The sequence below is a fragment of the Phalacrocorax carbo genome, chromosome 14 (assembly GCF_963921805.1).
Source record: "Phalacrocorax carbo chromosome 14, bPhaCar2.1, whole genome shotgun sequence".
Taxonomy (NCBI): Eukaryota; Metazoa; Chordata; class Aves; order Suliformes; family Phalacrocoracidae; genus Phalacrocorax; species Phalacrocorax carbo.
Window position 1 is genome coordinate 11,795,065 of NC_087526.1, and position 70,229 is coordinate 11,865,293.

General features: G+C 47.6%; 3 protein-coding genes across 4 annotated transcripts; 1 reads left to right on the top strand and 2 right to left on the bottom strand.

Annotated features, from left to right (window-relative positions):
• Positions 1 to 642: 642 nt before the first annotated feature.
• MANBAL (mannosidase beta like) lies at positions 643 to 10,713 on the bottom strand. Its single transcript, XM_064465745.1, has 3 exons — positions 10,692 to 10,713; positions 5,694 to 5,891; positions 643 to 3,135 (listed from the first exon to the last, which is right to left on the bottom strand). The coding sequence occupies exons 2-3, from the start codon at positions 5,841 to 5,843 to the stop codon at positions 3,028 to 3,030; spliced, it is 258 nt and encodes an 85-aa protein (XP_064321815.1). The 5' UTR covers positions 5,844 to 5,891; positions 10,692 to 10,713; the 3' UTR covers positions 643 to 3,027.
• A 6,914-nt stretch (positions 10,714 to 17,627) lies between these two features.
• Positions 17,628 to 24,172, top strand: GHRH (growth hormone releasing hormone). The gene is made up of 6 exons (XM_009506409.2): positions 17,628 to 17,733; positions 20,965 to 21,064; positions 21,899 to 22,030; positions 22,939 to 23,043; positions 23,653 to 23,790; positions 24,109 to 24,172. Exons 2-6 carry the CDS (start codon positions 20,985 to 20,987, stop codon positions 24,170 to 24,172), a joined length of 519 nt encoding a protein of 172 aa, XP_009504704.1. The 5' UTR covers positions 17,628 to 17,733; positions 20,965 to 20,984.
• A 4,504-nt stretch (positions 24,173 to 28,676) lies between these two features.
• On the bottom strand, positions 28,677 to 48,544 carry RPN2 (ribophorin II). 2 transcript variants are annotated; one of them, XM_064465746.1, is made up of 18 exons: positions 48,416 to 48,544; positions 48,139 to 48,344; positions 46,496 to 46,591; positions 45,649 to 45,824; positions 44,711 to 44,786; positions 44,170 to 44,304; positions 41,907 to 42,083; positions 41,383 to 41,501; positions 40,862 to 40,967; positions 38,389 to 38,480; positions 37,415 to 37,529; positions 36,555 to 36,749; positions 35,944 to 36,030; positions 35,281 to 35,376; positions 34,054 to 34,129; positions 33,015 to 33,144; positions 31,100 to 31,184; positions 28,677 to 29,048 (listed from the first exon to the last, which is right to left on the bottom strand). In XM_064465746.1, exons 1-17 carry the CDS (start codon positions 48,444 to 48,446, stop codon positions 31,133 to 31,135), a joined length of 1,965 nt encoding a protein of 654 aa, XP_064321816.1. In that variant the 5' UTR covers positions 48,447 to 48,544; the 3' UTR covers positions 28,677 to 29,048; positions 31,100 to 31,132. The 2 variants fall into 2 exon arrangements, with proteins under 2 accessions (XP_064321816.1, XP_064321817.1); XM_064465747.1 differs by lacking the exon at positions 31,100 to 31,184 and having other exon boundaries at positions 48,416 to 48,543.
• Between the last annotated feature and the right edge of the window lie 21,685 nt (positions 48,545 to 70,229).

A 70,229-nucleotide genomic window follows, 5' to 3' on the forward strand; every position in this document is an offset into this window, starting at 1 on the left:
AATGAGGTCTTCAGCTCCCTTTGGGATGTTAATTACTAAACAACCTGAAGAAAAGTGCTTAGGAATTAAATAAGTCACCACACTAGTCCTTCTATCGTTTTGGGTTTTGGGTTTTCTGGCGAGGGAACCAACAGACGCTCGCCAGAGCTTGGCTACCACACCGGTCTTACCACAGCCAAGAAGAGCGACCACGCAGCTCCACGCTCCAGCCACATAAACCTGAGCTACGATCACACAGTGAGGAGCTACTGAAAAACCCTATTATCAGTCTATTGAATCCCCATCTAATCCCCTGCTTGTATTATTAACAAATGACGCCTTTATTATTGCCACCTTCATGGGGGCTCTTGGAAACAAAATCTCTTGTGAGAGGCAAATTAATTTAGTAATTGCACCATTTCCTCCTTCTTTCCAGGAAGCTGAAGCTGTACTGGGAAATAATTTGCTACTTCCAAGTCAAACACAGATACACACATGCCTGACAGTATTAACTAACCAATTTCTCGCAGATTAAAGGATCTGAAAGGCTTTCCCTTAATGGATCGTTTTTATGAATAGGTTATTTATGTCCCTGTACTCTAAGAGTTCTGGCAGCTTTCACAATGAATGCATGGAAAGAGGCAGCACAACTTTAAAATGAGATTTCTTTTTAAACAAAGAGATTCTGATTGTATTTATTACACAGTTCAAGAGAAACTAAAATACAAACACACTATAAGTTCAGCTAACAAGAGCATTCAAATAGGTATAAAGCTGTTAGGAACAGACTGGGAAATTTATCTTAATCCCTCTTCCCTCCAACAAAACCAAACCCCAATATCCATGATTTCTACTTAGGAATAAGCAAGCCAGCCTGCAGATAGCTAGATGTAGATGTTGATGTAGTGGCCTCCTATTTCAGGTAACAGCCACACAGTGCTCCTTGCTAACTGGTTCTTAGCCGTAGAAGCACTTCTATATTTCGGGTAATGAGTATGCTACTATTTCCATAGTTGCAATTCTGTTAAAGCATTAACCCCCTCCCCTTTAGGTAACCTGCAGAAAGCCAGAGTTGGTAGATAAAACAACCACCATCCTCATTTACTAAAATGCAAGATCTGCAGTACCTATCCAGGGCAGTGGCAACGCTTTTCTTTCCCCTGCAGATCACAGACAGGAACACAGGTCCATAGTGGAAACTCATAGCACATTATTGTTCTTTGTTATTTGCATGGGAAATTTTTGTAATGTTTCTTTGTACTCAGAACTCAAAGCAACTTTAGAGTGCTTGACTCTCCCATGCTTTGTTCTGTCCTCCTAGTATTGCCTTTATGTAGCTCAAAAAAAAAAGAAGAAAAAGAAAACACTGAATTTAAAGCAGAACTCTAAGCTGGATTTTAAGCAGGGCAACTTGGTGTCAGCATTCTGGTTAAGAGAAGCAGGGAGCCTGGAGCAGGGAAGCAGTGAGAGGTTAAATCAAACCCGTACTGGGATCCATCTGTATCACCCACCAAAAGCAAGAGCAAGCAGGGAACGCGGCTGTTGTCAAAACTGATGGTTCCTGTAAACGTGCTGTTCAATTCCTGTTAGAGAACACTCAGCACAACACTGCTACCGTATCTGGGCTCACAAAGCATTTGTGAATTGAGGACGGGAGTCTACGTATGCAAAAAGGAGCGCAGACTTGCAGCCCTGCCAGAGAATCCTTTCCTTCAAAGCTGCTCCGAACCCTGGGTGCGCCTAAAATAGCAGGTTCTCCTCCCATTGACTCATTCGTGATCAAACAAACCAAGATGTGAGCTGGCATCAGGAAGCTCGAGTTGCCCTACAGAGGCTCTGTGGCTATGTCACCACCTATCTCTTTCCAGTCCTGTCTAGCCATATTTAAATTAATACTAGATTGTCCCTGGGCCTGGAGAGCCAGAGCCTGAAGGAACATAAGTGAATATGTCTCTTGCCATATAGTCATGCTACACTGCCAACTTGCCACCCCATGGATCTTAAGATACCGCATCTCCTCAGGCTGAGACCATATTTAACTTCAGGAAGAATTTGACAAAGAAGAGATACAGCAGACTACAGTAGGTAAGGCTAGGAGGGAGTTTGCAAATGCAACGAACTACAGTTGCGTTGAAATGGAGCACACGGTTAGGGCTTGGCTAGCTCACAGGGGGTTTGTCAACAGTATGGCTAGGCAGTGCAGTTTGATAGATGACCAACGCAGCACTCTGAGTCTCCTGCCTCAGAGCAGCTTTTCTCCAACACGCAGTACCTGGTCTTCCCAAGTTTCCAAGAACATCCCATTAGCACAGGCATTAAGTTCTGCACCTTCCAGAATCAAATTGTTCCCTTACCCTTGCAGTCACTGCAGTCCCCACCACAGCCTCAATTCCCTGCAATGTACCTTCTTTCAAGGGTGGGAATAGAAAGGAAAATGCATGGGTGGGGAATAAGAAAGAGGTAGTGACGCTGGGGAAATGAAAGCTTTCATCTACAGCAGTCTGGAATCTGATGAGTTATTACCTAAAGAATTAAAGAATATGACAAAGACATTGTTATTAAGCCATAAAATGCAGCTATGTATTTCAGACTAGATGACAACAGAGATGAATACAAAGCTGTGTAGTGTGGCATCCTTGATCCATTTGATCCCTCTGCCTTCAAAAAATACAACACAAACTGGTATCCAAAGTAGCAAACCCATGCTCCACCTTCCACAGGGACTTTACTACAAATCCTTGCCAGCATGGAGGACCTGGGACAACAGCCCTCTCTACCCATCAGAAATTACAGAAGTCACTTTAATGATGACTGACACATTAATCACGTCAAATGAAGTCCTGGATATGTGAACTCCTCTTTGCCTGTACAAAATCTATGGGAGAACCCTGCCCCTTCTACTCTTACAAGTTCCTTCTCTCTTGTCCCTGAAAGGTAAAGCATGGCAATGCCAGAAAACCATTTAGTATAGTTAGTTGCCTTTGATGTCATCGCTGAGGAAGCATGATTATAGCTGATTTTGTCTTTTGAGGCTCATCAGTCATGGCTTTATCGTTTCTTTTTGGTTTCCTTCTTGGGTTTCTTGCTTATCTGTGGAGCAGCTGCCTTTGGCTTCTTCACTGTTTCCGAGTTCTTAGGCTCAAAACTGTCCGAGTCCTACAAGAATCAATTAAAAAACAGTCAGTAATGTTTTTTTTACTATTTGCTGACAGCTCACTTAGAGAACTTGAGTATAAGCCAAAGGAAGCAAATGCTGGGTATCTCTGTTGGAACACATCTCTATCAAATTGAGTCCACATTTAATGAGACTTGAGCGGCACCATCTCTGCTTCTTTTGCATGTGCTTTTTGATGAGTGTGAGTTTATGCACAGAAACAGCTTGTTACCAGAGAAGCCGTTAAAAGCTTAAGTGTCTAAAACAGGCTTTGGAGGAGAAAACCAAAATAATCTTTAAAGGCAAGAAGAAATCAACACTAAATGAAAATTATTCAAATTAGGAAAAGGAGAAGATAGCATATAAGCACCAGCGGGTGTAGAAACACTCAGCAGGTATTTCTGCCAAATGTTAATCATTATCATGGGCAAGACAAAAAATATTCCCCAAAACAGTAGTAAGAAGGTAAAGTTCAGAGCCTCTAAACCAAGCCCAAAATCCAGGGAGGGAACTGCAAGCAAAGCTTTCTTTACCTGGACTAACAAGGAGTGCTTAGATATCCTGCTTGCTTCCTTCAGGGGAGATGACAGATAATATTTCAGCCATGGGAAATAAAGTCTAGTTATCTTGGAAAAACACAAGGGAACAGCGCCAGTCTCATCTGAGAAAGCACACACATGCAGATTGCCTCCTTTCATTAAATGCATTTGAGTATAAATATTGCTTTAGCATCTTGGTTTCTATCAGTCAGAGTGTGCCAACTGGAAAAGGACATATAAAAAATGGCTGAGCAAGACGTGCTAGTTTCAAGCTTCCAAGACAGCACTCCAGATAATGGAGGGGGAGGCGAGCATCCGACAGTATCCTTTTAATCAAGGAGCTTCATTCAAACGTCTCCCAAGTTACTGGGCTATTACAGCTCACATCTGTGTGGCTTTCCAAGGAAGGAGACTTGGCTGGCTTTCCAAAGGCTGTAATCGGTGCATGGGGAGCTGGCAGGCTCTGGAGAAATGGAGCAACATGCAGTTATTACTCAGGGATGCAGCGTGCTGCTGCCATAAAGGGAACACTGCTGCCTTCTAACGTTCAAACCAAGGTAGACTTCAAAGATTGAAGCCTCCAAGACAGAGAAGCTCCTCAATATCCTACCCAGACTCAAGCACCATTCCCAAGATCTGGAGGGGTAGCCTCTGGTGTTTATGGCCTTGTAAATTACACATGTGGACAGTAAATCAAGAGGACAGTATACATATGGAGAAAATGAAAAGTAGAGCATGCAAACATCAAAGCCCGCTTGCAATCTTAAACAGTAACAGGTCCTTGAGCTTTACCATTTTAATTGGGGGCCTGGTCTTCAGTTTCCCACTTCAAACTAAAGCTTTCTAGAATCAGCCTACTCAGTATTTCTCAAAAATTTATCAGGGGAAACCATGGACTCTGACAGACGGGTGCTGGTGGCTGCAGGATAACAGTGCAAGACTTCCAATGCCACTGCATTATGACAGGCAGCTGCCTGCCTCATCTCCCTGCAGGGAGATGCAGCTCCTGCAGCAGGAGGGAGCATGCGCCCATGCTGGGGTAGCGTCACTAATCCAGTACACCAGTGCAACTTCACATCACACCAACAGTTAAAGGTGAAGGAGTTGGGTCATGAACTGTATCCTTCACACTGTACCTCACCCTCAGGCACTCCCTTCCCCGGATAGGCTGAAAATTTCCATGCTTCCTCTGCACAAGAGGGAGTAAATGTGGCAATAAAGATAGCCTGAAAACAAAACTTCCCATGACTAAAAACACACCATACACATTTAGACAAAATCTGTATCAAACCACCAAACTTCCAGCCTGATCACCAGCACTGAAAGACCTGTCCCCAGCACCCCAGGCATTACCAAGCACAAGGAGCTCTCCGATCAGAAAAGCGAGGCAGATGCAGGTCATCCCACTGTGGCTCATTCCAGAGGAACTGGAGTCCTGGAGCTCACCTCAACCTTTCACTTTAACCTTCTCCCATACTAACTGCATCAAAGGACCCTCCACTCACCAGCACAGGATTGGGTGTCAGGACTGAAAATTGCCTTCCTCACATTAGAATATACTAGAAATTTCACCTGTAACTTGTTTGCAATATTTGCACACAGACTAGAGCCCAAGGTCATTTTCTGAAAGGCAGGTCCTGCACAGGGGATGCCCTGCCTAGCAATTAATAGAGCAAATCAGCAGCAGGATGACAATAGGGGGTTGGGACTAAAGCCTTCTTGCACGCACTCAGGAACAGTCTGTGCATTTAGCACACCTTGCTAGTGGTTCAGGTCACTTTTTTCACTGATATTCAGACACCCTGGCTCAGGTATTTGTTCCTGACTTTCCCATCTGGGGGTAAATCACAAGACAAAAGCTAGAGGTGGGAAAGCTAGAAGGAAGGAAAGCGAATGAACAATGAAACTGTCATCAGTCCCAGGGGCAGACCACTGTGTCTCCATTAGCTACTGAGAGTTCCCTCCCATCCTATTTTCTCTGACTCTGCCCATCTATATCAATATTAAAGAGCACTGCTTACTGTCTTATGGGACTTTGAAACTGGCAGGATTATGGCTAGCACACAGATAAGCTGGAAAATAGCTCCAAAGAAGAGTCCGTAGCGTAGCACATTCTCCATGAATGTGGGCTCAGGTATTTCAGGTGGGGAGAAATCCAACTCAGCAGCCATCCTGAGTGCACACTTCTTCTCCTCTAATGCTCTCAAGAAGACTGGTTACTACAAGGAGTGGGGAAAAAAAGAGCAATTATTTGCATCATGCTTTCTGGTATTCACGTATCAAAAAATGACAGACTACCTCATGCAGGATTTTCAAAGACACTCTTGGTCTATAGACCCAATAACAAAGAGGAAAATAAAACTTGCGTTTTATTTGGATGCTTGTCTTTTACCACCTGCCTAAGAAAAGAGTCCTCAAGCACTAGTGTTAGTCCATTTGCAAGTGAGGGTAAGACAAATTATAAACAAGATCCACAAAACAATAAGGGAAAAACTTAATATGCAAGAATATACTTCTCCCTGAAGTCAATCATGCATGCAAGGTGACTATTATTCATTTTCACTTACATTATACATGTGGTCACAGCCTTGTTGTTTTAGATGGCGTACAAAACCAACTACTACTTAACTAAACCACACAGAAAGCAGATCTGTTGAAGACGGAGGAAAGAGTCATGTGTTTGAAGTTAAGACTGGCTTTAGTGGCTGGTTACACTAAGCCCTATATACCTTGTGACAGTCACACAGGTAGGTTGCGGCAGAGCTAAATATTGATCTCCTGGGTCCCAAGCGAGTTTCTCAGCCACGAGACCATCCTTTCTTCCTTCCTTTATCTTTTGCTAATGGAGTTGTCAATTCATTCTATGAATGACTAATGGCTTTCTACAATAACAGAGAGCTCTCCTGCCAGAATTGCTGAGGTACGCCACAGAAAGTCCCAAAAGGGAAATTCAATTAGTCTGAGACGCCACCAGAACTCAGTTGTGATTACCGTCTTACTCAGTTTTCCTGACCTGTATGATGCCAGTGTGTACTTATTGAATCAGCTCTACTTCTTGATACTTACAATTAATTCTCTATATTACTAAAACTTGGGTGTGAGATTGTGCTGCAGGCAGACTGCAGCTGAATGGTAGTAACCTGCCTCCTAGAAATTATCTCCAAGGCAGGCTCTGTGTTTCTCAGGCTAGCAGGAGATTTCTACAATCTGCAGATGTGACCCAGTTCAGAAAGATGGTAAACTTAGGCTACAATTTGAGTAAAATTAGAGTTGATAAATTTGAGAATCAACCAACAACTCAATGCTGTTGCATAGGAGGAAAATGTAATTTGGGAACATACTAAAAGGGGTGGGATATAAATTACAAGAAATAATTATTTTGTTTTAATTCAGCTTAAGTATGGGATATTATTTTGAATTTTAGAAGACAGGAAAAAATTCCCAACTGGACAGACTGCCAGCCACTGGAACACAGAGACTGTGGAATCCCTGTTACTGGTAACTCAGAAGCACAGATCAGATAAGCATTCACCTGGGATGGGGTGTGAGTATATATAATCCTGCCTTTGAAACAGGAGATAAGAATAGGTGACCTCTTGCCGTCCTTTCCAGGTCTGTACTTCAGTGAAAGAAATTTTTTCAAATTCTGATTAAAATTTAATAAGCAAGGGCTGCATGGGACCTGCACATGAAGCCAGAATACACGCTGGGCCACTCAGGCTCAGCAAGTCCCAATGCAGACCCAAAAGCCGCACCGGACATACAACGGTGCCAACAAAGCATGCAGGGAAGTGGCTCATCCCTAACTGCTTTTAACTTTTAAAATGCCCTCTCCCCCAGTCCACTAAGGCAGCAGTTCCTAAGCAAGAAACAGAATCATGGGAAACTTCACCACTGAGTTGCATTTTATTTTGACATTATTTACTGGGATATCTTTTGAAAACATTATCTTTGCCCACCCCTTCCTCAAACAGAGCAGGAAGGGATGTAACTTCATTCCTCACCCAGAGTTTTCTCAGGACAAACTCCTACTGGTAATCCCAACTCATACATCTGAAACACAACCCACAAAAATAAACCAGAAAAGGAAACTGATGCCATTAAAACAAAAAATCTCCATCCTCATCTTCAACAAGTCTCCCCTCCCTTCCCCTTTTCTATTAGTAATTTTCTAACAAATTTCAGGCAACATGACCAGCATCAAGAGCTCTTACACAGGCTGGTAGCAGCTGCCACTACCATTTTAAGCACTACCCCATGAAATATGCTCAGAGAAGACCTGACATCACGCTCCAACTAGTCATAGTAGAGCGTCCTTGCTTGCACAATAGCCACAGCAGGCAATCCACATTTGGGCTCCACTATCAGTGGAGCTGAACTAATATTAGCAAAATTCTTCCCTGTTTTAAAAAAATCCTGTGGTTAACACAACACCCAAACCCACGCATATGAGGCGGCTAAACCTTACGCAAACGAGCAGGCCAAAGTTGAACACTGGGCAGCCAGGGTGCAGTGGCAGGCACGCCGCCTTCTGCGCCAAAGGCAACACTCGCAAAGTGAGTTTTCTCACCGAGAGCACTACCTCCTCACGCTTTGCCTTGCAGCTAATCCAGCAGGTGCCTGGATGATAATGGAGTCTTCCTCCCTGTTCCCGAGAAGCTAACAGTTTCACCACTTCTTCCTTGGCTAACATCTCTTCTTCTCCACAGGTTATGAACCACCTTCTTCCTCAGACTGCCTCACCTATTAACATAGCTACACTTACAATAATTGTTTTTAAATTGCATTTAAAGATCAATACTCTTATTTCCGACCCTGAGAGGAAGCTTCCCTCTTCCAGCTTGCTCACTTGGTCTAACAGCAGCTCCCACCTCTCCCCACAAGCCCGGCCATCTCACTGGAACCTAACAGCAGAAATAGGTTGCAAACAGCCTCACCGCACTACAGGAAATTATTTTGACTATCTGTTTAAAAACATTCAGTCTTTCCTCTGTTAGGGTTTTACAGCAAGCTAGCTGCCCCACTCAAAAGGACTTGGTCCTGTAGCAAAGCCAGAGCTGTGCCACAGAGCCAGTGAGTGACTACTCAGGGCTGTGGGCTCATGCTTTTGCTCAGTGACACCACTGGAAGACGATGCAGCTGCCCCCCTGGGCGCAGGATCAGGCCCTGTGATCAATAACAAAAATCGGTCAAGGGAGGTGATTGCCCCACTCTGCTCTGTGCTGGTGCTGCTTCACCTTGAGCGCTGGGTGCAGTGTTGGGCACCACAGTACATTCAGGATATAAAGCTACTGGAGAGTGTCCAGAGAAGGGACACGAAGTTGGTGAAGGGTTTAGAGGAGAAACTGTACGAGGGAGCAGCTAAAGCCACTTGGTCTGTTCAGCCTGGAGAAGAGGAGGCTGAGGGCAGCCCTCATCGTGGTCTGCAGCGTCCTCCCAAGGGGAGGAGGAGGGGCAGGTGCTGATCTCTTCTCTCTGGTGACCAATGTCAGGACCCGAGGGAATGGCAGGGAGATGTGCCAGGGGAGGTTTAGGTTGGATATTAGGAAAAGGTTCTTCCCCCAGAGGGTGGTGGAGCTCTGGCACAGGCTCCCCAGGGAGGCATCACAGCACCAGCCTGGCGATATTCAAGAAGCACTTGGACAATGCCCTCAGAGACATGGTGTGAATTTGGGGTTGTCCTGTGCAGGGACAGGAGTTGATGACCCTTGAAGATCCCTTCCAGGTCCCTTCAGGGTCAGGGCTATAAACCAGCCATTTCAACAGAGCTAGGGCAGACTCAAACCCTTCTTTACACTGTCCTGCATTTCCCAGCTGGCATCTTAAGGACTAGTGCTATATGAGTAATTAGAGTACAACAAAGCCACAGAGGCACCTCAAGTAATGTATGTTAGCTTCTTCTTGGGGGTAAATAAAGAGCAACTGTATCAGCACAGTACACGAAACCTTCTGTCAAAGGATGAGGCAAAAGAAAAGCTCACACTGGATTTCTGAAATGACTCAGCAGGTGTTTGGACCGGCCAGGCCATACCGGCTTCAGGGGGAGTTGCCCGTGCCTGGCGCCGCTGGCAGCCGGACCGCCGGCGGGCCTGCAGGCGCAGGGCCCGACGGCGGGCAGCCGGCTCTGCCGGACGTGCCAGGGGCCACCAGACGAAGCGGCAGCGCGGCCTCAGAGCAGGGGCCGCCTGGGCCCTCCTCCCTTCCCGGGAGAGCGGCCCCGCCCTGCCCTGCCCTGCCCTGCCCCGCCCCGTCCCTCCCCTCCCCGCCGCCGGCGGCAAGAGCGGGCCCTCCCGGGGCCGGCCAGCCTCCCCGCAACCGGGGCTCTCCCGCCCGCCTCTCAGGGGCGGAGCGATGCTGAAGCCACCGCTCCGCTCCGCCCCTCCAGCAGGGACCCTCCCGGCAGACCCCCGACCCCACCGGCTCCCCTCGGGGCCACCTGCCCCGCTCACCGCTCCGCTCCGCTCCGCTCCGCCCGGCCTCGCCGCCCCGGAAGTGATCCCGCACGGCAGGAAGTGCAACCCGCCCCGCCCCTAGCAACCGCCTGGTGCGCCGCGTTGCTAAGGGCGGCCTGCGGGGGTTTGCGGAGCCTTTCCGCCTCAGGGTTAATGCATTCACCCCCTAAATCATAGAATCATGGAATGGTTTGGGTTGGAAGGGACCTTCAGAGGCCATCTAGTCCAACCCCCTGCAGTAACCAGGGACATCTTCAACTAGATCAGGTTGCTCAGAGCCCTGTCCAACCTGGCCTTGGATGTCTCTAGGGATGGGGCCTCCAAAACCTCTCTGGGTAACCCATTCCAGCGCTTCACCACCCTCATTGTAAAAATTTTTCCCTTATATCCATTCTAAATCTACCCTCCTTTAGTTTAAAACCATTACCCTTTGTCCTGTCACAGCAGGCCTTGCTAAAGAGGCTGCCCCCATCCTTCATGTAGTTCCCCTTTATGTACTAGAAGGCCACAATAAGGTCTCCCCGCAGCCGCTGCCTTCTCCAGGCTGAACAACCCCAACTCTCTCACCCTGTCTTCACAGGAGAGGTGCTCCAGCCCTCGGATCATTTTTGTGGCCTCCTCTGGACTTACTCCAACAATTCCATGTACTTCTTGTGCTGGGGCCTCCAGAGCTGGAGGCAGCGCTGCAGGGGGGGTCTCACCAGAGCGGAGCAGAGGGGCAGAATCCCCTCCCTCGACCTGCTGGCCACAATCAGTGTGAGCGTTTTAATCCCCACATGGGTAGCATGGCCTTTCAGTCCTGGCAGGTTTCTCTATCCGCGAGGATTTGACCTGCTCCCTTGAAGTGCTTTGGCAGCAACAATTAAGATGTGCATGTCTGGCTTTACTCTTGCTAGGCATTTTTTTTTTTTTTAGTTTTTAATGTTCCAATTTAGTATCCAGCTCTGAAACGGAGATGCCTCGATAAGATGACCTACAAAGGCTTGTGCTGTTTTGCTTGTTTGTAGCATTTAAAGAATCTGATTTGTTTTGCCCTTTTCTTAACCCTAAAATATCAGTAGTGCCAGGTTGGTTTTGCTACGGAGCTTTCTTATCATAGAGCCTAAATACTTTGGGGAAAACCTAATTGGTTACTTTATCTACTGAGGGAGTAAGGTATGGCATTTGTAATAAAAGGATTTTCTAGGCTGTTATCAAGCATTTGAATTGAATGGGTATTAATGAAAACAATTTCAAAGGTTTTGAGCAATTGGATTAAAACCCTTTCATCTTGCTTAATGCAGAAGACTTTACAGACAACTGGAGAATGTGCACGGCTGTGAGCTGCAGAGGCCAGAGACACTTGCAAAAAGACATTCTTCTAGCATAAAAATATTAAGAAAAATACTACTCTTAAATACCTAGCTGAACTTCCACTGCCTCCGGTGAGTGGCTGTACTAGCTCAGGCATAAACCCAGAGCTCAGGAATAGGTTCTGCCCTTTCAGCTCCCGAACACTGACTATTTAGGACACAAAAATGCTGAGGACAGAGAAATAATTCTTGTGAATGTCAGGAGGGATCATATCAGTATTAAATGGTCAGAATAAATTCTTCCCAGTACTAGCAGTACACTGAATTTGGTGGGGCTGCTGTCACTGCACACCTTCCCATGGGCTCCAGTCCTCGCGGTTTGAAGTTTGCAGGCAAAGAGGAAAACCCACACTTAGATTGCATCCAGTACTGTACACTTTCTTCCTTTCTCCTCCTTCTCCCCAACAGAAATGGCACTACTTATTCCAAGTAGAAGTAGGCAGGTGGGGGACCGCTAGTCCCCCCCGAGCCCATCAAACACTTTCACAGCAAACCCAGGCTCTGCACAGGAAATGCTCGGCCTTTGAACTGCAAGCAGGTGGTGCCATTAGCCCACTGTGGCTGCATGCCTCTCACCAGCACCGCGCCCACCCATCCATTTCAGCTGATAGTGAAATGGTAAAAAAGGAAGCTATTTCTAAAAAAAGGGGAAGATTTTTCCAAAGCTTAAGAGACATGAGTGGGTTTCAAAGCTAAAATTGATTCAACAAGAGGAAATGGCAATTTTGTCAGCACCCACTTCTAAGCAGAGACAGCTCAGGCATGAAGTCTTTCTCCAAATCCGAATCATCCTTAGCTTTTTAGTTCTTTCTATGCTATGTCTTTGGTTTGCATGGCAGTATTTCCTGCATGTCTTTGCAGTGAGACCTGTTAATTACCATTTATTGTACATGTGCCGTATCCTTGTACAAAAATGTCTTCTCATCCTCAGCTTGCATATTATTATTCAACCAGGAAAAAATTAGTAATAACTGCTTTCATTTTTCAGTCCTTACTGGAACCATGGCCTGCCTCGCTCCTCACGTGTGGTAACACACCTCATTCAAATTCTGCTTTTAATCAGAAGCTGTCTAAGCACTTTCCCAAGGTAAGCAGTAATTACAGGGTTTGGGTTCTGATGGGAAACCAAGTCACAGAAAATACACAGTCCGACACCCAGCCTGCCTTGACGGGAAGGGATGTTGTTGGGGTAGTCACTAGAGCCCTCTGCGCAGAGGGCGGGTGCTTACAGCCCCTTTCTTACACTGCCTCTCCATCCCAGAGTGGGAAGGTCTCAGTGCTTCCAAAGGTCAGGAGTAGGGTCCTCAAGTGGGGCACCAGCACCCACTAATTGGCAGCTGAAGGACCTTGGTAAGCCTGGTCACCATGAGCCGGTGGCAGGGTTAGGACTGAAGCCAGCTCTCCCTGTTCGTTGATTCTGGCTGTAACGGGCTTTGTATCTTTCTAGCCAAGGCTCCTTTCCAAACTGAAATGAAAGTGGTAAGACCAAAGATGAGCTCCTTAATTACTGAGATTCACTGCTGGCATCTGAGCTCCATCTGCCAGGGTTGGAAGAGGAAGGAGGTGGTATTCAGATAGCCAGAAATTCAGGAACCAGTAACTCTCAAGCCTACAGCTGAGCATAACATGCTGACATCTGGCTGAAACTCTTGGCAGTTCACTTAGGTGATACTGAAACGCTCCAGCAGCTCTGCTAGGAAATAAAAAGAGCCAGACAGGTACGGGCTCTATAAATGGATCTCATCCGCAGAGCTCATCAAGCTGCCTGACAGATACACATCTTGCAGGCTGGTGCCATTTGTTCTCCTGTAGTCTCGGTGATAAGTTAATGTCTGAAGATTAAGCAGGCTTTTCAAGCAGGCTTTTAACTCTATGAGACAGTCTTTTCTGATAGCACTTCCTTGCACATTTTGAATTACTGAATTATTTTATTTTTAATCTGATCCCTTGCTTCAGACTCATCCTCACAGTGCAAACTGTGCTCTCATCCAGAGCGACTCCTTCCTTGAGATTATTTTGATAAATGTTTGTATTCAGCTTCCTACCAATCTAAATTCCTCAAGGGAAAATTCTCCCCAGGAAATCTATTGATGTTCAAAGGACTGATCTGGAGGATCTGAAGATCCAAATCCTGGCACTTTATCCTCCCAAGGTGGAGAAACCAAGTCTCTTATGATTTTGTAATGGCAAGTCTCACCACACCTGCTGGGTTTAAGTTTTGGGTCCTCTGCTTCTTCGTTAGAAGAAACTGGCCACACAGGCCATATCTTGTCTTTCTCATCTTGTTTTGGTTTGCTTGCCTGCCACAGAAATGACTGCATTTCTGCAAAGAACTTAGGAATGAAAAGTTACTGTGCACGCACCAGTAAAGGACAATGTAATTAAATGATTGATGATCAACTTACATATAACGTGCCTCAGTTCTGCCACTTGGGATAAGACATTTGAACCAAAATGTGGCCCTCCTACCTCTAAGGTGGCAAACCTAGGCAAAAAATACAACTTCTAATCTTAGGCAGTTCTGTTTAATTTAGCATTAGGGCATTTGCGATAAGCAAGTTACCACCACGTCTCTCAAGTAAAAGGAAACCAGAGAGGACAGCAGTGAGGGGCTCTCAGGAGCACTGGGGACTGGAGAAGCTGGGGACCAACAGCCACCATCTCTGCCATCTTGGAGAAGTGCAGAAAAGCTTTTGATAGCTGAGAACATGGGATGGGATTTTTTTGCCATCTGAGGAGTTACTTCTTACTGTCATTAGTTTCAACCTCACAAGGTGAGCAGGACCATTTCACATGCTGCTCAGCTTATCTGAAGCTGGATGTTGTGCAGCTGGAATAGACAGGAGCAATTTTTTAAAGCACGGCATGGAGACTGGAGGAGGTAAAGCTAAGAGGAAATCAATAGCTGGGAAATTGCTGCAGGATCCTAACACTGTGTCCTTTATCAGCAAAGGGTTGGCACTGAAATAAAACTAGCTGTCATGTGCTTCACCCAAGGACCCTAGGGAGGTTGGGTCTGCATGGATCCAGCAGTTCCAGCTGCAGAAGGTACCTGTGGCAGCTCGTACCTGACCGTAGACTCCAGTGGGCTTGTACTGGTGCTGGCTTGGGTTTAGAGGGCAAATAGACAGTTACCCGCCGTGCGTTGCTAACCCGAAGTGATGATCTGTGGGAGGTAATTTGAGTGTTACATTCCTCATATTTTGGGAGCCTGTGGATGCTGACAACACTAGCTGCGGTAGGGAGGAGAGGTGGGGAGAAACTGGGAAGGTTCTAGGGACAGATCAAGAGATATTCTAAAGAGAAAAAGCTGTTCATTTTGCAAAACAAGTTTGTCGTGTGTTGTGCCAAGTTATTCTTGATACTACCCCTAAAATGAAGTTCCCATGAGGACTGTTGTCACACATCTAGTACATTTAGACTTGGAATGCCACTGATATAGGCACAGAGCAGCTCTCAGGCTCTCAGGAGTACAGAGCTGCAGCCAGAGCCACCCTCCTGCGCATGCAGGGGGACCAGCCCTATCTGCGTGACTACCGTATCGAAAAAAATGACCACAAGAACAAAGACTGTGGTCACCAGCTCAGATATACACTGCAACACAGACAGATGCAAAACTGGCTCCAAACAACACTGTATCTTATCACAGTCTGTAGCATCTTTGTCCAGAGATGTTAGCAGCCAGACGTTAGCATCGTGGGACTTATGCCAAGGCTGCACTGCCAGCAGCAGTGGGGATCACAGCCATTTCTGCGGCAGGGGAAGTAGCCTTGCTAGCCAGAGGGAGAGCTTAAGGAGCCTGGTGAAGGAGCTCCATGACTGACCCTTCTGGGTCCTGGGAAGATATGAAGGTTTTGACTAAAGCTGGGACAGGATATCCTGGAGACAGAAAAGCTGCTCTATTCATGCTATTTCAGAACTCCTAAGCTGTACACACCCGACAGAGCCTGGAGGGTTTGTAGAAATTTCTGCTGCCTCCCAAATTAATCAGAAGCCATAAAGAGAGCTTGTTGTTTTGTGAGTCTTGCTGGGTCCAGCTGTGCACAACATGAACCCAACCCAGGCTGAGCAAGGAAACCCCTAGGATGATGGAGCTTTGAAAGCAGCTCACTTGAGATATGAATGCAGATCGCAGCCCTCCTAATCCAAGCTGGGCAGCAGGCGGCTACAAACAAGTCAATTACAGACTGATTCCTCTTGATCTGAGAGATATTGCCTGGTATCTTACAGCAGCTCTGTGTAAGGCAATGGGTCAGGTATAGACAGAATTAGCTCAAAACCATGCTACAGGGTAATACCTTGAAACAGCATTGGCTCTCGACTGGTTTAACATGGTCTGATTCATCTGTTCAGCCAGCGTAGCACCAAGACAGTGGACAAAAAATAAGTCATGCTGAAAAATTTGTGCAACCAGCCTCACACATGAGAGAACACGAACAGATTGTTTCAAAAAAGCAAACAAAAATCCCTTTCCAGTTGGCAGAGATGGTGCACAGCTGTGCACCAGTACAGGGATTTTGGAAAACCTCCTCTGCACTACCCAGAAATCCCCTTTTCCAGTGTTCACGAGTAGATGATACATGTGATATACCTGCCTGATTTGCACGGCAGCTCCTCTCCCCATGAACAGGCTGGTGCCATTTCTCTTTACAACTGGAGGAAAGCAGTAGTTCTTGCTTCTCTTCATGTTGTTGTTCTGTTTCTGGGTTACACTAGAAGGCCTCTGGTCAGCTGCTCAGTTCAGGGTCAGCTTGAACTCCTGCTTTGGTCGATTCAATCCTTTTTCATGATTTCTCTGTGAAGTGTCCTGGTCCTGATTTGATACCAAAGTAAGCCCTTGGAGCACTTAAAGCAGAGAGAGCCCAAAGGCGTCAGTGCACATCTGTCTAGGCATAGAGCAACTGTTGTTTAACTCCACGGAGTCATTTGGCATGCTGAGCTCACTCAAGCCTCTGAGTGTTGTGTTACTGCTTACTGAGAGCCCATGGTTTGGAAGGAGGATATTGCTTCACTAAGAAGTGAGCCATGATCACAGTGCCGATTTCTCACCTTAGCAAGAAGCAAAGGGCCAACGGCAGAGAGACAAGTGCTGAACGCTTTTGACCCCCTGCACACGCAGGCACCCACAGGCACACCAGATGCAATGTCCTTTCCTGCAATCCATCTCTGCTGATAGCTGCATTTAGTGCTCTGGTGCAAGGTGAAGGTATTCTGCAGCAGGCATATATGAGTCATCTCGCCTGCTGAAACTTCTTCCCATCATTGAGTCACACAAGCCTCGAGACAGCAAGGTCTGGGTCCCCATCAATTCTGGGCATTATAAAGTCAATACGAAAAATCTGGCAGGTGGAGCTCATGCTGGCACCTCATTTTTAACTCCTCTGATCTGTCCTGGTCTTCTTGGCACCAAGGCTATATGTTCTTTTTAATGGGGCTTTCATAAACCTTGTTCCAGGAATGAAAACGGCTGCCAGCGCATGCAGCACCCCAGGGAAGACCCTTGCTTTTTTCCAGAGCGCATGAACGGCGCAGGGCTCTCCAGCTGTTTTGTGTGCTTGATGTGAAGCTGTGATGTTTGTGAGGGACTGAAGCATGAACTGCCCTGCTAACGCTAGCAGGTGTGAGTAACAAAGGAGAAGGAGGAAAACAGTGATAATCAAAGGAAAACAGCAAAAAGATAAACCCTCCTGAGCAGGCAGTGTGAGAAAGTAGTAATGGTTAACTCTCATTGTGGAGTAGGAGGAAAAATTGCAATTGCAAAGGGAAAGAGAAGTTTACCTTGCAAAGAAAATTTGTCATTCACTGCCAGATTATCGTTGTTATTATTTGCTCTTCACTCTTTCAGTGATAAAGAGAAAGCATGCAAATGACCCTCAGCTACAGGCATAACCTTCTCCACATAACCTCCCTGCCTGCGTTCTTGCACACACAAAAATCGGATGCTAAACACAGCCTTTGAAATTCAGGAGGATAATTGATTCTCTGACGTGCAGAAGCCCACAGGACTCCTGAGGGAGCCCAGGTATAAAAAGAGGAGATGCACCTCCCCGGCAGCCAGAGGACAGCTGGGGGGAGATCCGAGAGTGTCCTCCCTGCTCAGCACGCGTCCCGGGTCCTGCCCAGGTACCGCGCAGAGAGGACGGACCCAGCAGGGCTCAGAGAAGCAGCTCTTGAGAAGAAGAAGTTGTATTCGCAACAGGGGAAGGAAACACCTGAGCAGGAGCTGATCTAGGAAGAGCTTGTTTTCCAAGGGAACAGTAAGTGTGAGCCTCTGTATGTGCATTTAACAAGATAATGTCTATTTGGAAATTTGAGCCAATTAAAGTACACTGAAATGCAATCAAAGCTGGCATCAGTAATTAGCTTTGCCAGGTACAATATCCTTTGTACTGTACAAGATTTTTTGTACCAAGTTATAGAATGAAACAATAATTGAACTATAGAATAAGTGCAAATCAACAGAATAATACTACAGATGAGCCTTGTAAAAACACGTTAGATGTTTACTAGCTGTAGCAGAGTTTTCCTCTTTTGTTCTACTGATGTGAGTTCCCTTTACCCTGGAAAATTAATGGTTTTATTCACCCATCAATAAAACAGTGTTTGAGCCAAACCAAAGTGCGAGGAGAAATGCAACGGTGTGTTACGGATAACGCGAAGCCAGCTACAGCGAAGCAGAGTAAGGCACTTAAAAGGATTCTGCTTTTCTAATGTAGTATTTGATAGTATAAAAGTCTGAACTTTATAAAACCACAGGCACAGTAAAAGCTCTGTTTCATCTACACAGTGGTATTTTTAATACTGATCGGGTTAAGGTTTCAGAAACAGTGAGAGAGAGTTACCCATGTCTCCAACACCATTGTCACAATGCTGCTGTTAGCGTTGCACAGGGTGGAATTAAGCTATTACGCTTTATCTGCTGGAATGGCTCTAAAAGCCCTTCATCTTAAGGGGAATTTATTTATTAATCATTTTTTCACATGCTGCCAGGCTGGAAAGTAAGGTGTCCCTCATCTCAGGAGGATTTTGAAGGAGATAAGGTTTTGCAGAGCTGTCAAGCTGCCTGTATGCAGGGTGACACTTAAATTCCCTGGCTTCCCCTCTGAAATAGCAGGCACTTTGGGGAAGGGGTGTAAGATATTCATTTCAGGCTCCTTCCCAAAAAAGGGAGACGGAAGTACCCAAGAAGCAGAGTGTAGCAAAGGGAGAGAAGACAAAGCAAGACAGAGGAAAAAAGGCAAAAACAGAAACTAAAAAAAAAAAAATTATTGCAAAGAAACTAATGGCAGAGAAGAGGAAAGAAAATCTCAAAGGGACAAAAAAGTGATTCTAGAGTGATTGAAGAAGAGAAACCAGAAACAGAAAGAAAGTGGTAATCAGGGCCATATCCTAGGAAGAAAAAAGGGAAGCAGACAACATTGGACTAGGTTTTCTTCCGATTTACATTGATATTTCAGTTCTCAGCTCACATAGCAGCTTTCCTGGTATTGATTAATTCTCCTGGTTGGCAACTTCTGTAGATGCTGGTGCCACAGTCTCCTGGTACCCCCTGGCAGATGCTTCAGATCACTTCTATCTAGAAAGAGGTCTGATTTGGGATTTGTCTTGGAGATATTTAGGGGAGAGAGCACAAGAGAGGCAAATGAAAAGAAGAAAGAATAGCTGGAAATGTGCCCTAAAACCAGGAGCCCTGTAAGTCTCTCTCAAAGTAATTTTTTTTCTTCTTCTGAGCATTCCTTGGCTCTCTGAGGGGCCAGAGTGGTGCTGTAATAGACCACGTATCAGAGGTAGGGGCTGCCACCCATGTGTCTGCAAGAACCTCTGCTGGAGCCAGGAGTGACGGCGCTGCTCCCAGGGGAGCAGATGGGGAAGCTGTTGGTCCCTGGGCTGGGAGCACGAGCCGCTGGAAACAGGGACCCAGCTGAGAATGAGTTTGTGATAAGAAACACCATTTCTTAGTGCACCACCTTGCTGATGTCTGCCCACGCACTTCTGACGCTGCCACTGATTCTGTTATTAACTTCCATGGCATCAAGCTCAGACCCACTTGCACAAGCACCAGTCCTTAATTAGTCTTCGACCTTTCAGAAGAGTGGACAGCTATGTCCGAGCAGAAAAACAGAGCTCACTGCTGGTGTTTCCCATCAGAATGGGTCCCCTTCTGCCACCACCATCAGTAAAACCCACTGCTTGGAAAGTTCATTTGGGAAACTAGAAGCCCAAGCAAACCCCTTCCATTTGGAAACTGCTCTTTTTGCAACAAAGTATTGTTATACATTTGAAAGATTAAAAAAAAAAATTCTAAAGTGCTTTTTTATAGAGATCAAACATCCTTCTGCTCTTTTCTTGTGTAAAATAAGACAGGGAACAGGGAAACTCAGTATTTTAAAGATTTCTATCCACATTCTTAAAGAATCTTTTTTCAAGCAAAAGATCAATTGCTTTCAGTCAAAATTCAGGAAGAGCATTCACTGAAATACCTTGACAAAAGCATTGCATTCAGCTCCCGAGGGTGTGCGACCTCAGAAGACTCTGTCCTGAGTCATTCGCAGCGCTTCAGCCAGCCCCAGGACACGAAGCACGGCAGCCGTCTGTCGGAGGGCAGACACGCACTGCTCAAGCCCACCTCACCTTCCACTGAAGCGGGTGCTCAGAGCTGCGCCGGCTGAGCGGCAGGGGGGCTCCTCTCGACACAGCAGCAGTTCAGCTCTCCCAAAGAGACGTATTTTGGTCCAGTCCCCCCTCTCCCCAAGAACACTAACTAAAGGAGCAGCCTGTGTTTTCTTTAGGCTAATCAAGCTCAGCACCATTGCCTCCAGAGAACGGATTTGCCAGGGGTACCTCTGGGCCAGTATTACCCCTCTGCGCAGGAGTTTTATCTGGATTTTTCTGTTTCTCCCTAATCTCTGGACAGCCAGCAAGGCAGCCCAGTCGGCTGTTATGCACGGAGCCGTGCCGTGCAGCTGTGTGAGCAGATGCACGTCCCCAGGAGAGCGGAGGGCAGGAGAGGTCCCAGGGGCTGGTCACAGGTGGTCCCGTGCAGGCAGTGCCGTTGCGTTTGGCAGCCCCTGCTAACTGCTGCCCTCCAGCTTCCAGGTGCTCTTACACTGCTATTTACAGGCCGTGTAGTGGTCCCTGGGGCTCACCCCAGCCTGAGAGCTATCCTTCAACCACAGCAGGGGGACCTGTCAATAAGGGGGTCCCACAGCACGAAACCCTGCTGATCAGCCCTGCCTCCCGACCCAAGGGAGGCACCGGCTCCCTGTGGGGTCACACACAGCCAGGAACTGCATGCCCTCGCAAAGACTTTGCCATGTCAAGACATCTCTGCATTGGGAGACACCACAATCACAAACACAAAGGCATGTTTCCAGTCCTTTTGTGCTGGTAAGTGAGCAGGGGGACTGAGAACGCAAAGGTAGCACTTGGCCTCCCCTCCTGGCCCTGAGCACCTCACTGCTGCTGACTCAGACCGCCCTGCATTTCAGGTGACCCCAAAGGGTAGAAGATGCTGGACAAGGCCACCCTGCTCCTCTTCCTGCATTTAGTCGCATGCTCCATCTGCTCTCCTCTCTATCCAGCTCTCAGGTAAGCTGTTGAGTGTTTTATCCACGTTATCTCTCCCTGCCTCATCTCTGACCTTGTGCAAAATAAGCATATGCCAAATTAAGGTTGCCAGCACTTCTGAAAGCTGGATGAACTGTATGTGCATTGGTAAATCTATTTCTTTACCCTGGCTTAATTTTTTTTGGAACATTGCTAGCCGAGGGGCAGTTTCCAAAGAAGGCAGGCACCTGACATGCAATATTTAAGCCCAAGCAATTGGGTTTGGAATTGAATTCTGGGTCCTATAAAGGGAAATCTGGCAATCTCCGAAGCAGCCAGCACCTCCAGCTCCATCACCGATTAAAATTTGAGCCTGCAGGCCACCTGCATTTAAATCAGAACTGCAGATATTCTAGTACGTGAACTCAACAGCTGCCTATTAATATTTCAAGTATTTCCTTGTTGACTGCTACAAGTTGTAATATTACTTCCTACCACTACAAATCTATGGAAGCACAAAATTGAGCATTGGGTTCTATAATGTGGATTTTCAATGTCCCATAGAAAATGCTTTAGCCTTGTGCCAAAGCCATGGCATAACAATACCAGAATTGCTGGAATTTTGCTCAGGGATGCTGGGAGCTCAGCGAGGGGGGAAGTGTGTGTGGGCAGCTCTAGCAACCATTTTCCACTGTTGAAAAAGCTTCAGGGCAGTTTCTAGCTGGGGAGGGTGACAGACACCACTTGTGTTACTGATGAGATGGGATGGCAAAAGGAGAAATACAAAGCAGGATAACAGGGAGTAGTGGTCAAGAAGACTGATCCCCGACTGGCAGTTGAGCATATCTCACAGTATGCCTTGGGTTTGTCTTGCAGGTACAGTCCAGGGCCAGTTGCTGGCAAGGTTATGAACTTCCAGCTACAGCACAGCAGCCCATTGCAGAGCCATAATCCCTCAGCAGAGGAACAGGAGGAGGAGGGTTTGTTAACAGACCCCTCTGCAAAAAGGTTTGTACCTCACCTCTCAGCCCTGCTGCAGCAAGAGTACACTGGGTACAATCTTTCCCCAGCCCAGGAAGAGACCAGCAGGTCACTTAGTCCCACCGGCACCACAAAGTCCAAGCTTTGGGGGGAGAACCCAGTTGAGCCCTGCAACCAGGGCAGAAGGCTGGGACAGGGCCAGCTCTTACCATCACCCATGTCCAGAGCCATGTTCTGCTGTCCCCCAGAGCAGGGACGTACTGAAAAGGGCAGGGTCACAGGCCCAATGCTCCTTCAGGGAACGTAATTTTCCACTGAGCCCTGGGAATCCATCTGTACGGATTGTTAGAGCCTCTCCTTTCCACACCTGCCAGGAGATGGAGGATGGTTATTTCTGTCTGAAGTACAGAGGACTCATCCTTACAACAGTGGGGATCAGCCAAGTGGGTCATGCTTCCCTTATCCATGGATTTTCAGGAGCCTGGGTCTAGCCTGGGTCTCCAGGCTAGAGGAGGCTCCTGCCACGCTGACCCAGACAGAGCCCTCCTCGGAGTGACGGTGCTGCTGTAGAGCACAGGAATGTCCCAGCCCCAGCTCTGCCCTCTCCCAGCCTGTTGTGCTCCTCCTCCTTTCCACTGGTTCCCTGACCTCACCTTTGGTTTACAGGTACTTCTCCTTACTTGTTTTAGTATGGATACTGATTAACAGACATTTTATTTTGCCTGCTGCCTCCCTGTCAGGACCGAGCTCCCTCAAATCCTTTACCCTCCAACAGTAACGCAGTCCAATACCAAAAGGTGTTTGCTACAGTTACCTGCCCGTGATCTCAGCAGTGCCACATCTAGTGTATTTTGAAATCTGAAACAGCTGTTTCTCACCTAAAACGTCCATTGCTATCTCAAAGAGCACACCTTGTGCTTGTCTTTCACCCCTAGGATGCAGCGCCATGCTGATGCCATATTCACCGACAACTACCGGAAATTCCTGGGGCAGATTTCTGCCCGCAAATTCTTACAGACCATCATTGGCAAGCGGCTTGGGTAAGCCACAGCACTTTGCTGTCCTAGAGCTAATGCTGTGCTTATTACACTGGGCAGTTTCTTTCATACATGCAGCAGAAATAGCTGCCTTCCACTGCAACAGAAGCAATCTCTCCTGCTGTTCCACATCCCGAGGGGCATCCTGCATCCCTATGTCTCAGACCCCCCTAATCACAACTATCATTAAGCAGCCTAATTAATCCTTTCCTCCAAGGCTATGTGTGTCAGATCAGCTGAGAGCTCTACCATAACATCAACAAGGAATAATATTTGCAAATAAGAGTTGCAATGATCATTCACTGGTAGGAAACAGTTATCCCTGGCCTGAAGACAGAAATCAGCCTTTCCACTACCACTCAGGTAGCTGTGACTAGATAGTTCAGTGACTGCCACTAAATAAGACCAGCTAGTCAGATGTGAGCCAGATCTGATCCCTGTCCTAACACATGAGCAAATAGAGCTGACCAATTTCTTACTGAATGATTCAGAACAGCCCCATGCTCAGACACTGCAGGTTCCCTTGCTGTGCTGCTCAACCTGAGCCAAACTTTGAGCAAGGGACTAAAAAGCATCTCTGAGACAAAGATGTTTCTCATCTTTGTATAACAGAAGCAGCGAGAGCAGCCCAGGGGAAGGGGTGCATGAATTTCTGACAAGGCGCCAGTCTGACAGCATCCTGATGGACAGCCGCTACCACCAACAGACAGTACTAAGGGACTTCCTGGGAGCCATTCTGCAGAATCAAAGGTAGGTTGGAATCAGTTAATTATCTGCTCACCACAGGAATAAGACAAGGTCCTTATTGCTGTCTGGCTTCCAGATGTTAAGCTGCTGGATTAAGTGTCTTCTTCCAGATGCTCTTACCTGACCCCATGACCCAGCTCTTTCCTTATGTGGCCAAGTGGGTGCAGAGAAGGAACAGCCTGTCCTGGGCCAGCCTGCGCTACCTGCACTAGCACGTCACTGTGCTGTTTTTTCACCCTCATAATTTAGTAGAATACCAGCAGAAAAAAGACTTTCTCAGTTCCAGTTAAGCCATCACTGCCCTGTTCTCTTCTTCCACAGGCCTCAGGACATCAACAGCAGTCGGTTAGAAGGCTTTCCCAGCACCCTGGCGAAGCTCATGTAAATATTTCTCCCTTTTTCATCTCCCCATGCTCTGGTGAGTACCATTCCCTGCTCAATTCTGTACATAACACACTGCTTCTGCACTGGTCAAGCAGTTTGAAGGCTCTACTTCTGTAAAGCCAGCTCCCACTGCTGTCCATGAAAAAGGGTGCTTGCTGCAATGGAAGGGGAAAAAACTCCCAATCATTTCTGTCAAGTACCTGAAGACCTGTTAGTCTGAACAGATAGGCCACGAGTGTTGTGAAGGTGCATGTGAATGTCTGGGAACAGGCTTGCAGCAACCAAGAGCAGCCTTGTAAAGCTATCCAAGACTGTATGCCTGAGTGACTAAGTTAGAGTCAGGCAGGCAAAAGTCTTCCTCTAGGAGCAGAACCTTCCTCTAGATCCCTGGGACTTTTCAGTTTTTCCCTGCACTGAATAGGGGAGGAAGTCTTACTGTTTTCTGTATGCCTCACTCCTGAAAGTAGTCACCTGGAACTTGAATTACACTCTAAACCCTACCAGCCCTGGGGGACTGAGAGCCAGCAGACAGCCCATCCTTGGGAATACCTTCATTCGCACAAATGTCAGTCATCCTGTTTGAAGCAACCTCATCTTACTCCTCTGTCCCATAGAAATTAAGCCTGTCCAGCCCTTGCCAGCACAATGTAAAGGGGTGTGGTGAGATCTGTGTCCATACGAAATAAAAACAGGGCTGGGGAGTGGGGCGAAGATCAGAACTTTGCGTAAGTTGTGCCTATGGATTCAGCTGGGAAAAGCCCCCAAAGAATAAAAAAACCTTATGTGCTCACAATTTTTTCTCATAATTCTATTTTCTTCCTGCTTCTGTCTAGAATAGTTCAGAGTACAGTAAGCTTTTCACAGCAATGAAGACATTCCTGGATGTCGCCAGCTGGAAACTGATGCATACAGATTTGTTCAAAGGAATGGAGTTTTGATGCACTACTTAATTTGCTTCAGTCTTTACAATTTAACTCCCCTCTCTAAATAGTGGTCTGTGTACTGAATCAGAAAAAAAATACCTCTGTGTTTTTAACCTCAGGCTGCTTTACACACAAAGATCAAAACAATCAGTACACTTGTAATCCTGGGGACATACTATCTACTAATTAAGGCTTTCAAATCACGAAGCATAGCAAAATTTCTGCCAAGTCATCATTCTGTTTGAGGGCCTGATTAATAAACATGAGGCCACCAAAATGCACCTTTAGGCAACTTGGTAAATCGATTACAGCCTCCTTTAAATAGATGCTGATGGCACAACCACACACGCAGCTCGACTCAGGGTGAGGTAAGACATGAATCCACACGTCTACCACCCATTAGAAACACCGCTGTGGGCTGCTGCTGTCTAGCTCCTTGATACAGAGCCCTGGCAGCAAAACTGAACTCTGAAAAGCTCAGCTACAGTTATTGCTCAGCCATGAGGAGTTCAAGCTGAAGCTACAGCTCTGCAAGAGTTCAAGGAGATCCCTGTGCATCAGACTGGGCCATCACTATGTTTTAATTCAACGTGCCATCCAGTGGCTCCGAACTCCACCGTGGCTAGGGTTACAACTGTAAATGTTTTCAAAAAAGTTATTAACCCAGTGATCTCACACAGCTACTTCCTTCCCTGCCACCCCAATTCTCCTATTGTTTGTGTAATAATTATGTCTTCAGAAATGTAAATAACATCATGATGGGGTCTGCTTTCCCATCATTAGCAGGAAATAAAAGTTGTTCTAAATAAACCTGTCCAACAGCAGGTCAAGACGGGTCTTTGTCTGTTGAGACATTAGTTTTATGATTGTGGGCCCAGAATGGAAGATGTCACTCAAAGAGAGCGGTCAAGCACACCGAGGGTGACTCGGAGTGAGGAGACTCACGGACTGTGCCAATGATGGCACCAGGTCCAGTGCCAGTAACTCAAGACAAGGCTGGAAATACAGTGGCATGCAAATCACAGAATCATAGAATTGTAGGGGTTGGAAGGGACCTCTGGAGATCCAATCCCCTGCTTGAGCAGGCACCCCCGAGCAGGGGCACAGGACCGCGTCCAGGCGGGGGGTGAATGTCTCCAGGGAAGGGACCCCACAGCCTCCCTGGGCAGCCTGTGCCCCTGCTCTGGCACCCGCACAGGGAAGGGGTTTGTCCTCATGTTCAGGTGGAACTTCCCGTGTTCCAACTTGTGCCCGTTGCCCCTTGGCCTGTCACTGGGCACTACTGAAAAGAGCCTAGAATCAAAGAATGGTTTAGGTTGGAAGGGACCTTTCAACCTCCCTGTAGTAAGCAGGAACATATTCAACTAGACCAGGTTGCTCAGAACATCCCTCCTTGTATCTGAGCAATTCCCTGATAGTCTGTCATAGATACCATCTCATTTTCCTACCAGTGACCATGTTTTAGGACAGCAGGCTCCAGCGTGCGTGGAAATGAGTTTATACTTGCACCAAATCCCTATAGGTTGCATTCTCCCTGTTCAGGTTTTACAATTCTAGCTCTACAAAAACATTGGTTACTGCCCAGCAGGATGGGAAACAACAAGAGGATGCTGAGGGATATCGGTGAAGCCGTGACAGCAGCAAGTGCCCTAATAGCTAACCTGTTACCCTTCCGCAGGCAGACAGCTAGCACAGCGAGGCATAAGCCATCCTTCTGCTTCACAGTACAGCTGGACAGAGAACCCACAAAAGAAAAAAACACCTCAGCAGGCCTGGTTCAAAATGTATTTGTAAACCTGTTCTGTAACAACTAACATGCTTGAAGACATTAGGGCTTACTTGCTCCAAGGCAAGGAATTACAAAAAAGCATCAGCTTCCTAAAGTAGTAAGCAAAAATCATGGCAAAAAATTAAAATTCTGTTAAGTGGCATAAAAGCTATAGGCAAATGCTAGATTGGATACTCCAAATAAAATTAAAAAAACTATCAAAAACACTCTGGAAAGACCTAAGTATGTATGATTAAACAGCTGGGTGAGTGCAGCTATTTCAAATGAGAGGGACTCCTCTAAAAGTTCAGTTTGCATCAAAATGAGGAAACAAACGCTCAAACTCTGGGAGATAAATATAAAAACAAATAAAGCAGACTAGAAGATGTCTGAGGAATAAAAGGCCAAAAGAATAAACACAACCTTTACTAATACATAGCCAAGGAGGTGGAAAATCAATAGCAAGGTGCACAGCTTGGAGAAGATACATCACAGTGGCACTCCATAATTTTCTTTTTGCATCTGTGCTCTCCTTGGATAACGTGCCAGAGCTCTACAGGGAAAGTACTGGAGGATCTGTCCTAGCATGAAGCATCAGTAGAAAAATAAGTTATAAACCAAAGCTGATGAGTGAGCAGTAACAAAATATGAGGCTCAGAAAGAAAGCAGCAGGGTAAAAAGGAATTCCAGGGCAAAATACTACAAATCGTAGCTTAACTATTGCTTACTTAAAACCCCTTTAGTCCCAAAGGACTTTAAGGCAGCATGAGATCAGGTTTTTGAAGGAGTGCAGAGGCGGTTAGAGGAGTTCATTAAACCTCTATGGCATCCAGTGTAACGGTCACAATGAACAAACGGGTAGGAACAGTTACAAAGAACAGAACAGTGAGCTAAGTGTGAACAACTGCAGCGGGGAAGAGGCAAGATGGCTTTTATAAAGTGGAGTCATGGCTCACACATGTGAGGTTCTTTGGAGGATTTGGCTCCACACCCTATATCCACATGCCTGCTGATTGATATAACTTTCTTGGATCTCCAAAAGACATTTGATAAAGTTCCTTTGCCAAAACACCTTTAAAGAAATTAGTCTAACACAGGACAAACAGGAGCCAACACACAGATGCAGGGGAGGAAGCAACTGTTAAGTTTCCCCTGTGGAAGTTCCTCAGGAGATTTTCACCTTTGGTTATTACTGTCGGTGTGTCCTTCAGCGAAGCCCAAGCCTGCTGCCTCAACGCTGCTTAGTGGTCTTGAAGGTAGCAATTAATTGAGAAGTTAGAGCTCCAGTAACTCAAACCTGACCACATGGCAACCAGCAGATTCCTGGCATTCGGTTTCATGGAAGAACAGAGGCAAGAGCCTGAGTCAAACTTGTATTTGGAGTGAAAAAGGTTACTTCCAGAGGCTGGAAAGTAAGTGAACCCACTCAAGGGACGCACCAAGGGCCCTGCCAGGGTCAGGCACAGCCAGGCACACCAGCACCGCAGCTGGCTCCCTGCAAGGGCCAGGCGCCGAGGACTCCTGCCTGAGCCCCGAGGGCACACAGCAGCTCAGCACAGCACAGCCCGGCGCCGTCCAGGAGTCAGACAGAACAGCCATTAGCGCAGAAATGTGGATGAAGTGGCACACAAGGGAGAGGCAGGAGTAGGAAGTTCCCCCCCAGTAAATATGTCCCTCTGGGAAAGGACATGAAAGAGCAGGAAGCTTCACACAGCAATGACTCACACACCAAATTACCCAGCAGAAAATGGTCTTTTCATTCTCATGTGAGCCCAACTTCCAATCACAGCCTCTGAGACAGCCAAAAACCATAATTCAGGACCATTCTTTCCTCTTTATTCACAAATTGTTTAGGATGAGGAGAGGGCACCTGGGGAAAGGCAGAGTTGTATTTTCTTTCTCCTCTTTCTAAAGGAAATTCAAATGTCCTGGGAAAAAAAACAGGGGAGGATCCAGGGGAGAAGGGGTTTTCTGGATTCACATGAAAAGAATTCAAGTAGCATGAACACAGCAACAAAAATCGGATTTTTTTAAAAAAGTATAACTGGTGCCCTTTTGACTTAATATATAAAAAAATCTGCTTCTGCCTTCCTTCTTCTGGTCTTTCAATTATTTATTCACTTCTGTTCTGAAGGCATTTGCTTTGGTTTTCCCCATTTCTTCCATTCTTCTGGTACTAGTGTGTCCTGGAAAGAAAAATTTTTAAAAAATTTAACTCTTCCAGGCAACAAAGCACTTCCTTGCACAGTTAGTGTCCCCAGACCCCTCATCTTCTCTCAAAGGAGCTTGTCAGCGAAGCTTCTCAAAGTAAACCTATTGGAGTGATAAGAGCAATACTGCAGTGGAATGGAGGACTGAATTTCAAGGAGGATGGAAATGGCCAGACAAAAGGAAGGTTAATTTCTGGTGCAAAAGTGATGAATGAGCCTTGTAAAATACAGAACTGGAAAAAAAGCAGGGCTGAATGTAAAGCCTGTGGGCTCCTTAGCCACTATTCTACTTTAAACAGGGCCATTCTACTTGGAATCAGTTGGTCCATGTAAACACAAAGAAAAGATGTGGGTAGAGCAGACCCATCTTTTTGGGGTCCTTTCCCTTCAAGATGCCAGACACAGGCATAGCAATGGATGCTGAGCACTTGACTGTCCAGCCCTAGAAGTCAGTAACAATACAGTCTTAACTGACATAGCTGGGGCATCAGAAAACCCAGCATTAAGAAGTGCGTACGCACTGGCACAAAATGCACATGGCAGCAAAATCTAACATCTGGTTTGTGGCTTACAAGTTATTTGCAATATCTTGCAGGATTACTCACAGCCCCACAGGAAATTAAGAAGTTAAAATACCAGGCTGAGAAACAGAAAACATGCAAGCTGTGGAGAAAACACTTGTGGGGCATTTGTTAATGGGCCACTATAAAGCTGAAAACCACTGGCCCCATGCTATGGTAAAAAGCATCCAGGGACCAGAACAGCACCAGCGAACACAGCCAGGGTGCAGCCAGCATTCCTCCACTAGAACAAGTGACAGCAGTCTCCAGCTCCTCTCCACTTCCTTGTCATAGCTTGTTCTGTGCTCAAATTCCTCAAAACACACCAGGGAGAGAAGAGAAAAGTAACGGTGCTTTTCTGTGTGACACAATGCCAAATTCTCCATAGGTAGTTTTCATGAAACCGTCTTCCACACCACCTGATCTGCAAACAGGAGCTTATATATACCACAGCACACATTGTTTCTGTGACACAGCCACCCAAGCTGGTTTTGTTTTGCACCACAAAACCGAGCTCTGTTCAATGGTGTGTGCAAGCGCCTGGAGCACTACGAACATGAGAGAAAGTAGCCGCTCACGAGAGGTACCAGCGCAGCACACTGATTTCAGTCCCGTCACAGGACTTGTCTCAGAAGCTCCCTCCCTTCCCCAGAATAAAGTGGTGCACTGACAGAGAAAAGAAGCCACACACACATTCAGAATAGGGCAGCATGCAGACTTGCAGGCAGTCCTGCCTCCTACACCACTGTGGATACAGCAAACTGGGACCTTACCTGCTCAGAATGAAAGGAAACATAGGCTTTGCACTGGTAAATGATAATGGAGACCTATCAGATGATTGCACTGAATGGAGAGGGCTGGCTGCTGCCACTGACTAAGCCATCGTGATCACTCAGTCTAACAGGAGGGTGAACCCTGGATTGGGTCGTGTTCTCAGCTGAATGAGGCGGTGCTGACCTGGCTCTGCTGTGCACAGAGCTCTCGCCACCCCAAGCAAGGACATAATTCAGCAAGCCAGAGTGCCTGGCAGCTGAATAACCAGAATACTGCAGATGGGGATAGGGAGTACCAACAGCAGGATGGGAACAGCCCAGATACCAGCCATGTTCTCCTCCAGCTGACATTACTGATAATTTATTTACAGGAACAATACTGCTTAAACTAGGTTTATTTCATCACCTGATAGCTGCTTGGTGCCCCAAGCAGCATATTCACATGTGCACATATTACCATACAGATTTCAGATGATTAAGGAAAACACACAAGGATAATTTAGTCTCAGAGGACACATACTGCTAATATGCAAACCTAGCTGTAGCCAAGGATCCCCAAGGACTGACGTGAAGCCCCATAAGCAATGTTGGAAGGAAGCAGCTTCAGCTCAGATATCTTTTTGTACAAGGAGTGAGATGACGTGAAATGAAACAGGCAGCATGCCCAGGAAAGAAATTCCAAAAAGGCCCTTACTTCTAGAAGAGCTGGTCACTAGCAAAACCCACTTTACCGCAGTGTTCTATACTTTGCCAACCTACTGCTCTGCTCTGCAGCGATCCTGCCAAAAGGAGAGAGGAAGAAAGGTTCAGAGAAGACAGGAAGGAGGAAAGCAGCCCTGCTCCAGGAACCAGAGCCAGTGACAGAAATGCAAAAAGCAAAACCAGGCCTTCTGGTAACTTCTGTAAAAAGACGGTTTATACAGTCCCCCTTCCCACCCCCGCCAGCGGTCTCCACAGTGGAACAGCGGCTTTGCCTCAAAGTGCAATCTAGTTAATTATCACTGCACTTCAACATCTGAGACAGGCTAGCAGCACATTAACAAAAAGATGTCTTTTTGAGCTTTAAAGTCGTGTACAAAGGGTTTAACTTTACCCCGAGGTAGAAGTTTTACTTTCAAATTTGCCATTGTAGTTGCAGCTTCATGTCATTTACAGTGAAAAAGCACAGACACCCCCTGCAGTGTTTTGAAGTAGGAACCAACCACCTGCATTTATGTGCTAACAGAAGCCCTGGTTAAGCAGAGACACTTAAAATTAAGCTTCGTTGTATTCTTTTTCTCCAAATCTGTATCCTAGGCAATCTGTAGTTAATAATGATTTTATCATTACTATTTAAATAAAAAAGGAAATATTATTAAATGACATAACATAGTTCTGTTGGCAGCAAGACCCAGTAGGAACTGTTATGCTAACAAGAGAAAGTGCCACAGTGGAAAGGACTGGACATTGGAAGGAGCAAGGCTGAGAAAGCTAGAAGGATGGTATAGAAATGGTTGATTACAAGTCATCCTCCCTTCTACAGCCATGCAAGTAGAGATGTTTTAAAGACAATAATTCAATGCACAACCTCTGAAAATTATATTCTTTTGTGCTTTTTTTACAACTCTTGTCCTGGTTTTAATACAGTGTCACCAAGAAAGTGAGAACCCAGTGATATCTATGCAAATAGGTATGCATGGATAAACAACTCCTAGTGGCTCAAAAAGGGGAAAGTAAGAAAAGCACAGGTTTGGTGGCAAAGCAGGTCAATAAGATCATCTTCAAAGCCAAACTCTACATTAGTACAAAAGGGCTAAAGCTTAAAGCCTCACATGGAAACCCCATGTGGCAGAAGTGAAGGAGAGGGAACAGTTTGACCTCTAGTTAATGCATTGTATTGGAAGCTTGGGTCAGCAAACTGCCTGCAGGCTGCCTATGCCATGACACATTCACAAGACACTGCGTGGCAGGAGACACAAGTGTGAAGAATCAGTTCAGTGCCTCTGCAGAAATGAATGTCATATCCCTAACATTTACCAGAATTTTCCCTGGTTTTGCTTGCGTGTGTTGCACTTTGCTGCTCACCTCCAATAAGCACCTGCTTCTCTCTTCTCTAGAGCCCCCCTTTAGGTAGGAGAAGACAGCAGTAAGATAATCCCTCCTTACCTTCCTCCTCTTAAAACCTCTCTCACAAGTACAGCTACAGAAGAGTTAGGCCTCTTCTGCATTTATAGTGGCTTTCATAATCTAACAATATTGTCAGAGCTTCATACATCATGTAGTAAAACAAATTTGTCAGTGAATGCGTCTTGCCAAATGTGGATCTCCCCATGTCAAAGTACACATACTTCCACCCTTTGCTTTCTCTGTGTGCCTGATGGCTTCAGCAAGTGGCCATGTGGACCATTCCCTCTGAAGGAGCAGTGAGCTGTATCTCAGCAAGAGCAGCTTGTTGCCACAGTCGGTGGGAAAGAAAGCGGGACCAAGCAGCCCATCCCCACACACAAGATCCAAGAACCAAAAGCAATGTTCATTACTGTACCAGTTTCTGACAGGTGACAGCATCAATGGGATCTCCTCCCCACTGATTTTAACAGTAGCTCCCACCAACGCATCCATCCCTGGCTTACCGCTTCACTGCTTTCTGAGCCAGCATCCTGTTGCCTGCCAGGAATGTGATGCCACCCAAAATGGCCAAGTACTTCAGAGTCTGGAACATGTTGAGTTGAGTCCAGTAGACATACATGAGTCCCAGCATTGCTGTGGAGAAAGACGACAGAGCCCACAGCTGAAAGTACATTTCAAAGACCAACCATTCGTTATCCTCAGAACAACTGTTATGTTGTACTGCCAGGCCTAAGCACTGGGTTTCTATCTCATCTCTGAAGCTCTGAAATGGCAAATCTAAAGAGTATACATTATTGCCAGGGGAAGAAGGCATCTGGATTTCCATACTGGAGAAAAATGTGACACTGATGGCTTGCAATCAACCCTCTTGAGGCAGAATTATGGACGTATTATAGACATTAAGGGCTATTAAGGGGAGGAGGATATTCTGGATTTCAATAGAGAATATTAACCTTTGCACATGTGTAGGAGCTTACAGCTTTATAAAGCTTCCAAGGAAACTCGCTTGGATTAAGCAACACACTGTCATTTGGGAAACAGAAGATCCAATGTTCTCCCAACCTTCTACATTTTAAAAATTCTGTCAAGACAGTAAACAACTGTGAAACCACCACAATAAAATTGATTAAAAAAATTGGTCCAGAGATTGGAACAACAGCAGCTTTCACAGGAAGAGCTTTAAAGAAAAGATGTAGACATCAGTCCTGCAGGTTTCCAACCCCAGAGAAACTTGCTGCTTACAAAGGATAAACACACAATAAAGAAAGTGTGACCTCTGGAAATAAGACGTTCTATTAAGTGCAGATAAATGGTGTGTGAGAGGAGCCTGGATAATGGCTGCTGTTACAAGCTGATGCCCAAAGAGGTTTATTACCATATTAACAATCATGAAAAGCAGGAAGGCAGATAAAAACAAGAGAACAAATGTTATGCTATTATGTCATTATAGTTAATAGACCGCAAGCCCATTAACCACCAGGGCTCTCATCTGTAACTCCCAGGTGAGGAGGTCAAACAAAGCAGAAAGCCTCTGACACTTACCAGCATGTCCCATGTGAAAAACAATGGTGCTGGGAGCAAAGCTGAAGTTGGAGATGTTGGCACCAATCTTTATCCACTAAAAGGAAAAGAAACACAACCCAAGTTACAATGGCCTTGTAAATGCGAGCTTTTATTTTAAACTTCACTAACTTTCAAGCTTGTTTGCTTTAAGTTTGTTGATGAATACAGTGTATTCTCTACGGAAGCACTACAAGAGGACAGAGTAATAATTTTGCTGAAGACAGCACTGTTGTGCTCCTCTGGTGAAAATTTCTCCGGCTGCTTCTGACTGAGCAAAGGCAGTTCCTCAATTATCTTTCTTAAACTGATGAGAGGGTATTGCTCCAAATTTGCATTTTCCAGAAAAATAAACATTGCTATTTCTATCCAGCCAAATTAATTTTAATTAAAAAGACAAGAAAGGTAAAGTTATAGTTTTGGACTCAGCTCAAGAACAGCTATAGATACAAGATGCGTGCTCATAAAAACAATTTCAGTTTTTGGAGTACAAAAGAGAAAGGCATGAAGGATGAAAAACAGGAACAGTTTAATGAGGTTTTTCATTACAGTGTCATCAACATGTATATTGTGAACTCCAGAGACCAGTGGACACGACTACCTGAATGCCAGCTTTCAGTGAGACCAGCTAATGGGAAATTACTGCTGAGCAAGTAAGTGATCAGTTACACCCTCCAAATAAGGAATAATTTAACTTGCCTAGATGAGATTTTATATTGCATTCAGTTCAAAACACTGATCTGATGATACAGTGAGTAGCAGTAGATGTTTCACTACAGACACACAAATACCAATGACATCCATAGACGGGAATCAATCTGATAGGATTAAGTAACAGACATTGTGATGGATATATTAAGTGCGAGGCAGAATCACTGCTTTTTTTCCTGTGGAAGTCTAATGTTAGTTACCACTTAATCTGCCCGCTGTTATTCAACATCCCTAGCAGAAACACACTGAAGAAACTCACCTCACCTACTTCTACCGGGCACCAGTGTTTTCCTGTTTTGACTATACACTCAAAAAACCCCACAGTTCAGGAAAGAGACCAACTCTCTGCACTGAGATTTGCCAGCTACGACTGCAGCACTGCTGTGCTAGTCTTGATTAACCAAGAGTTTTAAATACCAAGTTTAGCTGGCCAACCTCCTAAGTGACCTTGGACTGGAGAGAAAAAAATCATCTTCTTTTGTGGCGCAGTTCACTCACCAGAATGAGCAGCAAAAGCAGGGGGGAAAGAATCAAGGCTGTGAAAGTGTTAGACACCACAGTGGGAGGCCTCTTCTCAGGTTCTCTGAAGAGGTGCTGCAAACAAACAAAACCAAATCATAAGTAGGACTGTTCCAACAGAGAAGCTTCTTGGCTCCCCAGAGGACCAGCTGCAGCCCTGGTGCTGTTTCCAGATGTTCCTTTGGATGATAAACACTCCTCTTAAGGCAAAGACACTACTTTAAAGAGTCAGTCTATTCCAGTCTCTGGACATTTATCTCTTGCACAGTTAACTTCTCCTTGCACTCACAGAAGTGCTTGTCAGCTTGTCACCAGCACAGATAGCTGGAATGAAGCAAGAGAAATCTTTAGAAGCAGAGCGCTTTCTGTGGTGCTTACCCAGCCAGATTTTCATGTTTGAATCTCCTCAGTGACACCAGTTCTCTCTCACAGGTAGGACACTCAGCTTATTTATTCATACTCCAGAGAACTGCAACAAATTTCTTTCCATTAAGCAGTAACTCTGATCTTCCTTTAATTACATTACTTACACAGTATTAATTTTTTTTAAGAGGATGACTTTTCAAAAATAAATTATGATAAGAACAAATAAAACCAGTAGGGCTAGCCCCCATCTCCGCACATAATTGTTTTTGACTGTACCTGGATTTCAGGTTTGGGAACAAAGAGGTTCTTGGACTGGACTGTGGATGGCGCATCCTCTTCTGGGAATTTGATCACAACATCAGCCTGAAATGAAATCATTCAGCTTCATGACATTTGATCGTCATGTATTAGAGCTTTATAAAACCTGTTCCATTACTATGGCTTGTTTCCTTATTTGTCAACCTACAACTGACAGGATTTTTAAAAGGAAACTGAGAAAAAGCAACCACATTTTTTTAAGAAGCAGTTTCTCCTAAACAGAGGCAGTAATGCCATTCACCTATCACTAAGAATTGGACTTGTTTCCAGCATAGCAAGCACAGGAAGACTAAACCTTGAAATGCTTGCGGTAAAATTACAATCCAACCCAGAAATGATCTGAAGTTTCTGTTCCACCACATGGTGAAATGAATGTTCATTTCTGTCTTGCTTTGATGCTCACTTAAACTTAAAATGAACAGCAAACCTCAGAGCCCAGATAGCCAAAAGCATTCTCGTTCACTATAAAGAACAAAACATTTGAGTGTTTTCTACAAAGCCGGTACCATGCCCTCCTGTCAGACTGCCCGTAATCTCAAAACCACATCACCACACTTCCAGCTACATACCACATTCCACAGGATTGGATTTTCCAGAGTGGCATCTCCAATTATCAAGTAAAGAGTGTAGGTACCAGAAGCAGAGTCAAATTCAGTCTTTCTTTCAGAGGTATCCAATTCAAACTTGTATACGTTCTTGCTGTCTGGTTCTGCAACAAACACTACCTCCTGGCCGGTCTTTTGGTTGTGAAGTCGGACAAAAGTCTGAAAGGAAAGATTGTAACATTTCTGGAATATCTCATAGTGCATTTACAAATGCCAGCAAAATGAGATATTTGCCCCCAAATCAAAAAAGTACAACATTAACAGCTGTTAGCGTATAAACTGGGAGCCCAGGTGTCTGGATCCCTGCAAATCCGCAAGTTCTACGTCTCTTCGAGTAACTACATTAACACAGGACCAACACGGTCCTGTGGCCCACCTGGGGTACGGGGCACTACACAATGTTACTCAACAGGGTATATGCAACTGCACACAACAGGGATGTATGCATATACAGGTTTTTTCCCCCCTTTTTTTTCTATTTTACACAGAAAAAAATATTAAAGAAACTCTACATTCAAGGACATTTTCAGCAAACAGTCTGTATTAAAAATCAGGAGTGTGCTTTTACAGTGCAGGCTACCTGCATTCGTTCTGAGTTAAATAAGACACAGTACCAGAGCCAGACGAGGCCTCATTTAACATACAGCCAAAACAAATGAACTGAATCTACTTCCCATCTACTACGATCAGTGATCTTTCACAGTCCATGTCAGAAACAAGAGACTTCTCAAAACCTATCAAATCTTTTCAAGAGCAACTGTCACCTCTGATGCTTCAAGATGGAACATCTCAGTGGCACAGCAATGACAAAAATTAGTCCTAACCTGGTGAGGGATGAGTTCAGCTCCACTGTTCACGTCTATCAGCTGGAAGGATAAAGCAAAATTCTGATGGCTGTCAGCAGTGAATGAGCCCTTGGCTTTGGCTGGGTAAGCTACCCTAGGAGGAAAAAAACAAACAGAACTAAGTGATCCTCCAAGAGAAGGCCTGGCGTTCAAACAATCCGAGCATGCAAGGCTGTCTAGCAATCCCGCAGTCTACTCAGCATAGATGAGCTGTATTATCAAAAAGGGGAACTAACATGTCTTTCTCTTCCACCAGAAATTTAATGAAAATAAATGAATTTTTTAGTAGGATTTTTGTAAGCTATGTAGCATGTCAATTTTCAAGTAAAATGGTTGTTTGTTGTAAGGTTCAAAGGAAAACCAGAGGAAGGTTTTGCTAATACTACACCCACATTCCATTTAGCCGAGGCTATGCTACAGCCAAAGGTGTGATGGCAGCAGAACAGAAAAAACAGACACTCAAACTACAGCACAGGAAGGCTGTATCAACACACACAGAGGGGCCTCAGTGAGGCTGCGTAACGTCAGTTAAATTCCATATGTTACAGTCTAACTGATGTCAGTTAAAAAACCAATTACATTAAGTTCAAGTACATCTAGCAGTGGTACAGCCACACCCCCCAATACAGCGTACATGTTGCTTTAGAGCATCTCTACTGAAGCCCAATAATACCAGAAACATTAACACAATTATTTTAACTTGCTTTCACTACGGAGAGGTGCTAACAAATGAACAGAAGACTCAGGTTGCCTGGCTTCTGTTAGTACTGATTTCAGTATTAAGGAAAACCATCTATAAAAACTCACAGGATTAAGAGAAACAGCACAGGTATAACTCTGGTTATCCCAATGTAAGATTCCTCTGGTTTAGCTGAAGTAGCTAAAGCTCAGAAGACCTCCAAGTCTAGAGCCAGAGCTGACCCTTAAAGATCACACACACTGAATTGTTTTACCTAGTCGTTTTTGGTGCAATGCTCTGATCTTTATCCACAGTAGAAAGATCTACGTTAGTAATCCCAACTTCTGTGGAAACTTTTACTTTCAGCTGCAACGAAACACAACAGAAAATTACTCAGAGCACTCTACGTATACTAATTATGGACAAGTTCACCACAGAAGCTTTATCTCTTCTGTCTTCTTCCCCAAAGAGGGTCTTACATGAAGCCAAAGACAGAACCTAACCTGAACAGAAGGTTCTACAGCAATTTACCTTCTGGCAAAGCTCCTGCATCAGTCACTAACCCCAACCTATCCCCTTCCTCCCTGCACAAGCAGCCAGCTCTGAAGACACCAGCTTCTCAGTCATGCTGGAGTTACCTGGCCTTTGGAGAACTGTTTTTAATGAAACAGTCCAATTATACAGATCCTTTTGAACCAGCAGAAACTAGGTATTTCAGATTACATCACACATGATACAACTTAAAACTGCATGTGTGTATGTACTTCTGCTTACTGAATAGCCATTTGAGATGAGGGGGGTCTCCGGACAGCAAGCAGTTATGTCTTTGTTAGCTCCTAAAGCCCAACAGGTTTCTGCTGATTTTATTACCAGCAGGCGAAAGCCAAAGCATTCCTGCAGACCTGCGCTCTGTTCAGCAAGCTCTCCTTTGGAGTCACAGCATTTCTCACTTAGTGCAGGGCAGCCAGGAAGGCCCTGCCATTTATCACACTCCTTTGCTAAGTGCAGTATAAACCCCAAGCAGAGAAATGACTTCCTGCCCTCTCCCCAGTCCCAAACCACAGGCCATCTAGGCAGTGAACCTCGGTGGGTTTGACTGATTTCAATCCTTCTCTCAAACATAAGCAGTTACTGCAGTCTGTAGGTTTTAATTAGCACATTTGGTCTCACAGCTTACAAATGCTGCCCTGGAGAACTGAAGTTTCATTGCCAAGACATTTTCCATCATATACTACAATTTGTTATTACAGGTTTGCTCATGTGAACCAGCCCCACACCCTCACCCTGAAAAATAATTCAAAAGGGAACCTGTGGGAAAATTATGTAAAAATAATATATCAAACTACTCAGGTCAGACTTCAAACGCAACAGTCTTGGCAGTTCCTTTAGAACAAAAAGTATAATTTAAGATAGAGGTTATCCCTGAAAATGGGTCCAATAACATGTAGGCTATTCAGGCTAACTTTAGTAAAGCCTTAGTTTGTTCCAAGATAGGAGCAAAGAAAGGTGGACTAATGAAATACTCATTTTAGAAAAGTTACGTGAAGGCAGCTCAGGGCTGCTGCACACAGCCCCTCCACTGAACAGTACACAAACATCTCTAAAATATTTTAATGCCAGGAAATGTAGTCTCTGCCTGGAGTAATAACCCACTGGTTTAGCTCATTACTGTCAAAACGATGGTGCATTAAGGACAATTAATGCTAATAACGGTAAGGAAAAAAAGCAGTTCCCCCAGCAGTCCTCCCCCACAACAATGTGTCTTATTAGAAGCAGTTCACACAAAGCTGCCCCAGCATTAATGCATTCCTACCGGTACCTCTGCGTGCCAGCAGCGAGCTTAAGCAGGACAAATCAATCCCCTTCCGACACTCCTAAGTGCCATTACTACAAAAACATCTATTTAATACACAGAGCAAAGGTCAGCAGTTGTAAATAAGTGTCTTCCTCCACTCCAAGCTGACTATGTTGGAAGACTTTAAAAGCTGATCTTTTCCTCAAATAGGCAACTGAGGGCAAAATCTGACCCTGGGAATAGACATCGCTAGAGAAGAACGTTCTCTGCTGCTGACGCTGGGGCAGCTATATGAATGGTCACAGAAGCCACAGCCTTCTCACTGTGACAAACTTGAGAAAAGGCAATCTCAGTGTTTATATAAAACTTCTTCAGAAAGGTGTGGTGTAACAGCTTTTGCCACCAAAAAGGGGGTATGTATACACAAAACTAAGACTTCATTTGCATTTGCTTTCATCACTTCTTTCTCCACTACAAAAGCATCACCATATACACAGGAGATGCCAAAAGACCCCCTTGGCTCTTTTCTAGGGCTCTTACATAAACAGACAACAACAAATCCTCATCTTCCATGTATCAGGCAATCACCAGACAACCGCTAGCCAAGCCTTGAGATTTACAGACTCAACTCTTGAACACTCTGAAGAGCCAACATTCTTAGTAATCATTTTTGCATAGCTACTTTGGGCTACTATTTAAACACTTCCACTGTTAGTCTCTGTTCATATGCTGTCAGATCAGCAAAGTGATAAGTCTGTTTTGAAATTTACAAAAATTTCTTTTGAACATATATTAATCTGGTTACTGGTCAGAATCCTGAGTCAGGATCCAACGCATTACAGAAAAACGTGCTAAAAATGCCACACAACTGGCAACATCCTTAACAGGTATAAATAAAAAGTGTTTTGGTGAATAGGCACAGAATTAAAATGCTATCAAAAAGTGTACGCACCTCAACTTTGTTCGCAATAAATCGCTTATCTCCATCAACACTGATAGAGAAGTCATAATATCCACTTGCAGGTTTCTCACTCATGAAGTTCAGCTCAAAGACATCTCTATTAAAAAAAAAAAAGCAAGGTGTTAAGTATCCTCTAGGACACTAACAGCAGCCTACAAACAGGTAACACCTTGCTACCAGGAAGTCTCCAAATACGCTAGATTAAGCAGGCAAAACGTACAAATGCAGCACAAAACGAGCATGGCTAAGTGCAGTGGGGAAGAATTCTTCAAAGTGCCCCCAAAGTCAGAACACTGCAATTCCCCACTCCCAACTGAAAGAAAATGCAACAGAAATTCACCATCACTACCAAACACGCTCAGTCGCCCATTACCAACCAAACACAACTACAGCATTTTGAGTTTTCCATCATACAGACGTTTTTCTGGTGGAAGAACACAAAAGGAAGTCCAACATAGTGTAAGTAACACCTGTTTGCCTTATGAACTGTAAAAATAAGATTATATTCTTACCCTGACAGAGTAAATGGTGTCTGTTGAAGGACAGTGGCTTTGCTAGATGCAGACTTGGCATAGTCGAGCTTTACAGAAGCTTGAGTCAGTGGCTGAGACATAACATCAGTCACTTGTAGCTACAAGAAAAAACCCAAGAACTTCTGTGAAACCAATAGTCCCAAAAGGGACGCAGGAGCACCAAGGACTCACTATGCCTCTCTCTGCACTATACACCCAAAATCCTCCCCCACCCAGCATCCCAGATTCACCTAGTTTGCTCTTACCTAACTGGCAAAACTAAAGTTTGTAATGAGCAGAACTGACTTTCACACAGTGCCTTCTTGGGGTAGTGCCTGGTAAGCTCTGGGTAAGCAGAGGTTCCTAAGAATCCATTCATAGATGCACTAAAACCCCAGATCTACTGGAACCTGAATCCAGGAGCTAAAAATGAAAGACATCAGCTTACACATTCAGTCAGCCCAGACCTGCAGTACTAAAGACTGAGCCAAGAGATGAGTTAAGATTTGGTGCTACAGACTCACCCTGAGTACAGGCTGATGGTGAGAAACAGCTGCAGGGCCATCAGGGACAATGATGACAGGCAAGTGGTGGCGGTTCCGGGATAAAGAACCTGCAGCACAAGCAACGCTGAAGGCCTCTGAGAGTGTCTCAAAGTTTTTCTTGCTAAAAATTGCATTCATCAACTGGATAATTTGATCCTGAAGGAGGAAAAGCAAATCACATATAAGCACCAGCAGCTTACCACAACTTTGCAAACCGGCTCAGTATAATGTTATTAATAAAAACATCATTCATAAAGACTATTTAATTTCCCATTTGCTTTAAAAATAATTCAAGTTATGAGGTAACCCAAAATTAGCAACACCTTTTGAGTGTCACATTAGCATTCTTGTTCTTGGCTGGGAGGTTCCAACCACAATCACTGTAATTGTGCTGAAAACTTGCAAAACCAGAATTTGGATCTACTTCTTCAAAATACGTGTTTCAGAATGGAAGATGCCACCAGCTCAACTATCCAGACTGCATGCAGCTGCAAAAAGACAGTTTGGCTCCAGGAGCGGTACAATTGTCTTCATACAGTGGAGAAGGGCTAGGCTAGATATCCTGGCTACTTGCCAAACTGGGAAGGCCACAGAGAGGTGTAACAGCTCTGGAAGGAGCCAGTCTAGGCCCATGCAGGGCCTTAGGCTCAGCAGTGTCCTCAAGCTAAGAGGATTAGCCTTAAAGCAGTACCACCAGGAGCAGAGAGCCAGCTTTGGCTCTGGGATGTGCCAAAGCTAATTTGTTCTCTCTGAAGTAGGAGTGGGACAGAGTGCCCCCAGCTGGTTTTCCAGTCTGACTTTGTAGGGTTAGTGCATCTGCACCACACTCTCTGCCAGGTACGCCATATTATTCAGATTCTTTCATCACTCCCTGCTAGTCTGGAAAACAAAGGGTTTGTTACCTGTACTTTGAACGAAGCAAAGGATTGTGGGCTAAATTCTGATCAGAAATTATAATAATCAAAGGCAATCCCAAATAAAGCAATAGGCATACAATTTAGTAACCTACAAAGCACACTTTTAATTGAAATCCACTGCATCTCAATTTTTCACCCTCCTACTTAATTAACTGGTTATTAATTGGTCATTAATTAATGAGCACCAACATACATGACATAAGTAGAGAAAGCATCCAGACAGATGCCACAAAAAACTCCTGCATAGTGCAAATCCTGCAGTTTTTTTCATTTATATGGAGGTCATGGCATAGCTCCAAACCTTAATCGGCAACTGACACTCATTTAAATTGCAGGGGAAAAAACCCAGGGGGCTATTTTTTTCAAATACTACATGCTAATTTTTAAAGAGAGTTTTGTGGCATTCTGGAGGCACTCTCACCATTCACAAGAGATAAAGCTTTAATCCCCAACAATAGCACTTCTGACAGCACAATTCTGAAAAAACACTAAACAATTTTGCTTAATTGGTCTTTTTTTAAACATCATTTGGATGCTGACAGTTTGAATTCTGTGTAGCAGAATCACCACCTCAAAAATGACATCAAAATTACTTTGCCTTTGTCTGTTTGGCAGCAGCATGGAAGAGAGCCAGGAATGAACTCAGATGTCTTACACTGGCTTCTGTCTCAACCCTGCCACTTCAGCTTGTGCTTTAGGGAGCTGCCACTCTCAATCAAAAGTACATCTAACTCAGTTAACTTGTTGTGGAAAAAAAAAAAACCTAAGTGGATAGCCTGCAGTAATGATTTCTAGCTTAATCAAGCTCCAAAGGAATTTCCAGTCTTTCATTTTAGGCAACAAGTTTTTGCATCTGGATTCCTGTAGGCATATGATACTAATGTTCTCTCTTTTGGGTACCCCAAACTAGGATGCCTGTGTTTCCTCACAGGTAAATAACATTTGCAAAACACTCTGAAGCGCTGGAAAGTGCTAGACAAGTGCCAAATACCAGAACAAACTCTAAAACAAGAGGGGTTTTTTTTCCAACAGCTTGTCTCAATAAACAAAGAAAAACTAAGCCTCACTTGCAATTTCCTTCTGTACATGTAAAAAAAAAAACAAACCACAAAACCAAACTCAGCCTGTGATTTTGAAGGTGGAATTTCCTCCTAGATTCTGTTACTTAGCGTTCCATCTGAGATGTCCCTTTTCACTGAGTGTGCTCATTATTTTTTCCAGCAGAAGTTCTACCCAGTTATACCGGCCTCTTGCACTGCACAACAGGGACTAGGCAGATCCTCTTTCTGAGCTACAGCGTACAAGGGTACAAAGCAGATACAGACCTCCTTTATTGCTGGCTCTGTACCCACGTGGTCCGACAGCTTATAGGCAGCAGCAACAAAGAGTGCAGTAGTCTCAATTCCTTCCTCAAACTGCAGATAAACTCCACCCAAGTCATCCAGGCGAGCAACAAGATCCTGGCAGAAAGAGTTATTAAAACCCAAATTGCATTCTAGCGGATCCACACCAGTTCACTCTGTTGTTAGGACTATAATCAAGAGTATCTATATGGGATCACTGAGGTATTTTGTAATAGTAATTCAGAAACAGGAAGAAAAAAAAAGAGAAACCTTTAGTGGATTTAATTACATTTCCAAGTCATGACTTTCTGTGTCTCAGTCCATTCTGAAACAGTTAAAAGTCCAGAAGAAATATCTGCTTGAAAGGAAGAGCCAAGCCAAACCACCTCAAGCAGGCAAGGAATTTGCCAGGCTGGTTTTTCATTTTGTGTTTCACACGAATACATCTTTTAGTACTACAGAGGTCTAACAAATTCCTGAATAATTAGAGAGCATAGTGTTAGAGGGCATAATGTGTTCCTACCTCTATCTCCTCAACAATGCCACTTAGATCGGCCTGCTGGGACAAGTAAGACGCCGTCTCCAAAGCCTGGATGGTTCTTAAACAACAAACAAGACCAAACAATTGTACGATTTTCCTTCCTTAAAAAGCCACGCATCATTCAAATCAAAGCAACTACAGTTTCTATTCTGAATGAAGTGTAAACCAGCTGTTACTGCATTCAGTTGACTCAAGGCAATGAATCTGAAGTGATTTAGCGGGAACTTAGAATTCATTAGGGAACGCCACTTTAGCTGCATCAGTGCTGCAATAAACTTGGATTCAAAGGCAGAGAAGAATCCAAACTTTGATCCCTGCATAGCACATACCTCTAGGTTTGCTACTGAGGCTCCCAGGAATCCATTCTTTTTTTGTCAACAAAACAACTTTTGAGGTTTCCCTTTCTTCCCTAACTTTTAAGGAAATCTCTATTCTCTCCTTTCACAGTAAAATTAATTAATCCCAATGCCAAGATTCCTTCTGCTTACTGGCATGTTTTTTCCACCTCACAGTACAGTCATCCCATCCTACAAACAACGGGGCTGAGGAAGAGCATCAAGTATACTGCAACCATAAATGACACAGAACCATGGCTGGGTATTAAGTAAAAAATTTGTTGTGAATCTTTTTAAAAGAGGAGGCTTCTTTGGGATGTGTCCTCTTTACTGCACATTATTCTTGAACTAAACTGAATACATAGGCTCATTTGCAAAATCACATGGAAAATAGCCCCAAACCATGTTTTTCATTCCCCCAGAGGGACAATAATGAACTGGACAAATACATCAAATGAAAACACAGCACCTACCCTACTACATCTGTATTATAAAAATAAAGTGCTAAAATACTGTTTACCCCAAAATACAACTGCCTAGGGGATAAACATGCAACAGTGAATCATTTCCATCTGAAAGACTTACGCCAGCACATTTTCTTCTTTGCTAAGACGAGCAGTTAGAGCGCTAAGTGCTTCCTGAGATGCTAAAGGAAGGCCAAAGCCACTCAGGGCCCCAACGGCATGGAAGATCTGGGTGACTGAGGAATCCTCACTGACAGCTGCAAGCAGCAGCTCCCTGGTCTCATTTGAAATGGTAACCTGAGGAAGAACACAGGGAACATGTTGATTCACACTTGACAAAACAAGGCCACGGATTTCTTCTTGGAGCAACACACTTGACTGGTGAACTATCATAAGCTTTTGGGAAAGAGCCCTTTATCATTCATTACCTTCTAGTTTAATTAAGTCATCAGTTTTGCTCTCAATCAATCAGGATAATCCACGATTCGGATTTGTCCTGGTAACCTGCTACTGTTTTTCATCTGGCATCACATCACTTGGCAGCAGCCAGTGGTACTGATGAAAAACGGGGCTTGGATAACCCACCACAAGTCAGCAAGGGTGGGCTGCATTTATATCCTTGCAGTGTTTCAACACAAGGTTTGCATCCCAACAGTTTATCTTCCATCCAAAGAGTTGTTAATTGACACAGCTGCTATGAATTCTATTAAAACGTGCTGGTTCCTTTTTTCTTAGCCACCAACATCTAATCAAGAAACATCCCCTCAGAATTACTCTGGACCAAATAATTGCTTTTTATCTTTACACTTCATCTTGTAGAGAGTACTCCCAGACACCTCAAGTTATTTACCAAAAACACCAGAGAGTACAACCCACTAAAAGAAAGTAAAAGTAGAAGTTATGCATAAAATAAAACCAAGAAAAAGATCAAGGTAAATATTTCATTGTCTTCAGGGCTCCAAACTCACCTCACAGCCAGACAGGACCCGGATGGCCTGTGCAGCATAGAAGAGGGAATCAACACTGCTGGAGTCCACGTGAGATTTGATGAAATTGCATGCAGCCTGTGAAGAAACGGCAGTGAACTTATGGCAACAGTCTTGACTTAAGCCACTGAAAGGAGATATAAATGATACTCTAAGACAATTTCACGTATGCTACTGTGCATTTTTATACTGAAAAAAGCAAACAAAGTCTCTAGTAATACTTGCAATGCAGCAGAGCCTAGAACCGCCCCCAGATCCTACTCTATATGCTGCACAGAAACAAAGGTGGTTCCTGCTAAGAGAGATAACTGATTTTCACAAACTCAACTGCCACCAGAATTCGAATTTAAATTGAGTATAATTATAAAACCTATCAAAATAAAAGTCCCATACGTATATTTAGTAGGCAAAGTCTCCCAGGATAGAGAGCAGATGAGCAGAAATCCTGTGGGTGAGCTTCTTTCCCAGCTGTATATGACATACAATCACTAATGGATGCAGAATATTGAATTTCAAAGCAAACAGAAAGAAAAGTCAGGTAAGCAACTACGTATGACGGCAAGCAATAAGACTGCTCGTTAATCTGTAGCCAGTTTATTATTAACTGACAATTAGATAGGTAGATCATTAAGATTCCATTTTAACCAGAACATAACCGAGAAGTTAGCTGCTCATACTCAAAAGCCAGTGATTTATGTATGTGGAGAATAGGCCTTTACCAGTAGGACAGGATTTTAATGCTACAGTTACTTAGGAATACTGACACACATTCAAGTGTTATGCCTAGCTACTATTTCTATTACCTCTACCTTTTAAAGTCTCACCCCATGAAGAGGTATCCTGTTCAGAAAAAAAAGTATCACAAACCTCAATGGTTTGTGGTGTAAATGCACAACACTCAGAAAGAAACTAAGTCCACTGAACTAGCTGAATTTGAGGAAAAACCCCAAACTTCTGTTTACAGCTCAGACACCTAGGTAAGCATGCACATAAGCAGGTTGTTATAAGAACAGCGTGCAACATTTAAACTAGAAATGCTTAAAGACACAACAGGGCAGTAAGCATCATGTTGAGATCACAAGCCTTTGGTCGTAGTCTGCACATAAGGGAACATATTTTATATACAAAAATACCACGATGAAGTGACCTGGCTGAATTTGGCGTTGGAACTGAAACGAAATAAGGAGAGCTCTATTTAACAGGACAACGAAGCAAACGTGCCACAGACACAAATCTTTTTAACATACCAGTGAAACAAACTGACAGCTACAGTAATATCACAGCAGGCTATGGAGGAGTGAGCCCGGAAGCCACCATTTAGAGGCAGTAAGGGAGCCTGCGGCACGTTACTGCCCAGGCAAAGGTGCCATTTATTCAAATTGCACACCTGAAAGACTGTCAGCAATTAGCACTGATTTGCACCGACAGCTGCTACGAAGCCGGCACACGAACACGTTGCGTTCTCCCGGCGGCGCTGCGAAAGCGGAGCGCGACACAGAAACTCGTTACGCCCCATTTTTACGGGCCCCGGCGCAGCGAAGCGCCCGCGTGTGGGGCCGCAGGGCCCCGGGCGGCCGGGCCTGGGCCTGGGGGCGGCAGCACCGGCGGCCCCGCAACCCGCTCACCTCTTCGTCCGCCACCCGCGCCCCCAGGCTGCCGAGGCCCACGATGGAGAAGAAGGCGGCCTGCAGGTCGGCGAAGGGCCGCTCCAGCGCCGCCCGCAGCCGGGCCAGGTCGCGGGCAGTGAGACGGTGGCTGGGGGCCAGGGCCCGGGCACCGGCGAGGAGGAGGAGGAGGAGGCTGAGGGCCGCCGCCAGGCGCAGCCGTTGGCCTGCGGAGAGACAAACGAGTTACGCCGCGGCCATTCCTCCCTCCCACCCCCTCCCCGCCGACGCGCCTTACCCGGCGCCGCCATGATGCCGCCCCCCGCCATGATGCCGCCCCGGCCACGGCGCCGCTTCCGCCCCGCGCCCCGCCCCGGCCCGCACCATCGCGCCGCAGGGGGAGGCGGGAAGAACGGCGTGTGTTGCGAGGGGACCTCGACCCCGCGAGCGCCCGCTGCGGACACCGCGAAACTTTGGAAAAGAACAGGCGGTGGGAGAGGGAAGGGGCCGGGCGGCGGCGGGGCTGCCCGAGAAGTGGAGGGTGGCGGCCCCGCTGGGCGGCGGGAGTGGTACGGGCCTCCCGGCGGCGTAGGGGGGACGGCTCCCGGCTAGGATGTGGGCTGCGCTGATTGGCTGGGCCGCCCGCGGCGCTCAGCGCGCCATGGCGTCTTAAAGGGGAAGCGGCGTAAAGCCCATGCCGTGCCCTTTCATTTTATATCGCGCTATATACTGCCATGCCAAGCTGTGGCAGAACATGTCACATTGTATGGTGCTGTGCCAGGCTACACCACAGCGTGCCACGCGATGTCCTGCCATGCTATTCCATGTTGCACAGTGCCATACTGGCCTGTGCCCTGCCATGCTGTACCCGCTGTGCCCTGCCATGGGCCCATGTTGTGTGCGTTATGTATGGCATGCCAATGCCATGGGCCGCGTGCCCTGCAGTGCTGTGTCCTGCCCTGCTGGCCCACACTGTTGGGTGCTCGCCACGCCACTGGTCCCAGCACACCATTTCTCTGTTGTCGCACGAGCATCATGTGTCTCAGCACCTTCCCTGCAGCCATGGTGGGAAGGTGCTTACACCCCTGAAGGAAGGGCAGTGGCAAACCCCCAAACATCCTGGGACTCAACAGAACAGCCACTGAGCAATGTACGGCTGCCAATACACCCAGGATGCAGCTACCTGTCACCCATGAGCGACCAGCAGCGGGTGTCAGCCTCTTCTGTCACCCTCCACAGTAACCTCTTGCTCTTAGTTACAGCTGACCGCACAGCCAGCCTCTTTCAAAGCTACCAGCTCCGTGGTTGCTGCTTGTCAAAAAGCTTTCTCTTCCCGGCACAGCAGGGGCAGAAAGGGTAGAGCCCCGTTTCACGCTTCTCGGGGGGGGGTGGGGGGCACACAACCCCCAACAGCCTGGAGTGGGCATTTTTCATGAGCTTCATCAGGGAGACCCCAGGAGTGCTGCCCTCGCTCCTGGCTCGGGTTTGGTAGGGAGGGAGCTCCCCAGGGCAGCAGTGAGGCTTCAGGAAGGGTGTTTGCAAGTGAACAAGTAAATCTGTGCAACACTGCTTGCTCAGATACCTCGATGGAGGTGTGCAAGGTTTAAGGGATCGTTTCAGCAATCCCTGCTTTAGGGGAGCCTTATTTTCCAACTCTTCCTTCCCCCCCACCCTTTGCTTTTCCCTAAGTAACAAATAAAAAAAGATACAGAAAAGCATGTGTAAGGTTAAGCCCCAGCTCTGCAGTGCAAAATCCAAATCTCTCGGTTAACCAAGCTTGATTTCCTCCGGCAATAAATAGTACCGTCTATTTGCTCCCATTGATTATTTGAGGTGACTTTTGGGAATGGCCATGCTATTGGGGACCCCAGCTTCCTGCAGTGAATCAACACACACATGAATGTGCAAAATGGCTTCTTCCCTGCAAGTCCCTGGGGACGGGCAGGTGGGACTGTGGGTGCCTGTCCCACACTCAGCTGTCCCACAGGCGTCACAGCAAGCCGTGTGTGACAGACACCTGTCTTGCTGCTCACTGCCCTCCTGGAAGGCCCCAAAATTTGGGGAATAGGGCTGTGCTTCCTCCTGCAGAGGGCACTGGGAACTTGCGCTTTTTGCTTTCCAGGGAAGTTCCCCTGGAGCCGGTGCAGCTCTGGCTTACACACCCGTCCCGCCACCCCTCCGCCTCTGTTGTTGCCAGGTTTTGGGGCATTTGATGTAACATAGGCAAGGCTCTCGGCCTCACTGGAGGAAAACAAGGAGCAGTGGAGCTGCTTAATGTGGAAAGCCACCACCAAGAAGGCAGCCTGCTCCCCGCTGCACCTAGCCGCCCTTGCTTCTCCTTCTGCACCAAGCCGTGGCATGATTTCAGCTCCGCTTTGGGTGACACCAAGGTGGAGCTGGGATCTCTTCACTGGTGGCTTTATAAAGCCCAGACGAGGTGTGCTGCCCATCAGCTCTGTTTTGACAGCACCAAACCACCAATCTCACCTAAATCCCCCAATTATTGAGCTTGAACATGTTTGACCACCTCAATGTGGAGATGCTCATGGCACAGGTGGGTACCTGTATGAGGATACAGGCACCCATCCATCATGGATGGGCATGATGGGATGAGGATACAGGCACCCATCTGTGTGTGAGCATCTCCTGTACTGAGGATGCCCGCTTGCACTGGGTTATTCCTCTCCCATTTTCCCTTGGGAGATGTAGCTCCTCTGAAGTGCGTTGCAAAATCCTGTCACTGTAGCTTTCCTGGGGGAAGGGCAAAATGTTCTGCATCAGAGCATCTGAATTTGATTTTCTGTCCTGGAAAGGGCTTTTGTTTTGCTGAGTTGGGTTTGCATCACCTTACGATTTGCAGTAACCAAAAGACACATTTTGGCTGGCTGTGATAGCATTTCCCATCCCATTCTTCTTCCTGGAGAGAAACTGGGCTGAAGGGAAGATGTTTTGCCCAGGGCTGGCACGAAGCCAAACTAAAATGATCTCAAAATCCCTTGTGAGATGGCATTTCTCTTCTGCTCAAACTATCAGATGAGTCTCTGACCTTGCTCTAACCCTGCTATAGTCCATGTCAGGAGATGACCAAGCAATCCCCAGGGATGCTGGGGACCCCTCTGAGAGGCTGCAGGGAGGCTGACCCCATTGTTGCCCTGGGGAAGGCACCAGAGGTCCCCAAGGGACTGTGGGGAGCCCAGCCGACTCCGGCATGTTCTCCAGGGCTGGAACACCCCACGTGCACCAGCCCGACCCTGAGAGGAGGTTGGAGACTCATAGCCAAGCTCTTCTGCTGTGACAGATGGAAATGGGAAGAATTTTTTTTATGAGATGAGAGAGAAAAAGCTAAAGGCCACTTGTGCAATTAAGTGCCTTAAATGTGGATTTTATTTCAATGTAATGGGATGGTTATTGCATATAAAGAAGTGCCAGATGGTTGTTAAAACCACATTTACTAAGTTCTAATAACCTTGCATTTGACCTGTAGCCCATCAAGAACTGCAATCCTTCATTATAAAATAGCCTGGGAGCTCTCACCCCAGGCAGAGCCTTTGACTGGTCCTTGCTGGGACCTTCGTACTGCAGCAGCACTTGCTGTTCAGGGCAGGGCTTGGCTTCATGGTGCAGCTCTCCAGCCACAGGATGCTTTGCCCATCTCTCTTTGAACTTCAGTTGGTTGGTGATGGTGACGAGGACAGAGGAATAGGGAGGTGTGAAATAAATCTGCCAGCTTGGGGAGAGGGGCCAGGATCCCTCCATAGGGTGCAGGGCAGTGAAAGGTCTGTGCACGCCCCAGGGCAGAGCTCTCCTCTGCTGCCCTACCTGGTGCAAAGGGGCTTGGAGGAGGGAGCATGGAGGGTGGATGATGAAGGATGGAGGATGGATTGCGGAAGATAGCACAGTTTGGGTTGGAAGGGACTTTTAAAGGTCATCTAGTCTAACCCCCCTGCAATGAGCAGTGACATCTTCAACTGGATCAGGGTGCTCAGAGCCCCTTCCAACCTGACCTTGAATGTTTCTAGGAATGGGACATCTACCACCTCTCTGGGCAACTTGATAGAAGGTGGAGGATGAAAGGTGGAGGAAGGCCCTGGGCGGATTGGGAAGCTGAGATGTGGCTCCTTCTCCCCCTGCTGCCATGGGACCATTGCTTAAATACATGCAGGTGCAGGCAGGGAAGGAATGGGGTGAATTTATGAAGGTTATGGAGGGGACTGCAGGTCTCGTCCCCCCGATGCCTCCTCACACCTGCTGCACTGGATGCACAAGATCTGGGCAGCTCAGTCCAGCAGCAGCCCTGAAGAGAGCAGTGCACAGCACCAGCCTCCGCAGCACCTCTGGGGTGGATCTGGCCCCCATACATTCCAGGGGAGCCTGGGACAAGCAGGGGAGCGAGCCCCCAAACCTGTGGGCTGTGCCATGGCATCCCTCCCCCCTGGCTTGGTGCAGCCAGCTTTCCTTCTTTGGTAAAGACTCCAGCAATGCCCTTTTCAGGCTCTATACCACCAGTCCTGGGAAGGAATGTGAGCCCGTTCCCCAGCCTGCAGGGCTATAGCCTGTGCACCGGCTGCTTGCAAATGGCTTTTCAAGCCAGCCCTTCTCCGGGGCTCTCCCTGCCCCGACACCTCCTGCCTTGCTGGAGGGGCACCGCTGGTCCCTGCTCCGTGGGAGCTTGGCTGCTCAACCTGCTTTCCCAGGAGCACACCTCGCCCCGGTCAGCACGAAGGTATTATTGTGCTGGCTGGGGTCTGCTCTCCTTATTGCTCCTGAAAAGCTCTCCCTGATGAATCCCAGCTGGGAGACTTTATTTTTTGGGGGCAATGTTATTACAGTGTTATGTATTTTTCTGCAGTGCTGTTTGTCCTCCCCTCCCCAGCCTGCTCTGTTCCCCACTGCCCACCCTGGCAGGAGGAAGGGCTGCCAAGCTGCCTGGGCCCAAACCCAGCCTTTCCCCCCTGGGTTTCACACCCACAGCCTCCCCAGGCACCCCATCCCCAGGAGCCCTCCCAGTCAGCCCAGTCCCTACACTGGCAGGCAGCTGGCAGGGGCTGGGGCTAGCAGTGCCTCCAGCAGCTCGTGGCAGCATCCCCAGGGCATGGCCACCATGTGAGCTCCTGCAGCATTGTCTCCTGTTAGCAAAGTGATTTTCCAACACTCCCCCCCATGTCACCCCAGTGATGTGACCCACATCCCAGCGCTGCCCAGCCCCCAGTGGGGAGGATGGATGGGGAGCAGGATGGGAACTCATTGAAAGTCTCCAACAGATGGGTTGCGTTTGCACTGTTCCCATCGTACATGTTGAAACTCTCCTGTTTTCGCGGGATGATGTCAGATCTGGGCTCCTTGGCCAGATTCCCTCTGCTGCGGGGAGGGAGAGGGAGCGGAGGAGGTGGGAGTGGAGGCCATGGGGAAAGGGAGGGACCCAGCCGGTACACCCAGCGGGGTCGTACACCTCCCTATCCACCGCATGAGAGATGGGATGAGGCAGACAGGTGAAACGCCGCTGGCGTGACTTGCTGCTTTTCCTGGCTCCCATTGGCTCTGGCGTGCCAAGACCAGGCATTTTCCTGGCAGCTTTGCCGCCCGCCGCAGACGCTGCTGGGGTGAGGGGCTCATGTGAAAGCTTAGCAGAAGGAGCTAACAGTAAAACACACCTAACTGGGGGTCTGGAGTGATCAAAGGGAAAATGTGTCCTGACCCATCTTGAGGCACTGGGCAGGTGGAGGTGGCTGGGCGGGGGACGCTGCCTGCCTGGGAGATGCCCCCCCCAGGTTTTCCACTGCATTTGCCCAGCCCCACTGGCAACACTGTGGCCACTCAGACCAGGGTGTTTTACCCCTGAACATCAACTGGGCTTTGAGCTGTGGTGGAGGGGAGGCTAAGCCTCCCCGGGGAGCTCGCAGAGCCCCCTCCTTGCCTCCTGCTCTGCAGCTCTTCAGCCCCTTGCAGCCTGCGGGAGGGGGAGAGGAACTGTGCAAGTCCCAGTGCCCATGGAGGCAGCTTCAGGACCCCAGTACAGCTGCGCTTTGCCTCAGATGTTGCAGGGGCAGAGGCTTTTGGGGGGGATGGAGGAGTGCACATAGATATGGAGGGCTCCTCAGCACATACCAGCATGGTATCTCCCTCGGGTTATATACGGAGCCCTACCTTCCAGAGGTCTCTGGGGGGTGCTGGGGGGGGAACACACAACCCTAACTGTGGGGTGGCACAGGTCGCCACACTGCCTGGGTCCAGGGTGCTGTGTCTGCAAACTGCTCCTGCTTATCTGGGGCTCATCTCTCTGGGTGGCTCCAGAGGCATCCCCATCCGCAGGGCTGGGGGATGGTGTGGCCCTACCCTACCTGGCCCCCAGGAAGGGGGAAACTCACTTCTCTCGCATCACCCATGTGGGACTGGCCCCACGCAGAGGCAGCTGCTGAATGCTTGACAGCTTGTTTAGACAGAAAGCAGGGGGGAAAGTGCTCGACAAAGGGAATGGCGAATCCTGTCTCTGCAAACCCACTGGAGAAAAGCTGCTGGGAACGGCTCACCCCAAAAGCAGCACCTCCAGCTTGGCCATCCCTCAGCCCTGGGGAAGCCTGCACCGCAGGCAGTGCCTGCCCCCAACGCTGCTCCCAGGCAGCCCCCCAGGGATATATCCCACCCCTCGAGCCTGAAGATGTTTCCCATATGTTTGGTACGATGAGCCACACAAAACTGTTAATATTGCCTCCTTTGGGGATGTTGCAAGCAGCCCAAAGTCATGCCCCTGGGCTAGGGAAGATTTGTCTGTCTTCCCCCAAAGTCCCCTGGGACCAGCAGCTGGGCAGGCTCACGGGCACTGCTGGAAACTTGTCCCAGCAAACTGCTCCCCAGATGGGCTAGAAAGCCTGAGGCTTTGGAGCTGGAAAGCCCACCAAGAGATAATGCTGGGGTTTGTGCTGTATCCGCTGAAACTCTGGGAGTGCTGGCTACTGAGATGTGGCATCCTGGCTTGAGCCCAGTGCCCGGCCCCTGCCAGGGCCGTGGGTGCCACTGCTGAGAGGCTCTGGGCTTCCCTCCATGCTCTGCACTGCCACAGACAAGGAGCCTTAACAGACATTCCCTGCTCCTACTTTCCTACTGCACATCCCCAAGGGTGAGACTTTCTGGTGCATCCCCAAGTGACTCCAAAAGCCTTTTCGAAAGCCCCACTCAGCAAGCAGGGAGGTGGACTAGTAGCCTTGGGGGACAGTGACAGTTTAGCAGAGGCTCCGTATTTGAAGGCAACAGTGATGCAGTATCACTGGGGGCTGAGGCTGGTCAGTCTTAGGGATAGCGGGGCATTACCAGGATGGGTCTAGATTCATTAGCATGGAGAAGCCTGCAGGACACCGCAGCATGGGTAAATATGGGATATTTGATCTTGAGGCCCTCTCTTCTGTAGGAAAGAATCAAGTCAGCACTACACATTGCACTGCCTCCTGCAATGGGTGAGCAGGTGCTCCCCCCTGGTGTCCTCTTGGCAGCCCCAGAGCAGGGACATGGGCAAGTCGCTGGCAAAGCTTTGGTGGTCATGCAGAAGTAGGAGTTGGGCCAGGGAAAGGGCAGGCTGCTGTGCTCCCCAGGGTTGAGTGACCAGAGAAAACCCTTTTCTTGGCTTTGGCAGTGTATGAGTGTGGGTGGAGTGTGGTGACTGGCACAGGGGAGTACCTGCTGCAGAACTGCTGCATGTGGTAGAAATCCCAGCTTGGCTGATATTTCCCTTCTGCTCCAGCTTTCCTTGGGTCCCTAAATAAGAAAAAGCGCCCCAGGGAGCACTCAGAGAAACTATTAAAAAATAATTAAAGCAAAATAAATAAATGCAGAGAGATTGAAGAAATAAATCCTGGCGGCACAATCCCTGGCCGCCTCCCGCGCTGCCTGTGCCCATGCTGCTGCTGAGGCAGTCGCCTGCTGGGGCACAGAGCTCCCAATGTTTCTGAAACACTGAGCCCATTTGGCAACAGCTGCCTGGAGGTTTCCTCCTTTCCCAGCTGGATCTGGGCAGCAGGGATTTACCTGCACCCTGGCACCAGCAGCTGCAGCTCTCCCTGAGCCCCAGCCATCTGCACGCAGGGGAGCAACAGATATTTGTTTGCACCAGACCTGTGCAGAGACAGCATTGCATTTCTTCCCCGCCCCAAAAAAAACCCCAAACCTTAGGAGCAGGATCCTGCTGAAGAAAATTAATATTTTGGGGCTGGAGCAGCAGCAGGGACATAAATCAGCATGGCTCCAGGTTACACCAGCCCAGCTTGGCCCTCCTGGGATGGAGCTAGCTGAGGGGTTTCTCTGCTGCCTTTTGCCCCACAGGCTGGGGAGAAGAAACCAGTTCCTGACTCTTTTAGCAACTGCAAATATCAGGTTTTGTTTCCTTTGATTCCCGGTGTTTGGTTTGCTCTCCAACTTCATAAATATTCAACTGACAGACGCCTGAAAAAGTGCCTGCAAATCGCCCTAGCCCCCCATGCGTCAGTGGAAGCAGCACCCCCAGCCCCATCCTGCCAGGATCCAGCCCCACGGCTAATGCACAGGAGAGACCCCATCGCCAAAGCTAACAGCTCGTAAATAAGCCCCGCACCAAAACACGCTCCCCCAGTGTGCAGGTACCAGGCACATGATGCGAAACAGCTTGAAGGGGTGCTGGCTGGGAGCTGACTCCCTAAACCACAGGTGTGGCTCCAGAGAGCCATGGGGCCATTGCATCCCTGGAGACCAATGGGGATGCAGCTGCTCCCTGGGAATTTGGGTTTTGTGTGCGCTTGCTTCCCAAGTGTGTTGGGATGTGATGTGCTGCCTGCTCCCTCCCAGTCTGCTCTCTGAGGGCAAAACCCAATGGGTTCCCCGGAACCCAAGGGGTGATGGTGCTAGAGGGAAGCTTTTTGCAGGGGAGACTGCTGTTTCCCAGCTCTCTCTTCCCCAGAGATAGAAGCAGATTTACCAATCCCACATGCCCACTCGGCCTGTCACTGGCTGGGGATGCACACCTGCACTGCCAGTGTGTGCCAAATCTGCAAAGCTCCAGGCTGCTGGACACCCCTTCACTGATGCCTTAGCCAGGCATGGAAGGACAATGGTGAGAGGAAGGGGAAAAAAACCTGAAATCCCGCAAACCTGCATTTCAGAGTGTTCCATTTTTGGCAGGGCAGTGCCCTGGCAAGGTCAGCACCGAGGACGGGAGGCAGCTTTCGGGTGAGGGAGCACAGCAGCCCCGCAGCCCCCCCCGGGTGCCTGTGCAATCCTGCAAAACCCAGCTCCTGCTTAGCTTTCTCGTTTCTTGCCAAAATTTGGAGCATGTCAGCACACTGTCATGTAAGGAATCTCATTTCAGAGAAGCTTTTTCTTTTTCTCTCTTCTCCCCTTTAGATAGAAACCAGACACAGCTATACTTTATTGGGTGTGAGGGCAGGGCTACCCACATCCAGCCTTCCTCTGCTCCCTCCACAAAACGATGCTGGAGTGGATTTGGAGGGCTTGGGCTGTTTGTTTAGGATACTTTTAGCTGTGCATGCAGGGACCGTCCACACACGGGTACCTGTGTGCAGGTCCCCCCTCCCCAAGCTGTGGCAGGCTTGCATGGAAACCACAGGAGAAAGCAAAATTGCTCCGTGAGGTAGCTTTGGGGCTGGTCAGGGGCTGCCTGCTGAGCCCCAGGGCTGGGCAAACCTTGGAGTAGGGGGCTGCTTCTTCTTCCCTCCACTGCATCATTATTTTGAGCTGAAACCCCATTCCCAGAGGAGCACTGCTCTTCTATAAATCCCCTGGGAGGTACTTGCACCCACCTCTTTTAACCCCATCACCCCAAATCCCCTCAGCAAGGCCACAGTCCCTGCACATTCCTCCCCCTCTTATTCCAGGTGACTGCACAGACCCCAGAGCCCTTTACCTGCCTGACCCCAGGTCTCAGCTCCATGCTCTGGGGATGGATAGTGATGAACAAGTCCTGGCCTGGATTCCCCATGCCCCTCTCAGCCCCCCTCATCCTCCCAACACCCCAGCCCCACAGCAAAACAGGGATTTCCCTTCTCCAAATAACTCCCCATGTTCCTGGATGACTGGGGGAGGCAGGGAGCAGCTCCCCTTGGCCCCACGTGCGAAGAGTGGTGATCAGCAAAATAAATACCACCCAAACCAACTCATTATGGGCACAGGAGTAACTTCAATGATATTTTGCTGATTTTAGCACTGCTCCATGCTGAGGGCTGGCTGCCACCAGTGCCATTTGCCGAGACCCGGTAGGATCAGGGCTCCTGGCTTAGCCCTGCACCTTTGTGCCAAGATGGAAAAATCCCTGGGTGGTGCCAGTGGCTCAAACACAGGGGAGGTCAGGCCCTGCAATACCAGTGATTCTCACTGGTGCTTTTGCATGCTGTCACATCTGTGATGGGGCAGAGCCTCCCCAGCAGTGCAAACACCTCCACAGACTTGGGTACTCCAGGCATGCTTTGCACCCCTTGCCCTATCCCACCACCACCTTGGGACAGTCTCTAGCCCCCAAAAGCTGACTTGCCTGAGTGAGACTTGCTTGGATGGAAGCTATTTTGGCTGTCTAGGGGATCAGGGAATAGGAAGTCAGAGCATCTCCCCAACCCCTTCCCCACCACTGCCTTCAATGGGCCAGGCAAGCCAGGAAATCATCAGGTCTGACCCATGTAGATACCATCATTTCTACATGACCCATGTAGAAATGTATTTTCTTAGGAGGTTTTCCTGCTTTGCTGTTATTCTTTCACTCCTCACCTCCTGCTCTCTCACTGCCAAGGAACTGCTGTCCATCCATGCGGCATGAGCCCTGCAGCCAGGCAGAGTCTTCTTTGCACACATGATGGCATCCTTCCTTTCTGAGATGCTTGGCCTAGGAAGCAAGAATAATCTGCTTAGGTCAGTGAAGGATTAAAACCCTCTCTTGGTCTTTTGAACTGTCCACCAGCAGCCCCACAGGGGGTTTTGGAGCCAGGGGCTCCAGCCAGACATGCAGAATTTGCCTAAAAAGGGCTGTGAGAGCTGGTGAGCCATGATGCCCCTGTGATGGAGGCACAGTGCCAAGGGGCTCTGGTCCCAGCTGGCCCCGCTGCTCCGTCTGCTTCTGCACAGGGAAATCCACTGCACTGCCCAGCCATGAGGGAGCTAGGGCTTCCCAGGAGAGCTCAGCCCCACAGCCAAGCCAAGGACTCTGAAATCAAAGCAGGGCTTTGAAGGGCTGTGAGTGCTGGTGCTCCCAGGAGGTGTCCCAAATCCCACCCGAGCCCCCTTCCAGTCATGCTCAAAGCCAGTAGTCTGCAAGCTGGGACGGGGGCTCTGTCCCCATCACTGCCTGGGACCAGAGAGGTGGTGGATTGTGGGTCCACAGAGACCCAGAAGAAGGTTGGTGCCTCTGCACAGCACCTCCCCTCTCTCCTGTGCCCCTTCATCAAGCCTAGCCATGCCTGACCTCACCTCTCCTCATCTACAGCACTGGCCAAAGGTGTCGTGAGCAGGTTCTGCATTCCCAGGGAGGGAACATCCCCCTCTCCAGGGAGTCCTGGCCCATATGGAGCACAGCTTTGCAAATGCACAAGAATTTGTTCAAGAGTTCACCAAAGTTTAAAGTGAGAGCCTGTCTCAGATGCACCCTCTATGATGCTTTTCCATCTTAACTTGCATCAAATAATTGCTGGACATTTATTGTTTCTGGGCATGCTCCAGTTCCTCCAGGAGACAGCAGTTAGAAGGCCCCTCTCCTCCTTTTTCTCCTGCCATCCCCAGGCTCAGCCCCATCCCCCTAGTTTCCATCCCTCAAGGTCTCCAAACTCAACACCCCCAAAGCCCCCAGGAGGACCTGGGCTGGATCACACCCCAGAAGGGTGAGGACTCTGCATGTACCTTGGGCAACCAGTCCAGACCATGGAGCTCACTCTGGATGGTGGTAACAGGAGAGTAAGCAGTGTGGAAATGGCTGGCTGGGAGCAGAGCACTGCAATCTGGGGAGACAGGAGGTGAGGAGATGCTGGAGGATGCCAGGATCCCTGCCGACCGGTGGTTGATGCTCCCTGCTGCAGCTTGAAAGCTGCTGCAGCCTCAAGATAAGGTTTCCAGTATAAACACTTGGAGCTTTTCAACCCACGTTTATGTTCCAAGATTAATTTCTCAATATTCAGTTAAGGAGTCTGCTTTTCTGTGGGTGTAAATTGGTGTACCTCCACTGCCTTGGAGAGGCCTTCACTGATTTATATCAGCTGAGATGCTGACCCTAAATTTGCAGTTTGCACAAATGTTCCTGCCAATAAAACTGTTGTTTAAAGTGTTCACAGAAAGTGAACCCAGGAGGCATGTGAACATGGTCCAAACAAATCTAATTAAAGCTTTCATCCAGAAAATTCTTCCTTGCTATAGAACAAGAATCCATACATTAATACTTGTCCTCACTTCACTGGGGCTAAAAAACTTAGTTTGGAGGCCCAGGGTGACTGATATTTGTGCCGGGCTGAGCGCTCACAAACCCTGCTGGCTCCAGGATACCCCGGAGCTCCTTTGGTCTCCCCCTGCATCCCCATCCTTACAGTATCTTTCTGGATGGCTCTTAGCTTTGTAAAGAAGTTCACTGCTTAATTCAGCCCAGCCCAGCCAGGCTGCAGTAGAGCAGAGCCACATGCTGCTGGCTGTGCTGGGGAATCAGCTAGAGAAAACATCCTGGCAGGGGCTGACAGGAGCCAGGAGGGAGAACAGAGGTGCCAGCATCAGAGCAATTTAGGTGCTACCAGCTTGCAGAAACGTGGTGGAGCTGATCCAGCTGCCGCATCTCAACTGGCCTAGTGGTTGGGGTGCTGGCTTGGTGATGTGAATTCAAGCCCTTTCTTTGGACAGACCCTGTTTGATTTTAATCACTGATCACTTCATCAGCACAAACTATCACAGTAAACCTACGCAGGAGGAGCTAATCCAGCCCTTGCTGCAGAACTTCAGAAGGCTACTTGTTACCTATGTACTCCCCAGGAGTCTGGCTGCATAAATACAGACTCATCATGGCCAGCACAGACACAGCATCTGTGACAAGCATCACTGTTTTACTGCCTCACTATCTAAACTATTAATGGTGCTGGTATTCGAACCCTCTCACCTTTCAGCACCTGCACAGCCATCCTCACCTGCCACCCCAGCCCATGCTTCTAAGACACAAAAATCCACTAGCAACATTTCTGGTAGATGAAATATTTCTGCTCTGGCTTGGAGAACAGATGGCTAGAGACTCCCTTTCCCTCTTCCACTGCTACCATGGAGGGGCTAAAACAAGCTGTGAGCTCAGCAAGGGACAAGACATGGCAGGGATAGCATTTGCATCAAACTCAGCAGGACCAAGGCACACAGCAAGGGCAGGGAGAACCTGCTGCAGCTGCTGGGTATCCCACAGGGTATGGGCATGCGTTGGCCTGAGTCCTAGGCTGGGCTCTTCAAAAAGAGTATCACTCCCAGGATGGATTCTCACATCATGGGGCAGCCTATGGGAATGCTGTACTGGTGCAACTCATGGTCACAAGTGGGAGCCAAGGACAAGATCTGCAGGAGGCATCTCTGGCCCACTGAAGTTCAAGGGCTGGGGACACATAATCCCTTGCTGGTCTAGTCTATTCACATTTCCTCTACTCTTTTCTGTCTTTTTCTCTTTTTTTTTTAAGCTGACATAAAGGTGAGTGATGGGGTGATTCCCACTTATTCTTCCTCACTGCCTCTCCAGGAAGCTAAACAAACAAATCCAAGCCCCCTGAACCACCTTCATTTCATCTGCCCTCCCAAAGCCCCATGTTTTTCTGCAGGATTCCATCAAGATGGCCTGCAGGCGTTTTCCAAGACAGGAGAAACTTCAGACAGCAACAAAAAAATGTGTAGAATTTGGCCTATTCTGTTCTCTTACCTTTTGGTGACCTCCAGGGAGCTTTAGACAGGCAGCACCTTCCCTCACTCCCTGGCGTGCCCCAGAGCAGCTCCTGCCAGCCCAGTCCAGGCTGCTTGCTGAGGAACAAGGTACAGAAGTGGAAAAAGAGAAAGAGTGAGGCAGGTGGGGAGAAAAAGATGAGTTGACTGCTAATGTAAGAATTATTTCCGTGCACATTCCTTGTGCCACCAAATAGCTGGAGCAAGATCTTTCAGTGCAAGGTGTGCTTCTCAACCCTGCTCCCACCCCACCTGGCTCAGGGCTCTGCATGGGACCTTGCAAGATGCACCAAGACGGGCATCTCCCATCTGTGATGGGAGCCAGAAGCTTTGCACTCTCCAGGGCCACAGATTGTTGCTCTTTGGGCATACACAGCTGCTGAGGGAGCCTGGCTGCTCAAGGGGACTCCTAAGTTTTATGTTTGCATTCATCATATTCACCTAGGTGGTTTTGGCCACTGTACAGATGGAGAAATCAAAGATAATGCCTGAAACAGAAGGCTTGACCTCAGTGGTACCTTGTTATCCCACCCTTTTCCTCCATCCCATTGCCAAGGAATTGCCCAAGGGTGCAGACATCCTTCTGCCCTGCAGGGAGCCAGGCCTGGATGTCACAGGACAAAAAACTTGTCGACTGTCATTGAACCAGAGAGCAGTGCTGCACAGAGGGGACTGCTCCTCCGGCAGCACCAGGGCTGATAGCAAAACTACTGCTACAGCTTACCAGAAAATTCCAGTATTTGGAGCAGGGGCTGAAACAAGTCAAGGGATATAGAATAATAGAATCACGTGGCATTGCAGAAGGAGGCTGGGGCAACAGAAACTGCCCAGACATGGAAGATGCTCTTCCTCCAACTCTCTAGCCAGGGAAGCAGCCAGCTTTTGCTCAGACACCATGGATTTCATGATGTGTCTGAGAGGAACAACAAGCACCCCTCAGGGTGGTCCGCTGAGTCTGGTCTATCTGGCGATGAGGTCTCCAGGGTGTGAAGAGCCAGGGCAGGGCCATCTGAGGGACAGATGCTCCCAGGGCAGATTTCATTGCATTCCTACCCTGGCCATGACTTTAACCTTGACCTGGAGGGCTTGTACAACAAGAGCCTATCCGTTCCCTGTGCTCAGCCTGAGGAACAGGGACACTACAAAAGGGTCACTCAGGGGGCTGTGGGGGACACCTGCATTGCCTGCACGGGCCACAGCTGCCCAGCACTGCAAGCATCCTGCTGGGCTCCCCCAGCCATGCAGGAAGAACAGCAGGACACACACGCTGCCATCTCCTCTGTGAGAGAGTTTTACAAGCATGGCAGGTGAAATGAAAGAACAGGAGAGCTGTAAACAAGTTAATTTGAGTGTCTCCCTGGGGCCTTGTCAATTCTGCTTCAGCTCCAGTCAACACATCTCACATCAGCTACAGCCCAGCCCGGCCCAGCCAGGCTGCCCTGAGGGACCAGTGTGCTAATGGCTTTCAGGTGCACCAGCAAGGCATGGAGGAAGACCACAAGAAGGCTCTCCCTCCTTCCCACCCTTGTCCCTCATGAAGACCCCTCAGCTGGCTCCTGGCTCTGCCTTCAATACATTTCACTGCGTGATGCTGATTTCTAGGCTACCCAGCACACATTTCTACGGAATGGTTCTTGCCACAGTGGAAAAATATTCTCTCATCCCAAAATTAAAATTAGATCAGGGCCAAAAGCAAATAACAGAGCATGAAGAGTGCCTGTCAAAATCAACTGAGCTTTTTAATAGACTTCCATAGCTCATTTACTGCCCAGGTCTCTTCTCCCCTGCTCCCCTTGTTTCCCTCCCCTTTCCCTGCTTGAGCTGAAGCCTCCTTCTGAGCCAGCATCCCACCTGTTTCTAACCCAAAGCTCCCATGCCACATTTCCCAGCAGAAGACACGAGGAATTCAATGGAAAAAGTAAAAGGTCAGGATGGAGCCATGCCAGGGGGTGAGAACACAGCTACACCTGGGAATGGACTTCCAGAAAGCATCCATCCTTCCCGGTGACAATCCTCAGATGGCCCATAGATGATACACTGAATGCAGCTTGCCAAGGAGGAGGAGTCCCCACTGCAGCCCAGGAGCCCAAGCATCATGGAAGAGGCAATGGCAACTCCAAATAGCAATGGGGAAAAGCGAGAACCTGGTTTGCAAGTGCAAAGGAGCAGGAAATTAGGTAGGCAAGCATCCGATCTGTGACAAACTGGGCCACTGACACATCAGACAGGCAATGAAACAAAGAGCCAGTGATGAATCCAGCAAGCCACCATACAGCCAGCAGCAGATGTGTTCAATTAGCCCAAGAGCCAATATCCAACCAAACACCAACCTAGCCAGCAAAAAAATAGACAATAGACTACTTGTTCCATCAAACAGCTGAGTTAATAGCAAAAACGTGCAGGGAGCGAGCGAGCAGCCAAAAACCCACGCCAGCCACTCAGTAAGTCAATTAACCAAAGACCCACATAATCAACCACTTAAGTAGAGCTGAGCAAATAACTCACAATGAGTTATTTATCCATTGAATTTAGTCTCTACTTTTGCTTGGGCCATCTCTGTGAGCACACATCAAGTCCCTTCAATTGATTTTCAATTAAACTCGTTTTGGCTTGCTTACTCTGTGCATGGCTGGCCAAAAGTTAACATTTGAACTGCACTCATTAGCTGTGATTGCCCAAGATTACATGTTGTTCTCTAGTCTCAGATTAGATAAACACAGTTTTGCCAGTGAATCTCAGTCCCCAAAACGCTCAAACAAGACTGCCGTTAAGCAGCCAGAACACGGTGATCACATTATTCAAAGAAAGAGCTTGACAAACAGTTATTGAGCACTTATCCAGCCATCCAAGAAGTTCAACTAAATAGTTCTTCAGGAAGAAGGCTAGTGATGCTGGTCAAACAAGACTGCAGAGCTGGAGGGTTTGGGTTTAGTGCCTTAAGTTTGGGTCCCGTTTCTGGGGATCTTTTCCACCACTGCAGGACAGTTGCTGAGGACATAGCTCTATGAGCAGGCAAGGATGGCCCAGCTCTGCAACTACAGCCCCTCATCTGGAGGGTCCTTGGACCCTGCCTGGAGTATTGCAGTACCTTCTGCAGGGCCTCCCAGCAGACCTCAGCTCTTCATTTATCATCAGTTTGAGAAGTGCCTCCATGGTGGCAAGCCCAGGGACACAGCCATGCCAGCGCTTTCTGGCAAGGGCTGGGACATACAAGGCGCTGATTGCATCTCTGATGCTCCAGGCATCACCACAGCATTAAAATAACAGCAATGCCACAGTGAAAAACCCAGCCACCTAACTGGGAGGTTCTTAGGGGAGACACTGTGTTCCCCATCCCAAAAGCCTTTGAGGAAAGGGCTGCATGGTGGCATGGACTCCAGGGCTGCTGTTGTCCTCCTTCTGGTGCAGAAATGCTTCCTTTCTCTGCCCCACACCAGGGTCTTTCACTTGCTGCCAAGAGATCAGAGGTCTTTGCATGCAGATGGTCAAACACAAGGCCAGGCAAAGCCCTTGCTCGTGTGGAGCTGTGCCACAGCAGGATTTGGCCCATACTATGGGTCACACTGCACCTCATGGAACCGGATACTAACAAGTCTTGGCCATTTCTACATCAGCGCTATGAATGATGGGGAAGGTACCATTCCTGGCCTGGCCTTCCTCAAATTGGCCAGAAAAAGAAACAAGCCAGGCAGACTGGGCTAGCTCCAGGCATGGCCCCACACAGCTGAGGGAGCTTTTTATTCCTCTCCTCCCAGGTCTGCTGCGAGTGCTTTGCATTCGGCACTGGCTGGGGAGGAGGCATGTGCTGCTGGCTCAGCGCTGCCAAACCACATTGTCAACTGCTTCGCTGCTGCCTGTGAATCTTAATCCCGCAGGCAATATATAACCAGCAGGAACCACACCATCTTTGAAGTGTGAAGTGGAATATCAGAGGAACACTGCTATCTCCTGCCTCTCTGAGAGGCAGTCACAGGGACTGCCAGAGATTAGGACTAAGAGCACTTAGCTCACTTCAGCAGCCAGCTGAATCGAACGATCCTTACATGCCCTTATGTCCTAAGAAACTGCATCTGATTTTTTGCCCAGCTCCTTGAGCACAGAGCAGCAGCACAGCTCAGGCCTCGCTGCTTTCGTACTCAGAGGGCTGTGCAAAAAATCACCACCCTCTTTACCCTTGCAAATCTGGCCTGTGTTTTTAATCTAGACAGCATCTCCTACAGCTCCCACTGCAGATTCGGGTTTGAGCTCAACTTTCAAAGAGAACTGACCTCTCAAAAGCCAAGCTCGGCTGCAAGCATCAAGCTTCAGCTTTAAGACCAAACAAAACCCATTGCTTTCACATTATTTCCATGCGAAGCTATAAATCAGCTCAGGCTTGGCTTGACTCTAGGCCAAGGCTTGACTGAAAGGTTCATGAACCTTAAGGAATCTTTTGACAAGCTTGGTCTGAGATTCAAATTTGTAATGAAACCCCAAAACAGTGAAGCTCTGCTAGTTCCACGTAATTTCAGGTTTTGTTGTGAACGTTTCATGCAGCTCTGGGGACATAGTTACACCAGCATAAACCCAGTTATTCCTTAAAAATCAATAGAGCTAGCCTGGATTCATGCCGGTGTAAGACCAATCAACCCAGCCCAGAAAGAGAGTTATTTTTATTCCTTGCCTTCTGTTTTGCTAGAATCCACCCAATAAAAGTTCCCAGCCTGAGTCCAGACTGTAGAAATGCATATGCCAGTAGAGCATAAACCCCAGTGTGTGTCTGGAGGAATTCATGTAAATCAACAGGGTTACTCCAGCTGCGCGAGGCTGCTTGTCTCATGTGTGAGTTGATCAAGCTCAATGAAAACCAAAAAGAAGCCAAGGACAGCCCCCCCAGTCCAGATCTGCTAGTGGCCCAAGGGGCTTCTGTGAGAAGAGACATTTACTAGATTGTTGCCCTAAGTGGTGACTGTTTCTGAAGGGCAGAAAAATCACCATGCCCCAACAGACTGACCTCAGGACAGAGGTTCCTGCAGCCCTGAGAGGGCTGGCTTCTGCTCCCCTAGTACGGTGCTGGGCTCTCACCAGGTCGGTCAGGCTTATTCCCACTGATTTTTCACAGACCCCCAGCTCTAATAAGGCAGACTGAGTTTGTGCTGAAAGAAAAATGCTGTGGGGCTCAGGGAATGCTGTCCTCCACCCTCACTCTAATTTCATAGCATATCTGCAGTGCTGGGTCAACATCAAATTGCTCCAACAGGGAGAAGCGACATGAGGTGCTGGGCCAAAGCCCATTTAGCTCCTTTCTGTCCTAGCACGGGAGCCCATGTCCACAGGCTCAGCTGGATGGCTTCTGGGGTAAGGTACTTCTGCTTCTCTGCTCTCTGGCCTCCTGCTCTCACAACAGAGAAATTCTGGGGTCTAAAACCTTATGCACAAGCAGAGCAGAGCATGGCAGCCAGGTGGTGATCTCCATTGCCCTGCACTAGCATCAGTCCTTTCAACAGAGCCGCTCCGGATGCGTGCTGCAGCAGCATTTGGCCTGGCACCAGTTACTGCTCCTTCCTATGCCAAGTGTTTCCCACAGAAAGACAGCAAACAGCAGGAATTCCCTGTATTTGCTTATTTTAAAAAGTCTCTTATTGCAAAGGTTTAAGACCTGGCAGGAAGCTGGAGCTGTTTATTTACCCAGGGGCTCACAGCAGCCCCAGAAGTGCAATGCAAGGAAGTGCTCTTACTTGCCTACTCCCCATCTGTACCCCAGCTCTCCCCAAAAGCTGGCAGGCAGCTCTCCTTTCACAGCTCATTTTAGTACCCAGAAAGCCACTGACTTTCCTAGACTAATCTCAGGCTGCCAGATCCTCCTGCTCTTGTTTTAATCCCACACCCATTCCCAAGGGCTAAGGTACTTTGATGCATGCTCCCTTCCATGCCTTGGGAAGAGCGGTCCTATAAGGCAGCCAGGCCATTGCTTTGGCAATCATTATTATTATATCATTATCAGTACTGCTAAGAAGCTGGCTTGGCCCTCTGCCTTCCCGGCTAGGCTCTTCAGAGGGAATTCCTCCCTCACTCCCTGGAAGCATCTTGCTGACCCTTCATTGTGTATGCACTGAAATTTAAGTGTTGGTCCATCATTGATTTGCTGCCCCTTGATCTAAGTAATGGTGCCTGTTTCAGGTGGGGTTGAGGTGTGATCAGTGGGACTTTGGGTGCTGGTTGTGCCAGGCTGGCTCCCTCCCACATAGCCTAGGCAGGCTTGGAGCAGAGTCTTGAAAGGGCTCCCTGCACTGACCCTCTGTGCTGGGTGTGGACTGGTTCCCACAGACTCCGGGTTGTCCCACGGCCTTTATATTCCCAGGGGTGCTGCTGGGATGAACAGGCCAACGTCGCTGAGGGTCTGGTATTCACAGCCACCTTTGGCATGCGTTGACAACACCACACAGGGAGTCAGACACTTCTTGAGAGCACAAGACTAAGTCTTCTGTGGCCTTGCAACACCTGCCCAGCAAGTGTTTGATGCATGGGCATAGCTTACTCCTCATATCAGTGGTATCACTCCAACACACAATCCCAACTAGCTTAGTACCTCTCTGCTGTCCATTTCAGCGCTTCCCTTTGGAAAGCAGGGGAAGACCTGCTGCACTAACAAAGATAGAATTCCAAACCTTGGATGCCAACCTGAGCTTTAAAGGAGCTTGGTCCTACATCTGAACCTGTCTTTAAGTAGACAGGAATTTTAGGACTAAGGGGTGCCACCTTATTTATCATTCATACTGCTACCCATTTGTACTTACATTATAGTTATCAGCAAAAAACAGAGTAGTAAAGAAAATATTAGCTCTTGTCCTACCAGGAGTGAAGTCCAGGAGCAAGATGAGTGATGAGGGAAGAAGCCACACCATTGTCAGGGAGTAGCAAGGCGAGGATTGAGGTGAAGGATGAGCCAGGAACCAAGGGTGATGGCAGCACAGGTGGTACCTGCGCTGATGGGGTGTAACCCTGCAGGCACCAAACATAGCAGGTAGAGCTGGGGGATGGTAACAGGGCACACTGAGAGCCCCAGGGAGCAATGAGCCATGTCCAAGGTCCATCTAGGTAGCCCATCCAGGGGCAGACACAAGCAGAAAAAGGACTGGAGATAACCTTTGGCACATGGCTACAGTCCAGCCAAAGAAAGAAACATACCTCCAATCCAGACAACAAAAGAATGCCCTCAGGCTGAGCTTAAATAGAGCCCAGGGTCCATGGGCAGGGGTGTGGGTAGGGTCCCAGGTGAGGCTGACCAGGGCAATTGATGTGCATTAAGGTTCACCTGAAGGTGCTTTGGGGCACTTGGCAGATGTGGGTGCAATACTGAGGGGAGGCTAGCCCAGATGTTTTGGGGTGCCAGGTATTTGAAGGGCCCTCTCCCGCTCCCTGTCAATAGCACAGAAGAAAATCAGAGTTTCCAGCACTCAACCACCTTCTTCTCAGGGCTGTGAACTGCTGTCAGGAAGGTGATTTCACGTCTCTGCTGTCGGCAGGGAGCAAGGCCAGCCTCCCCCCGGCAGCAACACCGAGCATCCGCCGCAGTAGGCCAGGGTTCCCCCAGCAGCAATTCTGGCAGGAACCTGGACCAACAATCCCCGAATTCAAGGGAGGGACTGCGGGTTGATTGCCTTGCAGCAGACACCAGGATTTGGACCCTGAGCACTACGCAAGGGGGGAGAGAGCCCATTAGGGAATAGAGAGTTATTCAAATTGGATGTGAGCTATGTTTTATCTTATTGGAGTGGGTTTGGAGGTGATGTAATCACTCAGTGTGTTTGTACATTTGGTATCGGGATGAGATGCTGTTTATCATGAGCTGACAAGTCAAGGAAGGATGCGAGAAAATGATCTGGGACTTCCCATGCAGGACTTGCTGGAGCTGCGAACCGGGGGAGACGTGACTGGAAGCCGTAAGGATTAATGGCCCCTCTGCTGCTGTACAAGGCGCGAATGAATGAAATTCTGTTCCCCTTACAAAGGAATGCCATTAATTCAAGGGGAGATAGTCCAGATTTTTCTCCAGTGTGATGAAAGCAGAATTTGGCCCTTGATCTTGTACAGAAAACGCCTGTCTAGCGAGTTTTGAGGTGCTTCTTTCCATTTCTCTTTTGATTTGATTGCATTTTCTTCTGTAGAAACATTTTTTTTTCCAGAAAATGCAGAGAGAAAGGAATAGAGAGACAGGCAGGCAGGCG

What these genes read in the sequence shown, in the direction of transcription:
- MANBAL (XM_064465745.1), bottom strand. Translation starts at nt 5,843, where the DNA reads ATGGCTGCTGAGTTGGATTTCTCCCCACCTGAAATACCTGAGCCCACA. An exon ending in TTTCAAAGTCCCATAAGACA is followed by an intron (nt 3,136 to 5,693) that starts GTAAGCAGTGCT and finishes TGATTCTTGTAG; the next exon opens with GACTCGGACAGTTTTGAGCC.
- GHRH (XM_009506409.2), top strand. Translation starts at nt 20,985, where the DNA reads ATGCTGGACAAGGCCACCCTGCTCCTCTTCCTGCATTTAGTCGCATGC. An exon ending in CCTCTCTATCCAGCTCTCAG is followed by an intron (nt 21,065 to 21,898) that starts GTAAGCTGTTGA and finishes TTTGTCTTGCAG; the next exon opens with GTACAGTCCAGGGCCAGTTG. An exon ending in ACAGACCCCTCTGCAAAAAG is followed by an intron (nt 22,031 to 22,938) that starts GTTTGTACCTCA and finishes TTTCACCCCTAG; the next exon opens with GATGCAGCGCCATGCTGATG.
- RPN2 (XM_064465746.1), bottom strand. Translation starts at nt 48,446, where the DNA reads ATGGCGGGGGGCGGCATCATGGCGGCGCCGG. An exon ending in AAAGAAGAAAATGTGCTGGC is followed by an intron (nt 44,787 to 45,648) that starts GTAAGTCTTTCA and finishes TTGTTGTTTAAG; the next exon opens with AACCATCCAGGCTTTGGAGA. An exon ending in TTCCCAAACCTGAAATCCAG is followed by an intron (nt 35,377 to 35,943) that starts GTACAGTCAAAA and finishes GTTTGTTTGCAG; the next exon opens with CACCTCTTCAGAGAACCTGA.